The sequence below is a fragment of the Cyprinodon tularosa genome, unplaced genomic scaffold (genome assembly GCF_016077235.1).
Source record: "Cyprinodon tularosa strain WSP-4 unplaced genomic scaffold, ASM1607723v1 ctg13, whole genome shotgun sequence".
Classification (NCBI taxonomy): Eukaryota; Metazoa; Chordata; class Actinopteri; order Cyprinodontiformes; family Cyprinodontidae; genus Cyprinodon; species Cyprinodon tularosa.
In genome coordinates, this window is record NW_024038114.1 from 2,710,718 (window position 1) to 2,776,901 (window position 66,184).

At 39.1% G+C, this 66,184-nt stretch overlaps 4 protein-coding genes across 5 annotated transcripts; all 4 read right to left on the reverse strand.

The window, feature by feature from the left end:
* Positions 1–221: 221 nt before the first annotated feature.
* si:dkey-27c15.3 (GON-4-like protein) lies at positions 222–17,553 on the reverse strand. Its single transcript, XM_038277178.1, has 27 exons — positions 17,263–17,553; positions 17,087–17,114; positions 16,265–16,521; positions 14,012–14,232; positions 13,164–13,238; positions 13,021–13,071; positions 12,888–12,941; positions 12,274–12,369; positions 12,103–12,195; positions 11,859–12,014; positions 10,954–11,158; positions 10,723–10,824; positions 10,353–10,393; positions 9,777–9,889; positions 9,515–9,698; positions 9,342–9,428; positions 8,992–9,166; positions 8,758–8,908; positions 8,311–8,458; positions 8,114–8,230; positions 6,322–7,032; positions 6,132–6,227; positions 4,589–4,786; positions 4,374–4,517; positions 2,063–2,307; positions 947–1,049; positions 222–864 (listed from the first exon to the last, which is right to left on the reverse strand). The coding sequence occupies exons 3-27, from the start codon at positions 16,494–16,496 to the stop codon at positions 757–759; spliced, it is 3,906 nt and encodes a 1,301-aa protein (XP_038133106.1). The 5' UTR covers positions 16,497–16,521; positions 17,087–17,114; positions 17,263–17,553; the 3' UTR covers positions 222–756.
* A 5,485-nt stretch (positions 17,554–23,038) lies between these two features.
* On the reverse strand, positions 23,039–23,715 carry LOC119777992 (C2 calcium-dependent domain-containing protein 4C-like). The gene has a single exon (XM_038276997.1). It carries the CDS (start codon positions 23,708–23,710, stop codon positions 23,090–23,092), a length of 621 nt encoding a protein of 206 aa, XP_038132925.1. The 5' UTR covers positions 23,711–23,715; the 3' UTR covers positions 23,039–23,089.
* Positions 23,716–28,792: 5,077 nt separating this feature from the next.
* On the reverse strand, positions 28,793–45,040 carry ints3 (integrator complex subunit 3). 2 transcript variants are annotated; one of them, XM_038277181.1, is made up of 29 exons: positions 44,957–45,040; positions 41,613–41,696; positions 40,943–41,026; positions 40,742–40,855; positions 40,565–40,649; positions 40,418–40,484; positions 40,190–40,331; positions 39,972–40,101; positions 39,781–39,878; positions 37,433–37,624; positions 37,258–37,345; positions 34,499–34,578; positions 34,326–34,417; positions 34,115–34,221; positions 33,877–33,996; positions 33,500–33,629; positions 33,356–33,410; positions 32,886–32,989; positions 32,639–32,803; positions 32,190–32,343; positions 31,793–31,861; positions 31,627–31,702; positions 31,432–31,545; positions 31,291–31,339; positions 31,037–31,204; positions 30,618–30,718; positions 30,461–30,533; positions 30,227–30,383; positions 28,793–29,679 (listed from the first exon to the last, which is right to left on the reverse strand). In XM_038277181.1, the coding sequence occupies exons 1-29, from the start codon at positions 45,038–45,040 to the stop codon at positions 29,602–29,604; spliced, it is 3,060 nt and encodes a 1,019-aa protein (XP_038133109.1). In that variant the 3' UTR covers positions 28,793–29,601. The 2 variants fall into 2 exon arrangements, with proteins under 2 accessions (XP_038133109.1, XP_038133108.1); XM_038277180.1 differs by having other exon boundaries at positions 30,618–30,748.
* A 3,832-nt stretch (positions 45,041–48,872) lies between these two features.
* LOC119778086 (atrial natriuretic peptide receptor 1-like) lies at positions 48,873–65,494 on the reverse strand. Its single transcript, XM_038277182.1, has 14 exons — positions 65,300–65,494; positions 64,924–64,998; positions 64,743–64,820; positions 64,532–64,636; positions 61,191–61,262; positions 59,615–59,774; positions 57,875–58,030; positions 56,618–56,786; positions 54,447–54,593; positions 54,202–54,325; positions 53,173–53,241; positions 52,918–53,092; positions 52,717–52,815; positions 48,873–49,245 (listed from the first exon to the last, which is right to left on the reverse strand). The coding sequence occupies exons 1-14, from the start codon at positions 65,477–65,479 to the stop codon at positions 49,100–49,102; spliced, it is 1,755 nt and encodes a 584-aa protein (XP_038133110.1). The 5' UTR covers positions 65,480–65,494; the 3' UTR covers positions 48,873–49,099.
* Positions 65,495–66,184: the final 690 nt, after the last annotated feature.

A 66,184-nucleotide genomic window follows, 5' to 3' on the forward strand; every position in this document is an offset into this window, starting at 1 on the left:
TGTTAGTCAAAAACTGACTACCATTTGGTAGTTAAGCTGCTTGAAAGTTTTGTCCCACTCATTCATTAGATACTTTGATACATTCTAACATATGATTGAATCTTATTGTTTAGCTGTAAAGTGGCACTACTTTATATAAACCATGTAGCAGAGTAGCCCATTTAATAGTCAGTGTGACTAGATAAAGGGACAATATGAATTACCATAAAAAAACCAGCAAATTTTAAAAATACTTTTTATAATATTCAATGCTGTGAGATCAGTTTAAGTCTGTATCAGCATCAATATTGTAATGAGGTACAAATATAGTCTAAACACTTTGGACCTGCGGTAGATTTACAGATAAACTCTGAATCCTTCATTAGTTGTTTACTCGGACCAGCACATTGGGGATGAAAGCATGGAGGGAAAAGTTTCCCTGAAAATTTCCCAATTCAGAACTTGTTTCCCAGAACTGGGCTCAAATCATGTCCAAAACGAGAAAGATTAACAGGGAACCTAAGACCAAACTGAGACCTCCAAGCTCCCGTCTCATACAGGTGGATTCTGAAACTTTGCTCTTAACAATGGAGCTGGATCTTTCAACATTTTAATAAAGTATCAGAACTAAACCGGCAAGCTAAAACTGTTTGATGCAGATCCTGAGCCGCTTCTGGTGGGCTTCAACAAAGGTCACCGATGTGACCTCGCCTCAGAAGAAACATCTTCAGATGTCCACTTTGTGTTGAGTAGCAGCCTTCTCCATGCGTTGCTGGGTCAGTCAGGAGCAGTTTCTGGTCTGTTCCCTGGCTGTCCTTCCGAAGAAGCAGACCTTTGCGACGCAGATAGAAAAAGCTTCATCAGGTCCTCAAAGCGGAGTCGTACCTAAAAGAACAATGCATAAATCAGGTAATTCAGTTTAGGGAGCAAAAACTGGCCTGAACACTGAAGCTCTGCCCACCCTCACCTGTTCAACAGTTTTATTTCCTAACTGGGAGGAGACTTGTCTGAAGGTCTTCATGTTGGCTCCTCTTTGCTGGCAGGCGGTCAGGATGGCACGGTCGGCCTCACTGCAACAGGAAGCAGCTGGTTGTCAACTTTCAACCTTTTGTTTCCATTTAGACCAAATCTCACTGATCTTTATTAGATAACTTTAACTGTAACTTTGCCTCTATGCTTAAGGTTACAGCATCCAGCTGTTCCCCCCACCCCCCACAAAGGATGTTCAGTAATCACCTTCATTCTGCCATGATGCCTATACCATCACCACCATGCTTCAAAGTGGGGGCAAGGGCTCTTATTTGGAGACTTAAGAAGGCAGCTGGTTGCAATGTATGTTATTTAAAGGAATTGAAGTAAAGAGGAGTTTAATACAAAACCCTGCCACAGTTTTAAGATTGCAATTCCAACCAGCCATCATATTGGCTAGTACATCAGCGATCTAATTACAGTAACAAATGGAGATGTAAAACTAAACTTTCCCTCTCCCTAGGCCAGACAGGATCTATAAGGGAAGTTGGAACCCAGCTCCATCCATCTCCAAAGCTAGTTCTTTTTTTTATTTTATCTTTACTGATTTTCAGGAAAGTATCTTTTACATAGACATAGGCCTCTAAATCGCAGGATTAACTCCAAAATTTGAAATAAGGTGAACAAGTAAGGCATTGCATCATAGCAGTCCTCCAAGCCTAGTTCATTTTAGCATCTTTGTCCTGGGATCTATCTTTCTGTCAGGATCGATATTTCATGAGCAAAGGTGAGGGTATGAGCATAGGCAATGGCTCAGCTCAATCTTTTCCTCAACGTCCAGTCATCCCTTGTAAACAGGATTCCAAGGGATTCTCATTAGGGTGAGCTCCAATCCAGAGGGGAAATCCAAATTATTTTAAGGTTTAATGGGTAAAAGAAACAAAGTCTATAAAGCAGGGCTACTTTGTGTTGCTCCATTATATAAAATATATTGAAGCTGCTGTTTGTGATTTAAAAAGATATAGAAACATTAAATGTGCATAAATGACAAAAATATCCTGATGTTGGAAAGTTTTCACACCATATAAACCTAAACACTTTTGTTTGTTCCCACCGAGTCCAAACGACGACCTTCTCCCCGTTGGAAGTCACTGTGATGTTTTTGGCACAAACAGCTTGTTTCTTCCTTTCTTCCTCTGCATAACTTCCACCCGGAGCGATGATCGACTCGCCGCTTTGGTTATTGGGAGTCTGAGCAGCTGAGTACGTGTCAGTGGTTTTGGAGCAGCTGTGGAGCTGCTGGAAGATCTCCTGGACCTCACCCTGCAGGTCTGGATGCTTCATGAGCAAAGATGAAACCTGAGAGGAAAAAAGTGGAACACGATGCAACACTTTGAGATTAGTTCTTAAAAAGCCAACGCAGGAATGTTAATTACATGAAATTATAAAAAATAGCATGAAATACTGTTAAAAAATTGGCCTGCCAAATAAATGACTGAATAAAATAAATTGAATAAAACTGGAACCTAAGAAAATTATGCATTAATTTTTTTTTTTATATGAATCATATTTATCTTCTCTTGATTGGACAAATGTTTTAACCTAAAGTTTATTCTCAAACACATGGATAATATTTGACATATAAATCGCTTTTAAACTTTTAGCCTGACCAGCAAGGTCAGTGAATGCATCACACCTGATCACCAGCTGGGCATAGGATCACCCTTAATCCGGCCAGAAGTGGCAGCTGCTGCTGTCAGCATCACTGATGAGTTAAAAATAAAAGTTTTTTCTTTTATCCTGGGGTTCTGATGGCCAACCTTTCAGGCTGCTACTTTAAACAGGGAATGAATTTCAGCAGATACATCGGAGGAAGGATTAAGGCTGGCAGCCTTCAGGAAATACCAGAAATAAGGTGAGGATTTATATTTTGTAAGGCAGGGATCTTAAAGGAATAGTGCACCCAAAACATGATTAGCCTTCATTTTCTACTCACCCCCATGCTGAACAACACTCTGGAGTACTTTTTTGATATCTCAAATGCATCTGGAGATCTGGGAGGCTTCTTGCTGTCTGCTGACATTCAAATAATGGAGGTCTATGGCGCCCGAGGCAGAAAGGTCCATAAAAGTCCACAAAAAACGTGTCAATATTCCTCCATACTGGTCGTCCAATGTATTCCAAGTGTCCTGAGTGGGTAGCATCCAGAATTTACTCGAAACAAAGTCTTTTAGAATGTTTTTAGAGCATAAACAGTAGTGTATAGGATTTCCTGAAAGCGCGCACATGCGCGTTCACGACGCTACGGAAGCCGGCAGACTAAACCAGCGCATTCAGCTCGGCAAAGAACTCATGCTCTTCCTCAACACTGAAGTCCTCAGACATCTTTCTTTCGTTGTTTCTTTCTTTGCACAGGTAAACAGCACATTTCTTCTTCTACGCTTGCATTATTGGCAGAGCAGACGCTGAATGCGCACTTTCATCTGGTTTGGTCTGCCGGCTTCCGTAGCGTCGTGAGCGCGCATGTGCGCGCTTTCAGGAAATCCTATACACTACTGTTTATGCTCTAAAAACATTCTAAATTACTTCGTTTCGAGTAAATTCTGGATGCTACCCACTCAGGACACTTGGAATACATTGGACGACCAGTATGGAGGAATATTGACACGTTTTTTGTGGACTTTTATGGACCTTTCTGTCTCGGTCACCATAGACCTCCATTATTTGAATGTCAGCAGACAGCAAGAAGCCTCCCAGATCTCCAGATGCATTTGAGATATCAAAAAAGTACTCCAGAGTGTTGTTCAGCATGGGGGTGAGTAGAAAATGAAGGCTAATCATGTTTTGGGTGTACTATTCCTTTAAGAGGTTGCCTTGATACTAAAATTTAAAAACTCAAGATCAGCACCTAGGAAACAATTCAATCATTAATACTATTTTTAAATACAATGGGGATAAAAAAATGCCAAATATTTAAAGGTGTAAAAATATGTTTATACATAAAACACATTGGAAAAACAGAGGTGATACCAGGCTGAATTACAATTGCATATGGATACGGCGTTTAAGTATCAATACTTTTGATAACCCTGACAATCAAGTTTTCATTGTATTATCTTGGCATTGATCAAACATTTTTTTGTGCAAAACAGCTTAGATTTTTCAGTACAACCCAGTGAAATTGTGCTCTCTATGTTTAGAAAGAAAAATATGAAGGATTTCTACGTCTAAAGTTGGAAATCCCAACAGTTACATCCTTAGAAAGTAGATTTTTGATGGAGAACTCTGCGGTTTCTACCAACACCCACATCTAATATATGCAACACAAAAATGACGAGAACCGTAGATCTAAGGGACACTAATAGAGACTGTCGTCGTCTATGGTTACCATGATTATCACAACTACATCCTTTTCTGTCGTCTACCTTGTCCACATCCTCTGATGAGGGGGCGGAGCTTCCCTGAAGCACAGACACCACCTGCTGGTAGAGTACAGAGCCCTCTCCCAGGCTCCGACCCATCCGCCTCAGGAACCGCCGGCTGCGCTCAAACAGCTGCTGCTCCAACAGCTGATGGAGAGGAAGAACAGTTCAGTGGGATTCCTGACCAAAGCTTGCCACACCAATGAAGCGTGACTCACCAGCCCACATCTGCCTGCTTGACTGGGGTTCAGGAAGGCAGCAAAGTCTTTGAGCAGCTGAGGCCATGGCTGCAGCAGGCGACCCAGTCTGTTATACAGGAGCTCTGGGGAGCCTGAAGGCCCCGCAGCTGAAAATTCATCCAACACCTGCAGCAGCTGCTCAGAAAGGCCCGGATGCATCTGGACAACTTCACATACCTGCACAGTCCAAACATTATGGCAAAATATCAGCTGTGGTTATCTGGCTTCACATATTTTAGAAGTTCTTTGTGCATTTATATCAAGTCCATCTTCTTTTAAGAAATCAACCAAATCTTTAAATCCACTCAACCAGTGTGCCATTCTATTAAATCCTTGGAGGTTCCTAATGGGACATTAGTAAAGGTATAGAGAAACATACTTTAAAGGAGGGATTGAGTTATGTCTCAGAGTCCCCAGGAAATGACTGCAGGGGCTGCAGCTCAGGGGGGAAAAACAATTGACATGGCAACATTAAAAATTAACTTGTGTTAAACAGTTTGCTATATTAAACAAGGTTCGATGAATCAATTAGATGGAAATATGAGTGAACCAAGTCATCAGATATTTTGGGCCCTGTAAACAAAACAAAAAAAAGCAAAAAAAGACTAAATTGTCATAAGTAAAACACGAATACTTTGTGTCATTCCAAACCTTTCCGATCCACAACACGCTAACTTTTCACCACTAGGGGGCACTGGACCAATAACTTACAGGTTTCTCACCCAGAAAGCAACTGGGAATGCTCACTGTGGCCGAATTACGAGGGCTGCTTCTGAATACAGTAAATCTGTGAGCACTCTTTAGCTAAAGAGCTTCAGTAGTGGCCATGATAAGTGTTTACCAAATAGTGCTTACAGCAATGAAGGAGCTAGGACAAGGAGGCAGGATAGCTGGTTTAGCATAGGAGCTATACAGTTTCCCACAATCCTTTGCGTGACAAAACGTTTAGGTCAAGCTCACCTCAAAGAGCTCAACATAATCACCCTTCTTTTTTCGTTTACTGTGTGTGAAACATGCTAATTTACACACCTTCATATGTTTAGAGCTTCAGCCACAATGTTTGTGTAACTTTTGTTTTTAGTAGTTCTTTTTATGGAAGGCTGTAGCCCCATTTTGACTAGGATTATTCAAAAACTTAATCGTATTATAGTGACATTCGTTAGGCTGAACGCTGTCCGGATTCAGCACAGCAGTCCGGAGCACAACTCATAGACAAGATCAGATTCACCCCTTTCGATACATTTTAGGAGTAAAAATATATTTCATCAGCAAGAAAAACTTTTAGGTCCGTTAGCTTTAGTGTTTGCTGGAAAACTCAGGCTGCTGTAAAGCACTGCTCTGGTTCCATACCCTATATATGGACCTGAAAACCAGTTTAATACATCTCAGAATATCCTAATACTTGGATCAAAAGTTACACAAATTCAGATTAAAACACATGAAATTCTAGGTTTCCAATCTGAATAAGTGGACAGGAACAAATGTGTTTGTGGGGAACTGCAAAGTGTGTCACTGTTCTTACTCTGTGTAGATAATCCTGAGCAAACACCACATCCTCAGACTCCCTCTGAACATCGTCTTCATCATCATCATCAGTCTCCTCTGATGAAACCTTCTCCTAAAAAAACAAACACGTTTTACATTCACTGCTGCAGCAGAGGAAGCTGCTGGTTTAATGTTAAATGAGTCTCAAGGTTCATTAAAAGTCTAACCTGAGTAATTGGTGCTTCAATATCTTCCTCATCACCATCAGCAGCAGCACCAGCACCAACCGCGGCAGCTTTGGACGGGACCGCTACCACGTTTCTGTCAGGTTCTGACTCCGCCTCTACCGGATCTGGCTGATCTTCGCAATCAGAGATGCTTCCAGAATCGCTGGTCGAAGATTCAGACAAAACCAGAAGCACATCACTCTCTTCTTCCATCTCTTCTTCTGTGGTGGCCTCATCATCAGTGATTTCCAAACAGGAAGTCGGACCTTCAGTAGACTTAGAGAGTCCTTGTTCTCTCCTCTCTATCGATCCTTCTTTAAGGTTTGGTGTCTCTGCACTTGGAGGGCAAGCAGACAGCCTCCCACTCTTCCTCCTCCTCAGGCCTGCTAGTGTCCGACAGTGATATTTAATCTGTTCTGTAGCTGGCATAGAGATGGTGGAGGTGATTATGAGGTCAGCAGTTTTCTCGTTAGTAGAGGGGAGGGGCTGCTGGAGGAGGACGAAACCGATCCGTTTGAAGTCCAGGTTCTGTGGAAGGCGCGGCGGGTATTTGGTCCCGGAGGGGAAGCTGTAGCTGGAGGAAGAGGATCGAAGGAAGGCCAGGTGGCTCTGACGGGCCTTGTTCCTCCTGCAAGAGGCCGGGAGCTCTGGGGAGGAGCTGGCTGGGCTGTTGAAGTGTTTGATGAGGGGAGAGATGACAGGAAGGCTCCTCTGGCAGAAAAAAAAAAACAACTAAATATCAATAATTCACCAAGCTTCCATGATGATATAAAATATTCTAAATCTAACTTCAGCATAGTTCATCCGATCAGCTCTATGAGCTTTCCTCCTTGTGTCAAAGAAAACATTTTTAGAAAATTAAAACAAAAGCTCTTTCAGAACCAAAATTGTCATAATTTCTCTTCAGTTAATGTAAGAATATTTTTTCACTTTAATCAAAAGCATTTTCTTAGCAGATTATAACATATTTCAAGCGTCTATTCATGGTAAACCATGACAATGATATATTAGAGCGGGACTTTTTGGGTATAAAGATTACATTCTTTTTAAATCTGTATTTTTCTTTCTCACCAATCGACTCCTTCTTCTGAAATCTGTTCATCCCTTTTTGTTCTCAGATGTGCATTTATAACTACCGTAATAAACTAGTTAGTTTCATATATATTTTATATTTTCACTTTGTCTTACAGCATTTTCAGCTTGAATTGCGTTTCTCTTTAAATTCATGTCACCTCGCAAAGAGGATGAGTGAAATAAAAGCTTAGTTTTGTCAGTCATTTCTCATTATTATTTTAAAACCTATTGGGGGGGGGGGGGGGGGGGGGATATTCCTACCAATCTGTGATGATTTTTCAACCATATCTTCCTGACCTATGCTGGATGGGATTAGGTTTAAAGCTAATCTATGGCAGTAACCTCAGCCTGGCAGGGAAAGGGTGCTGCTGAATACTTTTTGTTTTTTAAAACGTAAGAAAATAGAGAGTTTTTATTCATCCTCCAACTTCAAGCATAAAGGATAAAAAGCCCCCCCTCTAGTTTTTGGAGGAAATATAAATCGAAGTCTGGTTAATTTAATCCTCATTTAATCTCTTCAGTTCACCCCTCCTGAGGGCCAACCCTAATCCGAATGTTAGAGGATGAGAAACCTAAACCTAAAAGCTGTGGCTTTACCATGACATCATTAAAATCTGATTGGGACTGACTTTCGGTGTGCATTCCCAGTTTTGGATATAAAAATGGCGGCACCCTGCTTCTGCAGTACGGTTACTATTGGATGAAAAGGCTTTAATACCACGAGCCACAGTGGCATGTTGTTCTGCTCTCTCGCCACAGGAGGGCGCTGCTCTGCTGGGTCGACGTTCCTGCAGGCTACCGGCATGGATCTCACCACCTGTTGATACCTGAAGGCCTGCAGAGGAGGAAGAGTCAGCCGCTGAAGCAGAGACACAGGACAGGCGGCATGTGGGAGCTTCTGTTTTCATTGCTCACCTTTACAATGTTGTCAGGCGTTCCAGGTCTGCAGCACTGCAGGATCCTCCGGCGGACTTGAACCACAGTTTTCCTGAGCAGAAACTGAGACACGAGCTTCGGTGGGTCACACGCTCCCTCCATGTTCCTGAGGCCGAGGACCAGCAGGCTAAGGAAACAGAACGACACATTCTACCCTGATTTTCTGAAGCAGCAGTTTTTTGGTAGCTTTTTTTTTCCAGCCACATGCATCTTTCTTACTCATAACATTTAACATTTTCTGCTCTCAGACATGAGTGTGATGTAGCATCTGGTTCCAGTATAAACAATCAGTATTAAACACTGTGGATGATGTGTTTATATCTTTCTAAAATAATATCTGCAGCTCAGAGGTTTAAGAAAACCTCTTTGATTGAATCTGTTAATTCAATGGATGAATCACAGTAAAGGAGCTACGGTTTGCGTTACCAGTCCTCTGCTGCAGTGAAGGCCGCCGTCCTGCGGGGGCAGTACATAGCCGGGTCGAGGTTGGCACAAGGCAGCAGTTCAGGGTACAGGAAGACGGGTCGGGTTGCGAACAACCAGGCGAGCTCAGCTGGCATGACAGGGTAACAGCGCACTGATAACCCAGACACAGAGAAACAAAGACTCCATTCAGAAAAGCTCAAACTGCTTCTGACAGAAATGTTGCAGGACTCTCACTTTGTCCTCTGCCATCAGGCTTGCGGTTCTGCGGCCGGTAGTTGATGGGTGCCTGTCGTAGCTCCTCTAGGAGCTCCAGCGCCCCCTGCAGGTTGGAGGCTCTGAAGGCGCTGCAGAAACCAGAATCTGCAGACCTGATGAGTTCCCCCCTCTGAGCCAACATGTCTAACTCAAACTGAAAAACAGATCAGCACAGAAACAGTTTAAGAAGCATCTACTTTACACACAGAATGAAGGAAACATCCAGATTTACCGACAGAAAAATAATAGCCTTATATTAAACCTCAAAACAGCAGTAAAGAGATGTTTCAATCATCCTGTTGAATATAACGTGTTGCTGTGTAAGTTACCAGGAACTGGCGGGTGGTCTCCGCCTCACTATGCAGTTTGGGGACAGGTGAAGTCAGCAGGTTAATCTGAGTCAGCAGCTGGATGTGCTGAGAGCCGCAGACAGAGAGAGAGAAGTCAGAGCTGATCTGAGATACGGCCTTGATAACAGCTGAACCCGCTCCAGGTTCTGTACCTGCTGAAGCTGCTGCTGCAGTCTGTGCTTCTGCTGGGGGTTCAGCTTCAGGGTGAACGGTTCTGGACTCACAGTGCTAAACAGAGGGTTTGTCTGCCGTCGCTTTCTAATCCAACTCAGCTGCTGCCTCACGGTTTTCAGGCCTGTGATTGGTTGGTCCTCAGCCTCATGGTCAGCTGCTCCTCTGAGGTAGAAAAACCAGCAGTCAAAATGAGGGAAACATCCCTCTGTGGTCTAAGTGAAGCTCCTCTGTCCTACGTACATGTTCTGTTGCCCAGGTATGTGTGGCTTAAAAGTGGATGTTTCCTCCTGCAGCTCCTCGTCTTCGTCTTGCGCTTCATCATCTACTTCCTGTCCTGCCAGGTCCTCTTTCAGCTGAGACACAGACAAACAAAGAAACAGCTTAGCAACATCCTTCAGGTTAATACTAACTTGACCTTCATTAAGGTTGGTTCCTGATGTGTTCTTTGCAGTAAAAAAAAAAGAAAAATATACATATAATGAGGAGTAATGATTATACGTATTCAGACAACAAATATTGCTCATACTGGTGTAATATTTCATGGAAGGAAGGAAAAAATGAAGGAATGATTGATAAAACAAGGCAAGGAATGAAGGATAAAATAAGGAGAAGGGAGGATAGATGGATTAAAAGAAAGAAGGAACGAAGGAATGAAAATGAGGGGAAAGAAAAGCAAAGGACACAGGAAAGAATGGAAATTAAATAGTATAAAGGAACCCACGAGTATCAGATGACTTGCTGCCTCTAACAGACAACATGGACATTTTGTGGGTTACTGACAGAATCAATGAATGAATAAAAAGGTTGTTTTTTTACCGTTTCAAACAGCTCCTCCATCAGCTCGTTCACTTCCTTCTCTAAAAAGAGAGAAAAACATCCATGAATTCATTGTTTCTAAAGAGAGAGTAAATTAAACCAGCAGAAAATATCGAACAGTAAAAAACAAAATTTTTTAGTCTAAATATGACTGACAAGGATAGTAGCCTCTGACCTACAGGTAACAATACGGTTCCAGTGTTATATACTGCTATGGATCTAATTAAAAACAAAATTTATGCACTCACAGACAAAATACAAAAACTATGTTTTTAATATTATATCAGGATTTTAAGGAGTTTTGAGGTTCAGTATTAATGACCCAAAATAAAAAGCTCCCTCCATTAAACTCCATCCGTCTGGTACTGACTGGTGATCCGGACTGCCTTGTCATCTCGGTAATCCTCCAGGTCGGGTTCATCGATGTCAGCCAGGAAGTTGTACTCTGGATCATCTTCATCGTCACACTCCTCTGTTAGAGAAATAAGAGAGAGTTAAGTTCAGTTGATTTTAGACTCACCAGAGGTTTATCTGTAAGAATATGAGACCGGTTCTGTAAAATGACTGGACTTTAAAGCCCAGCAGTGAGACAGTCGCTCACCTTCATTGTCAACGTCGGAGCTCATCAGGCCTCTCAACCAGTCCGTCCACTCCCTGTCCTCCGGCGCACAGCTGGAGTCGTACATGTCTGGAGTTATGTCAGGAGCTTTGAGCTCAGCCTCCAGCTGGCCTAAGGGGACATCACGAAGCGGACGCTTGGACCGGGTCCGGCACGCCATCAACCCAGACTCCTCCTCCGCGATAGGCTGCATACGACAGGTAAATAATCATCAGTCATGTATTTAAACACAGTTAAAGCTTCCGTGGATCTTGGTGGTTTCAGTCTTGAACCTAATTTAACATCCTATAGATGTGAAATGAGATCAGCCAGACCGCTGATTCATTGAACTGTTTTAACATCCCCCAAAATATTCTGAAGACTAGCAAACATGGAAGAGCTAGTTGGAACAGTTCCTTACAAACATATCCAATACATCTAAGAGTTTTCTTCTTTTTTTTTTACCCACAGTCCAACACAAAGCCTAAAACATTTGGAGCCATTTTAGTCAGTATAACAAAACAAAGTAGGAAGTAGTAGTTCAGCCTCTCACTATCATGTATCACCTGAAAATAACAGCCATGAATCTGCTGGGGTTATCGTTCTTCCAGCTTTGCAATGGTATACAGACATTTCTGCTCATTCTTCTTCACATACTATCTCAAACTCCATCAGATTGGCCAGGGAGCATCTGCATATAGCTTTCCTCTACAAACAGCATTTTGCACGAGCAGACCAGAATAGCAGAAATACGTTACTCGGAAAAAGAAACTCATATATTGCAGAAATGATTTATATTATATATTTTAAGCCTTTTTTGCAAGTATAGAGAGTATATATTGTTAACTAGAACAGACTTCCTAACCTCCATCTGATTACATTTCCTCTATTCAATGTCTCCTAGTTACCTGATAGGGCTCCAAACAGCCAGCTAGCTCCTCTTCAACAGCGTGAAGCTTCTCCAAGAAGGTGCTGTCGGGTACACCTTTGGAGGGCGGAGCTTTGGGTGGAGGAGGGGGTCCCATCAAGCCCTCCTTCAAACGCCTGGATCGAACTCGAGAAGACTGAGAGGAAGCAGGAGTAGAGTGGTCATGGATAAAGGCAGTGAGATGGAAAGGTCATCCAATCAATCCTGTCGTCGTCAGTCGTTACCTGCCAGGGGCTGCAGCTGTCCTCCTCGACTCGATTCAGCCGAGTCCCTCTGGGAGAAGAAGCCGTGCTCTCCATGTCGCTCTCCTGGAATGTCTGCATAATAAGAACAATCAGTGAGTGATTATTAATTAGCAGAGGGACAAAACAAGAAAAGCCATTTAAGGGCCTGACATCTTCAGCAGTCTCATCTTCCTCTTCTTCATCTGGACGATATTCTTCATCAGAAGAGTCTTCCTCATCCAGTGGGATGTCCACAAACTGAGGAGCCTGAAGCCAAATGGTAGGAGACAAAAAAACGCTGTAATTTATAGATTGTACAAAGATACGGCTTCAGTTTATTAAATTTTAAAACAGTAAACATCAACAGGATCTCTTAAATGTGTTCAGGCTGCAAAAAAAAAAAATTACAATTGAAAAATATATATCTTAATTCAGAAATAGCTCAAAATATTTTTGGGGATACAAAAAAAAAGCATCTTCATTGGGTGCTTGTATTCTTACTAATTTAGAAAAAAACAACACAGAAATAAGAATTAAAAAATAAAAACAGAAATAAAACAGAATAAAAATTATATGATTATTATTTTTGGTTTAATAGTAAGATAAAATGTGGTGTAGAAGATTAAAACATAGAATGAAAAGTACAAACTCTTGTTTAGAATTTTAATAATTAATTGAGGAATAACTGAGGATGATGCCATTAAATAAACATGGACCAGAGGGAGATGTATGTTTTTCAGACTAACAGATAACCAGGCAGATATTTAATTTTTTGAGTGTTTTACCTTTTTAGCATCGCTGCTTTTCTTGATGGGCGAGATGTTCCAGGTGGGAATGACCTGATGGGGAAACACTGACATTAAACACCTGATTCCATAACAGCATTCTGGTTTATTTATCTCCTCTAAACAGACTCACCACACCCTTCTCCACCACTTCTTTGAACTTGGATCGAGTCATTTTGGGCTCCTTAAACAAAGTAGAATTCAATTCTTAAATAAAAAGAAGCTAGAAATTTAACTGCAGCAGCGCTGAGCGTTTTCTTTAAACTAGAAACTCACAAACGGAGGAACAGCTTCGGTCTCGTTGATGGCTGCTTTCATCATGGCCACCACATGCTCATTGGTGATCACTTCCTGCAGAACAATCAAGCACAAAAAAAGCCAAAGGCTGCAACTCAAAACATAACCACCACAGCGTCAAACAGTTGACTGTTTATCTGAATAAAGTAATGATAAATCTATGCTATCTATGATAAATAATGTCACTGTTAGAAAAATGTTTCCTATTCCAGCATGAAGACATTTCATGCATGGTAAGCCCCCCTACTGGCAGCCTACTGCTGCACCCTAGGCACACAAAGGGGTGTTATAGCAGATCCTTCCTCCCAGCAGCAGTCTTTACAACCATCCCAACAAACTTAACAGACTGTGTCCTTTTTATTAAATCCTCTAATGCTTTTATGCTGAATTTTGATTGCACAGATTTTTACACATCCAAATAACCCTGCTATGTTGCTCATTTCAATTAATCTGTGGATTTTCTTCTTTCTTCTGATGTAAACTTCTTCTATTTTTGCTGCTGGTTGTCCCAAATCACCCAGATATGCAAAAATAAAAAAATAATATACTACACTAATATCTCCTTCGTTTCCATCACAAATGATGAAAGCTCCAACTTTAAATTCTGTAACTGTTTTCTTATAAAGCGCTTATTTATTTACAATTCTAGTGCTAATCTAACTATTTCACCAACATCCAGTATCAAAGCTACAATATGTTTCATCCTTAAAAGAATGTTTAACTATTTCTGTCCTGATGTTCAAATAGTGACTATCTCTGTTTAGGATAAAATCATAATAGAAAGAGCCATAAATTTAGATAATAAAGGGTGAGTTGTGTGAACTTACATGGATGATGTTTTTAACATTCACAGTGGTGAGGTTATGCTGTTTGGATTTCGTCTCCAGAGCCTGGTCCAGCTCTCTGTCGATCTCCAACTCCACTCCCTCTTCCTCCTCCTCAGTCCCGGAAGTCCTGCCCTTCTCGCTACCTTCCTTCTCATTCAGTGTTCGTTTTCTCTTCTTCACTGCCTTCTTCCTCTGAGCCTTCCCTTCTTTGTGGTTGTCCTCTGAGGTAGAAATGTTCGAATCGTTAGTTTACAAAATCTTCCTGTCTTAAGTTGTCACTTTACAACCACAACATTCAATGTGCTTTATTAAGGATTTTATATAATTCACCAAAGATTCTGTTATCAGAGAGGCAGCCCAGAGGCAAACAGTGGTTCTGGAGGAGCTGCAGATATCCACAGCTCCGGCTGAATAATCTATTAAAGCTGAACTGTTCGCTGAAAATAATTATGACTTCCTTTTCACAGTTTCTTGCAAACTATGTTAGCCTTTCCTGCAGGCTGAATTACTGGAAGTATTTGTGTGTTAACAAGCACACTAGAATGCATCCTGCACTGCTACAGCCACACAATGCCAATTACATTGCAGCATTATTAAACAAGAGCTGTCGCGTCCAGCAAGGTTATTATTTTTAATTAAAATAATGAAACCTAGAATTTAGAAAATATTTCTGTTAACTGAAATAAAAACAAAAACTGGATTGTATCCAAAATAAATAACTGGAACAGTAAAACGATTTTACAAAACAAATTAAAGCTAGCTGAATTTTAGGAGAGAATGTGCTTAGTTTTCATTTGGGTCTTTAGCATAACGCATTAATATGAGTTCCTTATCTGGAATTTACTTTTTTTTTTGTTTTACCCCCAGTATTCAAGTTGTATTACATAAAAACAAAAAACTAACTTAAACTAATACAAAATTAATTGAAACTAAACTTTTTCAAAAATTGAAAACTTAACTAGCTAATAGGGCAGCAACTATCGATTATTTTGTAAATGAATGAATCTGTCAATTAATTTTTTCAATGAACCGATTATTAATCAGATGGCCAAAGGTTCCTTAAAATAAGATATTTTATCAAATTAAACCAGGTGAGGAGTTGTGGATAGAGCATAGTGACAAAGAACAACAACATTTGTTTTAATCTTAATTGCAAAGTTTTTAGATATGTTTTTTTTTATATAATTACTGCTCTCTGTGTCACCTAAAGGCATGTTTTAGAGTCTCTCTCACGATTAATCTAACCGTTTCAGCCCTTCTAGCTAATAAATACTAAATAAAACTAAAACAAAAATAAAAATCAGAAGTAAAAAATAAATAAAATTAAAAACTAATGAAAATTTTAAAACTACATAAACCTTGGAGCGCACAACCTCACTGAAAAACATGGTAGAAGAGGAAGACGTAATCATAGCTGCTGCAATTACACCAAATTAGTCAAAATCCATGATTTCATAAAAGACAAACAGCAGAAGTGCATGAGTGGTTTCTCATGCTGCTATTCTTTCATTTGTGATTGGCTAAAATAAAACCCTGGTAGGTGGGCACTAGGTGTCACTCTAATCCAATCAGCTTGAAAGGTTCTGTTGAATGTCCCTCTTGTCTCTAAAAAGATTAAATGAAGACAGTCCAAGATTAATAATGTGGAGAAATAAACCCGAGGGTTACACATTATCAATCTGACTGGCATGGAGGTGGCAGCATCATACTGTGGGGGACTTTTCTTTAACAGGGAAGCTAGTCAGATGATTAGAGGAGTCTGCAAAAGACAGTGATAAAGGTTCACTTTCCAACAAGACATATAGAAATATATGTCACCAATACATGAAGAATACAGATGCATTCCATAAATTTGGCTGAGCTTAACCTTCTTCTAAAGAGAAGAACATCCCAGATGTGGAACAGTAGCAGAGAAAGACCCTTAAAAACATTTAATCTGAATGCAGCAAACCCTGAGAACAAGAGCCAGGGTTAGAAATGTACACCACATTTTGAAAACACAATTTTGCTCCCACTTCTCGATTATTCAACATATTGTGTTTTCTTTTGCAAAAAATCCCAATAAAACAAAAATAATTTTATTGGTTACAGCTTTCCAAAGTGTGGAATTATTTTAATGGTATAAATACTCTCAAGAGGTCTTTATATTTTGCTTTTAGCAGTTTAGTTCAGAGGCAGTTTTCTGATTAGTTGATAATTTCTATATAATATGAAGCTGATGAGACTTGAAAAACAAAGGTGCATTTGTTTTACCCATAGTGATGATGAGGCTGGAATCCGTGGTGTCTTCCTCCACCAGCAGGTAACCTTCCTCCTCCATCTCCACCTGTGCTCCAGCTCCTGGGAAAGCCTGAAGCGGCGCCGGTGGCTGCGGCAGCACAGCATCACTTGAGCTGAGCTGCTGTGATCCAACAGTCGAGCTACTGGAGCTGCTGCATGCCTGTTTGGTTGGGCTTAGTTTGAGGCGTTTGCGGACTGGGATCATAGTGGAGAACCATGACCTCTGATCGCTGAAGCAAACACAAGAACAAACAGTGCTGCTAAATACGACAGTCTGCATCATTAAAAAATAAAATAAATCTGATTTTCTCCAGAGCTAATTCACCAAAAAAAATATTTCACATATTTAAACATTTTTGTTATATTACCAAACAATTTCCCAATTGCTTTTTTTTTTACGATAACTTTAACAAAAACCTATTAAATAAACCTTACATGATTCATATTCATTATTTTAATATAGCTTATTTATCTAAAGTAAATAATCATCAGGTTTATGCATTTAGTATTGATACAGTATAGTTACTTGCTTAATAATCAGGGTTAATTTTATGTAATTCAAACACTGTATTTATTTGAAATAAATAGTCATTAGTATTCATTTATGTGAACTTTATTAGAGCTAAATGTTTTTCAAATAATTATACATCATATAACGTTTAATAGGTTTGTGCTAAAATGTGTCTATATATATATATAAATAGTTTTACGAGTGTACCCAGAGAAACTTTATAATGAACAAAATCAACAACAAAAAAGGCATAAAGCTATGAGAGACTTGGAAATTAAACTCACTGCCTCTTCCAGCTGCAGAATGAAGCTCCTGGTGAAAAGAAAACAAATGTTAGGCACCAGCAGCAGTGTTACCCAGACTGGGCTGCTGCTAATATTAAAGTTAATGTTGTTATATGTTATAGTGAATGTTGGCCCCTGATATTTGGCAGTTGGCGGCCACCCGCCGATAAACTCACGCCTACTGGGTCTCCAAATGGCCAAGCAGATAAGAGCACCCGACCAGCAGGGCTGAACTCCGCAGCTACAAAGCTAACAACAGTCCAGCCGACTAGCAGCTAAGCGGCTGCACCGTAACGGCCCGCTCCGTCCAAACGCTGTGAAATCAGAGAAGGACCCGTCCGAGAGTCTTTGTCAACCCGGTGTCACTTCTGGATGAAGGGAGCCTCAACCACCATGATCCATCGCCACTGGAACACACTTACCGCCACAACCGTCAGGCGATTCCGCATCTAAAAACTACACTTCCGGTTTCGCAGCATTTGGACGTCATCAAGCTGCGGTTCCCTGCAATGAAATGTTTTTTTTTAATATAACTTTATTTGGAACAGTTACAATGACAAACTCAATCAATACAGTATAACAAAGCATAACATATAGTCAATCATACCTCCTAACACTTTTCTTAATATTGTCTTTCTTTTCTTTCAAGGTGTTAAGTTTATGCAATACACTTCAAAAAAAGAGAGAGAAAAAATCGAAAATCAAGAATATCTATAATTACATACGTCGAATATAACAGAATTATAATGAAAGATAAATGAATAAATAAAAATAATAAAAAATACAAAACACACAAAGAAAAAAAAAGCCAAGTAAGCATTATTCTTAAATTTGTCTCGAGGGAGGGCTGAAATAAATTAGAGAGGTTATATGACAAACTTTTTGATTTTGGTTTCTGAATTTTGTCCAAGGAAAGATTTAGAAGATGGATCTCCTGTTTAAATACATACCATAACAGCTTAGCTTTTCCAAATCTGCCTTTAAGCAAATGGGTTAAAATTATGAAAGTTATTTTGTTTCAAAACTATTTGTGCTTTCTAAGTGCAAATCTGAAGTTGTAGAGATAGTTACATCCTATTTTTTGTTTTTCTAGAATAAAAAAAAAATCACAAGTACTATATTTTTTTATTACACCTCTTAAAATTTTAAGTACAAGTACACAAATTCTGTTCTACAAGTTGCACATCAAAAACCTCTTACGTTCTCAGTTTTGCTTCAAATGGTCCAGAACTATTGTTGCAAATCTATTTGTGCTTTTATTGTAACTTTGGTGTTTTGTAACTGTAGATTTTTTTTTTTTTCAAAATTACAAAAAAAAGTTACACTTCTCTAAATTCTTGAGTACAAGTACACCAATTTTGTTCTGAGTTACACATCACATCAAAAATGTCTTCCATTCAGTTTTGCAACAGTTGATCTAAAAAAAATTGGTACAAAACAAATTCAAACACATAAATTAAAATCTTTAAAATATATATATATTTTCATTAATACAAACCAATAAATACAACTGCACAAATCTGCTGCTGTAAGTCACATTTCAACTCTAGAAATTACGCTTTAATTTTCACTTTTGACAAATGTCACACCGGTAAAAATGATCTGTAACTTGTGGGTAGTACCCTTGATCGGACAGCAGGGGGTGCTGCCTGCTCAATCATATAAACGTGGGCTAGGTGCTTGGAAGGCAACCTCCAAATGGACTAAACTGCTTCTTTGGGAGGCACTAGGCAGCACTCAGCAGTGAAAGGTGTTCCCCATTAGGGAGAAGATGCACTCTGCCTTGACACAGCAGATGTGTGGAAGACTGTGAGTAGAGTGAACTTAAGGAAAGCGCGAGGTCCTGACAACATCCCTGGGCGGGTGTTCAAGGAGCGTGCAGGTCAGCTGGCTGGTGTCCTCAAAGGCATTTTTAACACTTCGCTGGACCAAGCCATAGTGCCAGCATGCTTCAAGTCTGCCTCCATCATTCTGGTCCCACAGAAACTGTTCTTGGAACAGCATCCAACACTATCATCCCACAGCATCTGATAGGGAAACTGGAAAAGCTGGGCTTCGGCACAACCCTTTGCAATTGGCTGGTAGACTCCCTCAAACAGACCTCAGTCAGTCCACAGTGGACAGAACACCTCTTATGTCATCACCCTAAGCACATGCTCCCCTCAGGGCTGCGTCCTGAGCCCCCTGTTGTTCACCCTGATGACACATGACTGCGTCCCCAAGTTCATCACCAATCACATCGTGAAGTTCTCAGATGACGCCAAGGTGGTGGGCCTGATCAGAGACAACAAGGACCGGGACTACGGAGAGGAGATAGAGCAGCTGGTGGGCTGGTGCAGAGATAACAGCCTTTTCCTGAATGTGGAGAAGACAAAGGAAATCTTAGTTGCCATCAGGAAGAACCTGCCTAACCAAGCTCCACTGCTCATCAACGACTCAGCAGTTGAGGTGGTCAGCAGCACCAAATTCTTGGGGGTGCACATCACAGACCTAACCTGGACTATGAACTTCACCTCACTGGTCAACAGGGCACATAAACGCTTGTACTTCCTGTGGAGGATTAGGAGAGCCAACCTGCCCCCACCCTTCCTCAAGACCTTCTACAGAAGCACAATACAGAGCGTTCTGACCAGCTATCTCCCTGTGTGGTCTGGAGGCTGCAGCGCCTCAGACTGGAAGAACATGAGAAGGGTGGTAAGAACAGCAGAGGATCATCAAGGCTTCTCTTCCATCCATTAAATTTACAATACATTTCATCCCAGCGCTGTGTCCTTAGCATGTAACAATGACTCCTCACACCCCCACCATGGACTGTTCTCCCTGCTGCCCTCTGGGAAGAGACTTTGCAGCATACGATGCAGGCCCAGCAACAGCTTTGTCCCCGCTGCATTCAGACTGTAGGACTCTAAACTTGCGTCATTAATCTGCATTACCAACGTGGCTGAAACTTTTACAATCCTTTTAAATAGATCTCAATGTACTCAATGTGACCTTTCCACATTAATGCACTTTTGCACCATTTTTAAACAGGTTTTCCTTTTCTCCTACAATATTTACATTGTAATGTAATTGTTTTGTATACAAAATGACAAAGTTATCCAAGTCTAATGTACAGCAGGATGTGCTTTGGAGTAGTGGTTAGCATCTGGCCTGTGGTCCTTTCCCAAATGTCTCTCATACCCCCCCATATCAACTTTTTTGGTAAAATGATTTACACTTCCAATTTAGGAAGTCCTCTCCTTCACAAAACATGCAACTATAAGCATAGACATACTGTAGTCCTCTGTATGTCAAGTTAATTCCAAGGCCCTTTTAAAGTTCTATACAGTACTTTTAGGCCAATGGGGAGAACACAAGTTGGGAAAAAGTTGAGTTCTATGCACCTTCCGCCACTGCTTAACCAATTAAATACCAAGAAATTTAAATAGTGCAGCCCTTTTAAATGTTACCTAATTCAACAGATCCTTACCAGAAAAGGGAAACCCCGCCAAGGGGCAAAGTTTTGGTGCTCATATGCCCAGATTAAAAGCCACTGGGGTGGGGCAGCAAGGTTATGCCAGAGTTGGCAAAATAAACTTTTAAACTGAATTTGTATTGGTCATTCTACACATTATGCCTTCAGTTAGATTGACCCCGAAATCCCACATACTCCGTCTGCGCTCCGCTCCGCCACGCTGCGCTCCAGACCGCCTGCACAAAGCAAAGCCTACAGCCGCGCTGTGGCTCCGTCCCCTCCGCTCTGAGTTCCTTGGAGATCGTAGGGGGCATGCACGAGATGAACCAGGGTTTCTGTGGATCATTAAAAATAATTACAATTCATAATTCTTTTTTTAAATCAAGGCCTTAATTGGCACAAAAATTATTTAAATATGTTTATCGAAGTATTTATAATTCTTTAATAAAAATATTTATAAAAACAATTTCGTCAGATATATTATATCGCTATTAATTTGCGTGGAACTGATCATAAAGCCGTATGTTCGGAAAGGAAGCTTGAGGCGGAGAAAAAGCTAGAGGATATATATATACGTATATGTGTGTGTGTGTTTACATACATACAGGAGTCATGGAACTGTGCTTACAGCTCCTTCATATTTCATGTACACTAATAACTTGTGTACATGGTTCTTGTTGATGGCATTAAAATCATTTCTAATAGCATTAAATTAGAGTCACTCATTCCTGTATGAACCCTGTGAACGCTTAATTTAATATTACATATTCAAAAAATCCCACCATCATCCAGCATATGTTCAATTTCTGCCCAAATATATATATATATTTTTGTAGATTTTTGTAACGGGGATAAGGATAATTCAAAACTGCTTTTTTTGAATGAACTTGTTCTCTACTCCCAAACTCAGCATCTCTTTTCATTCCTGTAATAAGAAGTTTATTTTGAATGGATTTCATTAAACTTTAAGTCCCTCGGTATAAAATAAATATTTTGATGGAGATGAGAAATCTGCTTCCTCGTTGGTGAATAACCAATAGTTTGGATCCAATCATTTAAATAAACTGTGTTAGTTTTTTATATATATATATATATATATATATATATATATATATATATATATATATATATATATATAAGAATTGTGCTATAATTTCTAGTCACCAATCTGTTGCTGCTACATTTCAATTTTATAAAAACCGGAATTTGTCGATGTTCTTTTTCCTGTTTGGTGCGATTGCGGATTTTGACCTTACAGCTCGGCTCCGTAATTTGTCGGTGACGGACGGAGAAGACGTACGTGGACGGAGACGTGCGGGGGAGTAGCGGTGGATGTGGAACAGCTCTCATTGATTTCCATGAAAGACAAGCGCTCCGCACGACGTACGTCAGCGGGGCGGAGCCGAGCGCTGACGGAGTATGTGGAATCTGGGGGTTAGTTGCACTTAAACACTCGTCCATTTGGGCTTAAAGGAATAGTACACCCAAAACATGATTAGCCTTCATTTTCTACTCACCCCCATGCTGAACAACACTCTGGAGTACTTTTTTGATATCTCAAATGCATCTGGAGATCTGGGACGCTTCTTGCTGTCTGCTGACATTCAAATAATGGAGGTCTATGGTGCCCGAGGCAGAAAGGTCCATAAAAGTCCACAAAAAACGTGTCAATAGTCCTCCATACTGCTCGTCCAATGTATTCCAAGTGTCCTGAGTGGGTAGCATCCAGAATTTACTCGAAACGAAGTCATTTAGAATGTTTTTAGAGCATAAACAGTAGTGTATAGGATTTCCTGAAAGCTCGAACGTGCGCGTTCACGACGCTACGGAAGCCGGCAGACCAAACCAGATGAAAGTGCGCATTCAGCGTCTGCTCTGCCAATAATGCAAGCGTAGAAGAAGAAATGTGCTGTTTACCTGTGCAAAGAAAGAAACAACGAAAGAAAAATGTCTGAGGACTTCAGTGTTGAGGAAGAGCATGAGTTCTTTGCCGAGCTGAATGCGCTGGTTTAGTCTGCCGGCTTCCGTAGCGTCGTGATCGCGCATGTGCGCGCTTTCAGGAAATCCTATACACTACTGTTTATGCTCTAAACATTCTAAATGACTTTGTTTCGAGTAAATTCTGGATGCTACCCACTGAGGACACTTGGAATACATTGGACGAGCAGTATGGAGGAATATTGACACGTTTTTTGTGGACCTGTCTCGGGCACCATAGAACTCCATTATTTGAATGTCAGCAAGAAGCCTCCCAGATCTCCAGATGCATTTGAGATATCAAAAAAGTACTCCAGAGTGTTGTTCAGCATGGGGGTGAGTAGAAAATGGAGGCTAATCATGTTTTTAGGTGTACTATTCCTTTAAGGGGGGGAATAAACTCATTGACAAATTTCAGTCATTTCTTCAAGGTTATACTATTTGAAGTAGATCAGGATCTCCCCAAAAACCTTATCCACATTCAGGTTATATTCAATTCAGATAAACTTAATTTAGTCTTTAAAAAACTTTATTAAACAGATACATTTAAATAAAAACATGCAAATCCATAATCAGCGATGTAAGGCGCCTCTGGCTGAAGGACTGAGAGCCATCAGAGCAGCCGCAGGCCTCTTCAGCTCCTTCATGATCTGCAGACCTAAAGCTTTAACGGGTCCATAGCTGACCCGGGAGCCACCGGGACTCTGGGGCCCATCGGCTGCAGGAGAGGCTCCTGGCGGATCAGCATCATTCACGGTAACTTTCACGGGTCTGTTCCGGTGAAACAGAGACTCCCTCCGGCTGGTTGATGGGGTTGTGGCCAATACGTCGCTGAAGCCATAAGGGGTAGTCACCTTTGGCACGTGCGGCAGCGACATGGCTGCGCGGGTTGTCGGATCCGCGTCTGCCGCGTCATCGGCGGCGCGACGTGGACGACAGCAGCGCGGAGAGCGCAGACGAAAGCGGCACCTGGACGAGGGGGCGGGTTGGGATGGAGTCACAGGGAGAGAAGCTCCTGTGGCCTCCTCATCATCATCCTCCTCTGACAGCAGCGCGGAGCGGTCCGTGGAGAGACGGCGGAACATCGGAGAGGCCAGGAACGGGCTGCGTATGGAGGGGATGATGAAGGTCGGGATCCGCTCAGGAGTCAGAACCAGAGCCCGCAGAGAGGATGCAGATTTCATGGCAGACATGAGGGGAGCTGGAGACAGAAAAACATTTATTCATAAGCCTGCTGAGCGTTTAAGAGTCATATTGGCAATTAGAAAAAGCAGTTCCACTTTAGAAATACACAACCTGACATTAAGAAACAGATTTTCATAGACGCGAATCTCATAATCGTATTAAAGAATCTCGTTTATACTTTCAGTGAGAAGCAAACAGACCATTCCTGCTGAGCTTAACGTGTAGCACACATCTTAGTGTTAAAAAAAAAGAAGCAGCAAGTCTTTGCAGTGCATAAAACCTTAGATGCCAAGAAATTTGATTTTAAGGAAAATAAAAAAAGCCCACAATATACTCCTCTAAACAACAGTTCTAGACTAGGGGCCAGTTCCCCTGTAGAATTAGTCCTAGCCCCATTATGGCCCCTGTGCTTAAGACATAGTCAATATCTTGTGGCAATATACCTTGACAGAGAAACATTATTCTTTCTTTTTTCTTAAGCAACTTGATTTAACTGAAAAAGAGGGTTAAAAAGAAACATACCTGTAAAGATCAGGAAATAAAGACCTGCAGCAGTCAGAGCACACTGGAAGAGCACTGGAACACCACTGGTCCTGTATGGTGTTTGTTTTATAATCAGCTGCAGCTGGAGCCAATCAGAGGTCTTCCAATTATAGAGAGGTGATTGAATCATTGAATGGACTCGTACGCGGTCAGTCACAGCAAACGCTGCACTAAAATTTCCCACGAAGAAGAAACGTCGGAGGTGGAAGGCCGGAAAGATTGCATGTGGATGGTCGTTTGGTGCATGGCGCGTGTTTTGAAGCTGCTTATGGAGAAATGTCTTGGGCCGTGAGTAGTGAGGAAACAGGAAGCGATTCTTGTGGGATGGAAGAGGGAAATAGTGACAATGAAGGTTGGAAGATAGCAACATCAAAAAATGAGAAAAAGCGGAAAAAACAGAGATCAGTTCAAGGGGAATCTAGTTCAGAACAATCCAGTGATGATCATTCCATACATTCCACAGCACAACAAAATGAATTCAAAGTCATATTCAAAGTCGTTAATCAGGCAGACTCTTTTACAAATTGGAATCCGGTTCACTTAACAAAAACCATCAATAAACTTGTCGGAGAAGTCAGAGGTGCCAGAATTCTGTACAGTGGAGACCTGCTAATTAACTGCAGAGACAGCGCCCAGCAAGGCAAAGCAATACGGATCAACAAAATTGACGGGATAAGAGTTCAGTGCAGCTTAATGGAGAACAAAAAGTTCAGCAGGGGAGTCATTGGAGGAGTTCCTCTAAAAATTTCTGAAAAAGAGATTCTGGAAAACATAAGAGGTGCAAAAGTAAAAGAAGTAAAACGGTTAAAAACAACAAGAAACGGAGAAAGATCTGACAGTTTATCTGTGCTAATTAAATTCGAAGAAGAGCAATTACCAAGCAAAGTATTCATCGGTTACATAAGCTATAATGTCAAAATCTACAATCCTCCACCATTGAGATGTTTCAAATGCCAAAAATTCGGTCACATTGCAGCAGTTTGTAAAGGGAAACAGAGGTGTGGAAGGTGTGCAGGAGAACATGAGTACGGAAAATGTGGAAAAGAAGCTAAAATAAAATGCTGTAATTGTGGTGGAGAACATACTGCTGCCTATCGCGGCTGTGAAGCAAGCAAAAGGTCTGAGGAAATTAAAAAAATGAAATTTGAGCTCGGAATAACCTACGCTGAAGCTGCAAAAAGGATCCCATCTCAGTCAGAAAAACCCAAACCTACAGTTCAACACACAGCAAATTCCAAACCTCTAGAGAAATCTCTAAAAATTGATGAAGACTCACTTATTGTTAAAAAGACAAATTTTGTTCTTTTCATGGTAGAAGTTATTAATTGTACTGCACAGACAACAAAAAAAACGGAAAAAAATCAAAATAATAGTGAAGGCTGCAGAAAAATATCTGGACATTAAAGATTTGAACTGGGAGATGGTTGGAAGTATGATGGGAGGACCGATGGGACCATCAGAAACTGGCAGAGTTAAGATGACCTAGAGTAAATTAAAATTATATGGGCAAATGTGATTTAGTATTATGTTGGTTTAAGTTACACAGGTTTTTTTTTTTTTTTTTTTTTTTTTTTTTTTTTTTTTTGGGGGGGTGAATCGTTTCCTGTTTTCTTGCTTTACTCCATATCAGTTGGTGGCGGTAATGCACAATTCACAAGTCTGCCAACCGCCATAAAATCCCATAAGAAGAAGAAGAATTGAATGGACTCAGCAGGTTGATTCCTTCATCAGTTCATTTAAAAAAGTCCTGGATGTAGAACCGGGTCTTAAGCACATATTGTTTTTATTTTTCATTTATATTGAACTGATTTTATTTCAAAATTAGCCCATTTAAATAAATGCTGGACCTCAAAGACGTCTTTGTCAAAAAGCATCCCTGCTACTTTCCATGTAAATTAAAATTATTATTAACCTATTAGTCTAATGAATAATTTGATTTCAATAAAGGTTTAGTTTTTTTTTTTTACATTAGTGAATATATTAAGTATTATTATACTTTATAATGCTCAAATTATTTTTTTTTCCAGACTGAAATATCTGCTGTTGAAGGAGCTAAAATCTCCCTAAAAAGAAAGTTTAACAAAAAAAAAAAAAACTTTGTCTTTTTAAGGACAAAAATATCACTTAAAAAACCCCAAAAAACTATCAATTCTTAATTGAAAAATTATTTTGGAAATTAATATTCTACTGACGTAGAACGGGTATTATAAAGCAGATTTAGGATATACTAGTTTTCAACAGAGTAAAGTAAGTTTCCACACTTATCAGAATTTGGAAAATACTACAAATCTGTTGCATACTTTCAAAGATGCTTAAAGGAAGTTGCCTCTATGTAGAAATATCTTATTTCAAGTGCATATTATCTAATTATCTTATTTTAAGAGTAAAAATACTCATTCCATTGGCAAACTATCTCATTTACCTATTCAAATTAAGGGTAAATACACTTAGTTTAAGAAAATGTCACTTATTTCTAGATCTTTTGTTCCAGTGCAAAACCTCAAGCCACAAGAACATTTTCTTCCCATCCACTACCAGCCTTTTCAACAAGGCCACCCTGTGACACTGTCACCTCCTCTTCTCCGACCCCGCACAGGACCTACAAGCTACACAAATGTAGCATCTCCAGACCTCATGCACTACATTAACACAGAGCCTACTGTGCATATAGTATATAGCTTTATACTATAGTATATTGTGTGTTTTATATGGTATATAGCTATAGATTCTGTATTCTGTATATATATCTTGTTATATATATCTTGTTTGCCTGCACCATTAACACCAAGTCAAATTCCTTGTAAGTGCAAACCTACTTGGAAATAAATCTGTGTTTTTCTGTTTAACCTCGTCTCCTTCCTGAACAAAGCAACTTCAGATGCCAAAACTGGAAAATTGTGTAACGTTTGTCTTTCACCATTTCCCTTTTATTTAATATCTATACAAAATTGTTGTCAAATGCCGTTTTAATTAATGAGGTAGAAACCATTCATCTAAACCAACCTGGCCTTATGTAATTATGTAACTGCCCCGACCATCTGGATGCACAAGTCTTGGCATTGAGTTTTACACCAGTGTCACTTTTCTTTGAAGAAAATTTTCACTTCTGCTTTCTGTGAAGGTTTTCAAACCAGATCAGCTTTTTTTTAAGGTTATGTTAGTTGGTAACTGAATTTTTTTTGAATGTGCAAATCCAAATCCTTTATTAGCCACTGAGAAGTGGACATTGTGGCGATGTATTGGATTTTTTTATTGACACAACCAAAGTGTTCCTTATTGGCAGGGAAAGAGCAGAACTTATAATCTCATCAGTTACAGTAAGACATCCAGATCCAGAAGCAGATCCAGACATTCACACTGCCACTGCATTTTTGATCTTATCAGATCTATTTCAGGATAGTTTTTGACCAATGTTAACATGTTAGACCAGCTTTTGGGCTGATTTCACTGAGTAGCAGTTTTTTACCTACAAACACTCACATAGAGGCCATTTTTTGCCCGTTATTTAATGTTGAATCAGCATAACTTACTGACTTTGACTGAATATTGATTTGCACTGCCGACTGCTTATTCACAGTACCAGTTGTTTAAATATACATTTGCAATAACATACTTTAACTGTAATATGCAATTACCTTCCACTGCACTTTAATTTAGATAGCTTCCGTCCAAACTTTATTCTTTTTATAGTAAAACCCATCTGTATATATGCTATTGTACGCAACTGTAAAAACCCTTTTTATAGTAATATCCAGCTGTATATTAGATTGGGTACATATCTAGCTGTAAATTTAGTTCATAACACTAGTGATCTATATATTATATTCATTATTTATAATGGTATTCATCTCTATACTCATTCACTAGAAACTCATGTCCTGTATTTATGGAACCATTATTTATCCTGCACTTGCTGCTATTGCACTTCTGGTTAGACCTAAACTGCATTTCGTTGCCTTGTACATTTACCTGTGTAATGACAAAGTTGAATCTAATCCAATCTTACATGAGGTGAAGCCTGCATAATTTTTTTCCTCTACCTTCGGGAATTATTTTTCTCAGGTCGGCCAATTCTTTTGTATATATTTTCTTTCACCATGATTCTCTGGAGTCCCAAAGCCTCAGAAATAAATAAAAAAGTCAATGTTTGTGACCCAGTTTCCCATGTTTTGGGGTTTCTTTAGATCTGGATATGATGCAAAGCTTTTTGAGATCTTTTGATCACACGATTGGTGATTATAGTTAATAGGCCTGGATGAGGCTGAGGATGTTGAATATTTAAATATATTTAAATTGAAAAACTAATTTTTACTATGTTAACTCTGATGTCAACATTTGATTGACAGTAAAAAAAAAAAAAAATCCACTCAGAGGGACATGATTTTTAAAAGCACAGAAACTTTCTAGGAAACAGCTGATTTCAGTGAGACTTATTCACATGAAAAATATCTGATGCAGATTTAACTTCAATACATAATGCTCCATGAGATTTGATGTGGGAAATGCAGTTCAAAAGACATGTTTCTACAGATGTTTTACAAACATCATCCGTTCGTCATTTACTCATTTATTATTTTTCACATCCTGTAAAAACAGCTCTGTCTGAACCGGATAACGCATTTTAATGACATATGGCTGTAAAATAAAACTCTGGCAGAAGACTTCTGCTGTTTTCTGACTTGGCTTTGGAACGTTTCAAGATTTAATTTCAAAGATCCTAAAAATGCAAACTCTGTAAAAGATTCACAGATAATAAAAATATAGTTTTGTTGATCTACATTGTTCTCATGGTTTTTCTTTTTAAACCAAAAGTCAGAAAAGATCAGAAGCTTCGGACAAAAGTTGGACCACAATTGAGATGTTTTCTTTTACACAACAGTAATACATTGTGGTGATGATGACTGCGATGCCGTTGTGCTTATAAGCAACCCCCACTTTGCAGACTGAACTATCCAATATGAGAGAAATGAAACCCTGAAACCATCATTTGTTTTATATGAAGAATTCATCTGAGATGAAGGAACAGATGAAAAGTTTTTACTGCAGAAAGACAAACAGGAAGGAGCTGCTAAAAACAGCAGGAAGTCATGAGTCCACGCCCCCTCCAGGAAAAAAATAAGTACAGGGGTCAGTCTCATCATGTCCACTGTTAAAAATTAGTTCATTTGGATCAAGAGTTTGTGGTTTCTCCTGGCAAAGCGTCATGGAGGATCACCCCACCCCACCAGCCGTTCCTCGTCTCCATGGGAACAACATTGATTTCATGAAGAAGATGGCCCGCTGCGTGGATTTAAAGTCCCACCCCGGGGGCCCCAGCTGGTCGGCGTTTTTGGCGTCTGATTGGCCAGAGGGTTCATCAGTCGCTGTCCGACCCGACCGCAGACGAGCCTTTCCGCTTCCTCTTCGGTGCTTTGGGCTTTGAGTCTTCCTCTTCCTGCAGAAAAATATAAACAATACCAGATAAGAGGCGGTTCCCTTCAACTTAACTTTAGTAAAAAAAAGTGAACAGATATTTAAACAAACAGATATAAAACAAAATAAAATAAAACGATAGTTCAAGATCATCAAAATCCTTTGTCTTTTTCTAAATTCAACAAATTAGATAATCAAACATAAATAACCTCACCAAGGGTGAGACCTTTTCATATGATTTGTTTATTAAAATGAAACTTAATTTTGATTTTTATGGAAAATAGCCAATAAAAAAATATAAAAAATAGAGAACAGAAACAGTACGTCAGACCAATGAGAAATTGTTATTAACAGCTCCTGCTGTCATTGTGCTTGACTAACAATAAACAATAGCTGCTCTGAAATTTATCAGCAGAGGAGGCTCCATATTGTGCTAAATTGATGAAGAACATCATAACCACATGTTAAATGAATGATGGATATATTTATGTAATTTGTTTAGATGTAAAACTCAGTAAAAGCTAAAGTCAATGCTAACGTCTTTGTTTTCTTGTTGCAGGGATACGTACCGAGGCACTACTGGAGACGCTCTCCTCCTCGTTGTTGGTTGGTGGCGCTACTCCTTTCCTGGAGCGAGGCGATGAGGCCGGAGCTTTCCTCCGAGACTTCAGAGGCTTTGCCTGAGAGTCCTCGTACTCCTCGGCGAGGGCGAACAAATCGCTGAACCTGCAGAGGGGCATCAGTGTCAAACAATCTGTCATCAACAGTAAAAATGGAGAGAAGATTAATGACCGTTTTTGTACCTCATCTTGTGGGCTTCGTCACAGCTGGCCTGAACGTGCTGCAGAGCCTGAAGGATGGGAGTCTGAGTGAAAACTGATAGAGAAAGATGAAGAGAGTCATTGACTTGAGCAGATCAGAGACTGGTAATTTACTCTTTGAGCGAATGTCTGAGCTCACAGTTGTTCTTCATGTTGCTAAGACTCAGTCTCAGATTGTCCAAATGCTCCAGGATCTGTTCCAGGGTCAGCTGAGCCAGTTTACTGCTCGAACTACGAAGACTGAAGACAGACCGAGAGGAAACTTTTTTACTGTAATACAGAAAGACACACACTGGGATTGTTTAGATCTACGTATACACGTTTATTAGAATGGTCTAGTCAAAGTCCACACCTAAATCTGACTGAGAACCTAAAGACTGATGTTCATCTATCCTGTACAGAAAGCACAAAAGCCTCTATTTTATTCAAAACTGTAAAAATATGCTACTACAAACTTGATGAAAGTTGTTTCATTTCATGTTTAATTGATAAATATTGACTCCTTTGTGTTAATATAATTCAACCCCAGGGTTTGAAGACCTCTGTATTTGTCCCCACCTCTGTCTCTTGCGGGGCTGGTTGTTGTTCTTGATCAGCTGAGCTTTGATGTGTTCTCCCAGCGTGTCGTCGTATTTTGACGCCCAGTGTCGAAGGATGCTGGTGGTGAACTGGTCATCGGGGTGACACGGTCGACTCAAGACCATCTTTACCATTTCCTCACTTGGCCTTAAGGTAGAGAATACGGATGGAGACATTAAGTCAGGCAGCTGGCCACGTCACATAAGGTGAGAGTTGCTTGTTTTTTATCTTACTTTTCTCTGCGAAGCTGCAACAGCAAACAGGACAAAGCCTCTGGATGTTCTGAAAAAAAAGGGGGGGGGAAAAACCAAGGTTAGTAAAACCTCTCTTAGGCTTACAGTTGTTGCCCAGGATGATAATGTTCCAGTAGCCACCTTTGTACTTGAGGTGCTGAAGGATGGGGATAATGGTTTCCAGGGGGATGCTGTGGGCCAAGAAGAGCTGCCAAGTGCTGTACTGTTCAAAGGTTTCCCATTCCAGAGACTGGACTGGAGATGGAAGAAACAGAACATGTAGACAAGCTGGAGCCCAAATGCCATGATGGAGAACAAACTAACTCTTAATCTTACTGAGGATGTTTAGAACAGAGTCTTTCCGGAACATCACCAGGTCACCCATCATTACATGACACATCAGCTCCTGTAACTGAACACAGAGAGGCGACGTCCAGGTTAGTTGGAAAGAATGGTAGAAAAAACAACCAAAAACACTGTAATGGGAACCAGTGGGTGTTACCTGCATGGAGTCAATAACAGCTACAATCATGTTGAGCAGCTCGCCACTTCGTAGCGTTTCATCTGGAAACTAAACAGAAAGCTTTAGTCAGGCTGTGATCTGAGTCTAACGGACAACAGATGGATTAGCATGTGGGGGTGGGGAGTGGAGGAAGGAAGGAAGGAAGGAAGGAAGGAAGGAAGGAAGGAAGGAAGGAAGGAAGGAAGGAAGGAAGGAAGGAAGGAAGGAAGGAAGGAAGGAAGGAAGGAAGGAAGGAAGGAAGGAAGGAAGGAAGGAAGGAAGGAAAAGTTATGGGAATGATTTGAATGTATAGTTTCAATGGGAAAATCCTATTTTCCAATCTGGTAACAGTATGTTTTAAATCCCTTTCAGCGCTGAACTGTCCCTCTGTGTTTACCTCAGAGTAAATGGACGGTGTGAGGTAGCAGAGCAACCTGATGTCGTCCTCCTGACACGCCTTCATGTCCATCATTAAACACGTGTGCAGGTCACCGAGGGCCGTGGCTTGAGCAAACGACTCGTACAGCATCATCTTGCCATTCGCCGCTTTGCTGTTGGCACACACAGATGTTTACAGGTGTTACATTACCAGAGATGATCTGAGGGGGAACAGTCAGACTGGAACGACTTTGTATTTACCAGCATAAATGAACCCATCTTATGTCGACACCTCTTTCAAACATGCAGGGTGACATTAGATCAATAATCAATAACCACTCACAGCAGGAAGACTTCAAAAATATTTTTAAATGATATTATCTATTAGTTTTAAAGATAAATTTGGGATAAAACTGCTCTCAGCAACATAAATCTGACGTATGGATCTCCAGCTCTGATGTCACACACCTGGCTTTCAGGTAGTACAGCAGGTGGTACCCAATCTTTGGCTGCTTCTGGTAAAGTTCTGCCAACATGTCCAGCAGCACTGAGAAGCCGCTGTTGTCCTCCTGCATGGTGACCAGGTTCCTGAAGATCAGGCAGACGGGTTTGCACACAGACTCTTCCAGAGACCTGCAGACAGGAACACAAACGTCAGATAGGGTGGTTGTCACGCAGACACAGCGGGCGGTGAGCAGCAGAGATGACGCCTTACTCCTCAGTGATCTCCTCAGGGAGGACCTCCCCTCTGAAGTGATCTTTAAACAGTTCAGCCAGGCAGGAAGCCAGAGCAGACATCTGCTCTGTGTCAAAGTCGTCCTGAAAAACAGGAAAATATTCATTTCACAAAGATTATTCATTGATATAAAAAATATATAAGGAAGTGAAGACAGAACAATGTATATTTTGGGTAGAAAGTAAGCAAATTTAGAATCAAATTTGAATTTTATAATTCAATCTCCTAAAATAATATCAGCAGCTGAAATCTACCTGGTCATTTATGTTCTTTTGTGTTTACATAAATAGTTTTTATACCTTTAAGAAGCAGCTGGATTCATTCCTGATAAAGATGCTTTAATTCTCATCTCTGTTCTAATATTGATCTAATTCGACTTGCTTTTTGTGCTTCATGTTTAATTTTTTTTTTCAATTTCCAGGTTTCTACTCCATGTGGAAGTAACTGACCTCCAGGATAAGATCCACGATCTCCTGCATCACCTCACACTGGGTCTCCGTGTCACTGAGAAGAGGAAAGTTGGTCATAAACCTGATCATTGAGGTGGGAGCGGCACTTTCAAACTGGATCAGAAGGTTCTGTTCTGATCTCACCTCGTCTTCTGAATCTGCTGCACCTTCTCCTTCATGGTGTCGTCTAATTGGTCGAGCCAGGGCGTGATATCGGCGGGCTCCTCCACCACGGCCTCTTTGATTGGGTGGAACCGGAACTCCCTCTTCTTTCCTGCACAGCGATTGGTCAACGGTTAGATTGATGTGATGCTTAAGTAACAAGGTAAGCACAGAAACACCTGGAACATCTGCAGCTGTAAAACAGTTTGATTGGTGCATATCTCAAAGCTACTGGGTTGAACTGGACTGAATCAGTTTAACAGGTTTGAAGGAAACGGTTCCACAGATTACAAAATCAAGTGGACTTAACTGGTTTGGATGAAGTTCTAATCAAACAGCCTGTGGTTCTTTTTTCCTACCTTTATTGTTGACTTCCTCCTCGTCGTCGCTGAAAGCAGCTTCCGTGTGGTCATAACAACCCTCCTCCTTGTCCAGGACGTGGTTGTCCATGTCCATGGAAGCAGCCTCCTCCATCTTCACTGCAGGACGCAGAAACATTCATTTTTTCAAGTTTTAGCTGCAGGCGTTTGCTCAGGTTCTTTTGTGAAAAGGTTAGAAATCTGTGTATAAGGTGGTTTGAGTGTTTGCATGTGCAACCTTCAGTGGGAGGGGATGGCGGGCTGCAGAATTCGGGGAACCGTTCTCTAAGCATTGATCTGAGCTCTCGGTCCAGTTTCGGGTTATCAAACAGTGGAGCAAGGTGACTGAGACAGAGATGGATGAAAAATTATTAAAATTACTAACCAATGAGAGAAAATAAGGTGTGGATGTTTTAAAAACACAATGCTGATTGTGACGTCGTTCTTACGCCAGCACCCTCTTCTCCATGATAAAGTTGAGTGAATTGAACACGCCCTGACGGACCTGAGACTCCAGCGGAGGAAAGAAGTGAGGGATGATCTGAGGAATCAAAGAGGACTGTGTTACTCATGGAAACGTTAAGAGTTGGCTGTGTATTTTTGCACCCTGGCTGCATATTACCCTGCACATGAAGTCCAACAGAGTGGCGGTGATGGCAGGATGAGGCTTCATGGAGTGATGCATCACTAAGATAGCTGGTTCTGAAATACAGAAAGAAAATTAGCTTAACAGGTGAGTTTTCTAATTTTGTTTAGGCAGACAGGTCAACCAGAGAGGAGCAGAAAATACATCTGGTTAGAAACTAAGGGTTTCTGCAGATTTTACTGTGTTAAATGTAATATTTGTTCAACCCTTAAAAGACTTCTATCCATCTATTCTATCTATAACTAACCTAATAAAAAAAAAAAAAAGTTAAAAAGTTTTTTCTAACGAACTCACTAATTCACTGTTTGTAAAAATATAATGACATGAATTTGTATGCTTTTGTTTCTTACAGAATGAAAAAAAATAAGATGAGAGACAATAAATATACTTACTGTCATTTTTTACACTAAATCTATGACTTGCAACATTTTTGTTAAAATACTAAACAGGCTAGAAACGATTTTAAAATTAGTTCTGTTTCTGGTGATAGTGTTAAATTATGGAATGAACCAAGCGTGGGTTCAAGAAAAAAATGTATTTTTTAGGGAGTGATAATATTTTAGGGTTAAAAACCTTTCATCTGGTCTTGATCTTCAGGAGAAAGGTTATGTTTTCAGTCGTGTTTGTCCCTTAGTAGGATCACTTTAAAAGGTTTGAACGGATTTTAATGGAATTTATATCAGAAGTGTTCCCCCTTAATCCATTAAATTATGATGGTGCTCCAGATCATAATCTAGATAACAGTATTTCTTAAAAGATTCAAAATTTTTTGGCAGCGCAAGCAGTTCCCCACTAATCCAGTGGGAGGCAGCAGTGAATATTGACGGCTTCAGAATTGGACTTAAAAAGTCCAGAATTATTATGTAAACTGAAGACAAAAACACAAGAAGAGCTATGCTTCGCTTAATCAAAGAAGAAATCAGAGTAAATGAAGAAGGTAAGAGCAGCACAAACACCAGAGGCTGCAGATTCATGCTGTGCCTCTGTCAGGGCAGCCATGCAGAAGCTTGTTGGCTGGTTTGTTTGTTAGCAGGATTACTTGAAGAGCTATGAACCTATTTTAAACTATTTTTATCAGAGGTGACTCTCATGTCAAAGAAGAACTCATTCAAATTTGGTAATGATCCAGATCATGTGTCACATTTATCTGTTGGTTGGAAATCATAATATGGGACAGGATTTGCTGCTTGGTGGAGGTCTGCGCTCTTTAAGAGCTTTTGTAGTTCTTTTTTTCTTCATCTATTGATTTCTTTCTTTAAGTCAATTTTGAAATATTTTTTTTATTTATTTAATATGAGTGCGGATATGTAGTTCAATTTAATGTTCAGAACCGACACAAATGGGTAGTTGTGCTTCTACCTGTACGCCTTCAGTCAGTCTCCAGCTGATGTTGTTTGCAGTTTTATTTTAAGACTGACTAAACAAAAAAAAAAAAAAAAAAAAAAAAAAGCCCACCAAAACTAAATAGAAATTTAAACCGGTGTTTTCAGCTCTCCTATTTGATTTAATTAAGTTATAGACTTTACCTTAAAAATCATCACTAAAGAATAGAGTTTAATTTAACTTGTTTATAAGTAACAGTATCAAATACAGCAAAACATTTTTAGTTAGAAAACTTTTGGCACTTCCCAAACATATTTTTATAATTTATGCAGAATCCAGGAATTCACAACCTCTAACACTCAATTTATCACATTATCTTTACAAAGATATCGTTCTGAGGAATAACCAGAGTAAATGGACTGAGTAATCTGTGAGTCAAATACTGAATATCGGATTAATTGAATCATATTTCTTAAATACATAAAACTACCATATTCTGACATCTTTAGTAAATGAACCATCTGGAAATTTTGTGCATGGCTAAAAATATTCTTACCTAGTAGAAAGAAGTTGTATGTTTTAGTTGGTGGCCTCACCTTGAATGAATGCTTTTCAGGACCCTTTAAACCTTATCTTGTTGCTTTTAAGATATATGGTGTCAGATTTATTACTCTGGTGCCAAGATATGAGAAATCTCCTAAAGGTTGCTTTGTTTTACCCTTTTCACATCTGTTTCTCATCACTGTTCTGCTATGTACTGCAGGGCTATAAAGGATGTGATTACTTTTTGCTCGGAGCACATTCAATGACTCCTCTGAAGTGAAGTGTGGTTCTGAACGTTATTTACCTTTGAATAAACTTGCAAAGACAAGATTGATCTTCTCTTTTTGTTTCCTCAAACAATGTCTCACTTCTAGATAATCAACATTTCCATAACAGAATGAATCACCCAGCAGCATTTACTAAAATAAGACAAAGGATGGTAACAGTATGCTTTGATGCGTAGCTAGGAATAATAATTTAACAATTATTTGGATCCAAAACTGCAACCTATATTAAACAATCTGCAGAACATTAAATAGTTTATATGATGGAGCTCCAGTTGGTCAGACCCTCGGGAAAAACCTAAAGTCGGCATTGGTCAGGAAATCTCTGATTAGTGCCTCTTATCGGAGAAACAACCCGCTGTCTGGTAGGAGCTCCTTTGTCTCTTTTAGTAATGCAATGCTGTTCATAAGCTAATAAGGGAAGCGTAAATATGAATTAATGAATAAGAACATTTGGACTTGGAGAAACCTGCCTTAAATCTCCATGTGTGAGAAGAAACAGAGCGATCTGCAGATAAATGTATCCTGCAGCATAGCGTGTTGTGATGACCCTGGAACAGAGCATGACCTCCAGTTTATTCTTACCTATATTCATGATGCTGTCTTTTTCTGGGTTGAAGAACAACCAGTCGTAAAACAGAGCCAGCTTGGCATTGGAAGCAGCCACATTCGACTGCAGAAAAGCAAACAATCTGATTACAAGCTAACCTGTTTATATAACTGTCACTTTCACACAGAGCCTGGGGACAAGCCATCTTACTGTGCAGGTGGTGAGCAGCCAGCCAATGATAGCCCAGCGTGGCAAGATATCGGAGCTCAGCACCTCGTTGGAGGGATGGACGACGCCACAGATGTATCGGATCAGGTCGCAGCGCAGCGACTGGCTCTCTGCTGTGGACAGGTACTGTCTCTGAAACCAGTCCTGGTACCGCTTCTGCTGCCCGAAACGCACCTGGGGGCATGTCAGGACAAAAAACCATGAGTCAGAAGCGGCAAAAAGAGAAACAAATGAACACTGCCCTGCAAAAATATTCAAACTCATGAAGACTTTTCCATATTCAGTTGAATTATAGCAGATCTTATGTGATTTTATGCTAGAGCAGACGTCAAAGGAAATTGAAGCCATATTTTAAAAAAAGATCTGAAAAGTTTGGTATGTTTTAAGGGCGTAAACAAATGATCGACTCCCTATTAAATTTTAATTAATGGTTAATTATATTTAAATTGTACCATCCTAATCATTGATAACATCTTTAAAAGAAATATCTCATAGTGTTGTAGTGTTACTGCCGATCACTTGAGGGCGCCACTGTCAATTCATAAACACTCCAGGGTTAGTTACTGTTTAACGGCAACAAGGATGCAGAATGCACTTTTTGTGGTTCTGTGACTAAATAAACGCTCCATAAACTTTTTGTGCCCCAAGCAGAAATAAGAAAAACACGTTTGTCATTTTTAGACACAAAGATTAACTTACTAAAAAAAATAGGACGGATAAATCATTATTTGTATTACATAAAATAATGTTTTGAGTGTTTTTTCTATATGTCCTTTGTCCCTTGACTCTCATAGCAACCAGAATACTGCTTCAAAATGCTGCTAACAGCATAAAGTCTTTCCTAGAACTTAATACTGACTGCATTAAAAACGTAGAGCTATATCCTAGGTAGGGTTGTCAAAAGTATCGATACTCAAAAAAGTATCGATACTGAAACGTTGTATCCGGATACAATACTAATTTTCAAAAGTATCGTTACAGTGCCACCAGCAGTGCAGAATAGTGGAAAATGCACTTTCTGAACACTGTGTGATTGAATAATTCTACACACTTTTCAGTTTCAGACTTTTTTTTGTAACAGGTGCAGCTGCTGAGAATTATGTTTGTTTCTTAACCAGTGTCATTGCTATGTGTGCAAAGCATAGCCAAGTAAGGAAAACTTAATTTTAATTTTGTAAGTTTTTTTATCAAGCTTGCTTAATACTGTGCACAGCATACAACCTCAAAATATTGTTCTTATTTTTTATTGTATTTTAATTATTAATCAAAATATTTCTGTTGAAATTTGGAGTTTTTATTCTTGTGGCATCGAAAATGGTATCGAGTATTGAATATTTTCCTTAGTATCGGTATCGAGTTGAAAAGTTTAGTATCGTGACAACCCTAATCCTAGGTAGCATTCGCCTCTTTGAAACAAAGTGGTAAATTGTCTGACAGTATGTCAGAGCGACATTTCTTTGTCTTTTAATTACATTTTCATACATTGGAAATCATAAGTGTTTAATTATATTTTTTTTATTTATTATTATTTTTAATGGTTTTTCCATCGATTCAGTGACCTAATAGCACCCTGTTTTGTTATATCTTATGCACAAGTTTAATAGAAATAGAAAAAAATAGAACTTTATTGATCTCTCATCGGAGAAATGTACCTCTGCATTAAACCCATCCCAAAGGGAAACTGAGCTGCCACTGTGCAGCGCCTGGGGAGCAGTGTGTGGTTAAGGGTCTTACGCAGAGACCCAAAGTGGAGGCTGGGGGGTTCGAACTGGATACATGCAACCTTCTCAGAGCACAAGCGCACTGTTCTAACCACTAGGCCAACACTCCCCTTGACGTGTAAAAAAAAAAAACAACTAAAAATGTTTCTATGCAGTCAGTATTAAATGCTGCTGAATGATAAATAGTTCAAATATAATGATGTAATTTTCAAATATAACTTGTATGAAAAGATCCTCTTCATGCTAGACAAAGTTCAGGTCAAGTGTTGAGGAAGATTGCCATTTCTGACCACATTAGACCCATATTGATTTTTTAAGATATGTGGCAGAAAACAAACGCATTAAGTCACTTTAAATATAGCACCAAACCCAAAATTTAATCATTTAGATCAAAGCACATTTATGCCTTTTAATGACCCAGTCAGAGTCCAAACCCAGCACCAAAGGTGTTGGTCTCTATAAGAGCAAAGCATCTAGAGACATACCTCAAATGCCTCGCAGCTGTGATGGACTAATCACAGACAATCCATATTAAATGCACAAAGTGAAAGGGTTGGGGGGGTGTAAATATCTTTGCAGGGAATTGAACAAACATGTTTAGCTTTTTACCCTGGAGGTCATGAACAGCAGCTTAGTCTCCATATCTGGAGTCAGTCGACAGGCTAGAAATTTACGAGACGTTCGAGCCGTCAGAAGCTGGAGGATTCCTGCAGCAAAGACATCACCATGAACACGTCAGAATATGACCACCAATAACACATGAGGCAGTAACGATAGTCAGGACGAACTGCTGAGCCCACCTGTAAACTGAGGACTGAGGACTTGTGGGTTGTGCAACAAGTCCCTCCACAGCAGCTCCATCTCTGGGATCCGGGCGACATTCTGTAGCAGACGAACCAGATCTCTGCCAATGATTAGGCACTCCATGAACTACACAGAAACAAAGAGACAGGGTTTCCAAGGTGACAACGAGGTTCTGAACAGACACCAGATCTCCCTTCCTCTTCTTTTTACCAACCTTTTCCCGCAGCATGCTGATGCAGAAGTCCACTTCTTTCTGACGCAGAGGCAGCAAGTTGGGCGCTCCATGATCGACAATCAGACGGAGGTAGGTGTACACTGACATCGCTATTAGCATCCCACTTTTCAACACCCACTCCCTTCAGAGAGCAAAACATTCAGTTCCTTCATGACAAACTTAAAGTGCTTTACCAAAGCTGAAAGCATGGATGTGAGCGGGACGTACTTTTGATCGACGAGGATTTCCAAGACGTTCTCTGCTAACCAGAGGTTCTTTGTGGAGATGTCTCCTCCTGCAGGAATAAATACCAACATCAGAACACACAAAGGGCTCGGATTTAGAACTAAGAGATGAAGGCTGTGCAAGTCTGACCTGCGATCTGTTTCATAAGAGTCATGATGACACCATCGGCTCCCATGACTCCACTTTTGACCAATTCTTTGACCAGCCACACCAGCTGCAGAGAGAAACCCCGTCATTAACAACAGCAGCACCGAAAAAAGGACTTGGGAGACGAGTTCCCTACTGCAGGATAACACTGCCTTTTACCTGTGATCTTGGAACCTCCTGCAGTTTGAGAAATTTCTCCATCAGGATCTGGTTGATTTTCACCAGGATGATGTTCATTCCGTCCCTGTTGACCAGTGTCAGGTCCCTGTAGCACTGTTCCAACAAAAGCAGTCAATGAGAAAGCGCTGATGCTAGAGTTACAGTTATATCAAAGTGACCAAACACGAGGTGGAGACTCACCCTTGTGGCCTGTGTCGGCTCTGTGAGGACCAGGGTGAACAGACCCAGACACACCTCCTCATGCTGCTGCTGTCCTTTACACACCTAAAGATATGGTGCAGGTCACATATATTAGCTACTGTTCAACTGCTGCAACATGATTTCACACTGAAATTTATGAAAAAAAACAAACTTCAAGTTTTAATTTTAATCCCAAATAAAGAAATGGCTCTCACAGGACCTTTGGAAGAGAAGCTGGCCCACAGCATCACAAATTCCCCACCGTGTTTAGCCATTCCCCCCACAAAGTTTAAAGTAGAAATGATGGAGGCATTTAACTGAGTTTAAATTCGTTACGTTTCTCTTTTCACTGTGATTTTTTTTCTTTTGGATAAAAATGTGTAAAATAAAAACAAAAAAAACAATTCACATGTTCAATACATTTTTCAAATTATTATACAATTTCACATTATTTATTGACTGCATCTTAAAATATTAAAGATCACTAAGCTTTAATTCGGCTGTTTATATTAGGAAAGGGACAGCATGATTACAGACAACCAATAAAAATCAGTCTGAATATAGGTTAACACAGCAAATATTAACAAAGGTTTTTGTTTGGAAAAATCTCAAGTATTTTTTCCTAAAATTCCGTGTAAATTATAGAAAACGTATGAAGAGTGTTTCTTACGCTGGCAGTGAGTGCATCGTTTGCCTCCCTTTCTGACAGCCCATTGCTCAACGTCTGGACGATTCCAACACAGCGCTCCAACCTCTGCATAAAAATAAACGAGAATCATCAAAACACTGATTTTATCTGTCCATCCAGACCTGTGTGTTAACAAGCAATGATGATGGATCCCATCTCAAAAAGAGGAAACAGAAAAAAAGAAGTAAGCCTACTTTGAAAAAGATTCACAGTTCAATTGCTTCAGTAGGAAAAAAACTGAGCATCTCCAAACTAACGCAGGTTTGGTGTGGTTGAAAAGTATTAGCAAAGCTTTGTAGGGCAGACGGATAAGATACCGCTTTTTTTTAGGACAATCTGACCCTATTAAGTTTTGTTTATTAGCTTGTTTGACTGAACCAGTTATAAATACCAACTAAAGCAAAGTATCTATGATTTAAGCAAACAGCAGATGTTGTTGGGCTTTTGGCTAAATAAATTAATAAGGAATTATAAAAAAAAGTGTTAAGGATGCAAATAAAAGACAGTTACACCAACTATGGTAATTAACAATGAAAAGAGAATACAGTCATATTCAGCTAGTTAACAACCGCTAGGCTGGTCTTGGTTTACTTTTGAAGTATTACTTAGAGCTATCAATTAAATCAAAACACAATTTTCGTCACAGTGTTACACAATATAAGACCACAGAGGGCTATAATATTTAGTTGGATATTAAGTTTCATTGATTGGGCTTTTTGCACTTTCTACTGGACCAGTTGGATGGACCCAAACCAGTCTTATGATCTTAATATTGTTTATTAATAGCTGGTTAAGTAATCAACTCTACAGAAATAGGTGGAGACACTGATTATGAAAGGAAAGTTCAAGCAAATATCTGCTTATAATAAGGAATACTGTGATTCCAAATACAAAAAGAAGTTTTAAAATGAGTGTTTTTTTTAAATAATGTGCAGCCTATTTTCAAAATAACTCTAGCCTGTAAGAGTTCAGGTATAATGCTCTGGGTGAAGAATTTTACAAGGGCTGGGCAGTTAATCATATTTGGTTAAAGCTAGCAAATAGCATGACAGAAAAGGCCATGCAGACCCCTAAATAGAAGGTCATGAAAACAATGAAACCTTGGAGTGAAACATCTACAAGCAAAGCAAAACTCCCTTAAGTTATCACCTAAATAGTGGCTTTTTAGCCATGCTGCATGGAAGAAGAGCAGAACACTCTACATTGCTCGGAAGGCGAGGATGTGATGATAGAAAGGAGGAGGACATTAGTGAAAGATATTCTACAAGAATAGCAACAAGCACAGTATATCGGGAGGCTTTTAATGCCCTTCATGGAGTCCAGGTTAAACACTCCTCTGAGCAACCAGATCAACCTGTTTAAAAGTGTTTGAAACAGCAGAAAGTCTCCCCCTCCACATTGTTGAATGACACTAAAAAAGAAAACTATATCACAGTTATTGTCCACTTGACTGAAATGAAAATTACTCTGACAGCATGTGAGGGCTTTCAAACAAATATTCATCTTTAACTATTCAGTAAACTAATAAGCTACCTTTGTGTTGTATCTTTTAAATAAGTTGAATAATGAGTAATAAAACATGTTTTGCTTATTTAATCAGAACTTTAAACTGCTGGAACAGTAAATAGATAGAACATAATGATGTATTCTATTTCTTTTAACACAGCATGTCATAAAAAACTATTTAGTCCTTCAGGTTACTAAAAGATCTTTATACAAAAAAGCTCTTAAGATAAACACTTTTTAATTTACTGCTAGTAGATTGATAAAGTCAAACTTTGGATTAATTAAATGTTATCACCAATGGAGAGGTAAGTTTAGAAACAAGTCACTACTAGAGCTGGGTATTTTCGCCAAAGTCCTTAATCGATTTGATTTTGATTCATACAGTTCTAAATCGCTTAATTTCGATTCCATCTGTTTTTACAACAATTAAAGTGGTTCAATTGTGTTTCAAAATACTCATGTATTTAATTTTTTCCTGTCATATTAAACGGATTTACGAGTCCAAACTTGTATATCGGACAGTTTAAACTTGAGATGTGAACAAAACTATCTCAAAAGTGCAAACTTGTTTGTGAAAAGTGAAAAAAGTGAAGCCTCACTCGAGCAAGCAGACCAGACACAGTGGGGACACAGAAGACATGCATGATCTGCATTATCTTCCCTGTACAAACTATATTTGCAGCATGGTCTGTAACAACTACAGGGTGTTTGCTGTTCAGTATCCATTTGTTAATGTCTTTGGTCAACCTATTGGCTATATTTGCAGCTGTCTGGCTTGAAGTAATCTTCAGTGCATCTTTCCTGCTCATTTGAATGTGAGCGTCACTATAAAACTAATCGATCTCATTCCCTAGACATCAATTTTGCAAAAATGTAAAGGAATCGATTCAAAATCGATTAAATCGATTTTTTTACCCAGCCCTTGTCACTACTTTCTGTTTGCTCATTTTACACCAACGGTAAGTAGCCGATTGCAGAGCCTGAATAATAACCAGCCATCATAGCATTTTAGAGACCCAGTGGAACATTACACAACATTCTACACCGAGACCAGCAATGCTAGAACCTAGAACCAATACACGACAAGCCTATTAATAAACAAATGTTAACAACAATAAGTTGCAAGTAAAAAGAAGCCTTTTTTTGGTTTGAATAAAAGCAACACAGTGTTTGATTTGAATTTGTGTGATAATAACATGACACTGCAGTATTTCTACAAATTATATTAACTGCAAATCTGCATTAAATACAATAATAGATTTGACAAATACAACTACAGGCTTAAGACTGAAACCAGGAAGAAAAAACATTTGTTTCATCACTTTTGTCACCCAACAGGTGACAAAAGCAAAGATTGTTGAATAAAATAAACAACTCTAAAAGGCTTTCAAAAGCTCTGACATGTGAAACAAGGCGCATGCGCACCTGTCACATAGCTCTCATCCATATGTTTACGTAGCATTAGCATGCTAAGTATATTCCATAAACTTAAGAGACTTATAATAACAAAAGCAGCGTATATTAGAGCCACATATCCACCAAACAAACTATACACTTCAATCTCTTCAAGCGTTAAATCACCAACAATGTATTCACACTCTTCACGGGTCTATTCCTATAAACCACCGCTGCTAACCTTCTGCTAGCGATGCTAACTAGCCTGCTAGCAGCAGCACTTAATAAAATGGTTCCATCATGTCTTTGTACCTTTGGCTTTTTTTAAACAATTATAATTTAATCGACTCTTGCACAGTCCCGTTCTGTCCTTCTTCACCCAGAATGAATTTATATATAAAGGCTACCAGCCCTGATCTCCCTACCTCTTCTAACTCGTCTTTGGCATCCAGCTGGGTGGACACCAGGAGCCGGCCCTGTGGCTTCGCCTTTGCCGGTGCAGGCTCCATCTGCTCCCGCCGCGCCTCGCCGGGGCCCAGCGGAGCTCTGCTGAGCTGTGCTAGCACTACCGTTTCAGTGATGTTGTGCGTGTCTATATCGATGTAATGGAGAATCACAGGGGCTGTGGCCCGGGTCAGAGCCTCGCTGTGAATCACTTCGGCCAGTTGATATGTGTTTTTAAAACTTATTTGGAGGCAGCTTGGGAAACCATTCTGACTCCGTAACACCGTCCGACCACAGTAACATAACGGACATCCGCACAGACAGAGCTGGCGTATGGGGCGTGAACATCGCAGCCCAGAAGCCAATCAGGTTACGTGATGGTATGAGTGACATCAAGAGCATCCAATAGCAGGTGAGGATATCAGGGGCCAATCCCTGCTATTCCATCCAACCATCCACCTGCATGGAAACCACTTCACCTTTTTACAAAGAACCTATTAAAAAAAGAAAAGAAAAAAAAGCACACTTGTAAGGAATAAATTCTATATTTTAAGAAAACTACCTTACAATAGAACAGCTTCCACTTATATTGAACAAAAAATCAATAATTAGCTCAGTTATTTAAGTTGAGAGACAAAACCCATTCTTGTTTTAACGGTATTAGGTAGAATGGTTGTTTTGTTTTTGTAACAATGTTTCAGATTAATGTAAATAAGTCACTTAAATCTTTTTTTATGTAATTGTGTCCTTTGGATGTGAATGGAAAATAGCAAACATATTGCATATATTCCAATTTTTTCTTGTCACCAAACACAGCAAGAAGGTTGGAGGTGATTAAAAAACTCACACTGCCCACTTTAAGGTGGATGTTCTATGATTCTGTATATCTGTTTTCTTTTAGAATACCATTGGAGCCCTTTAACAGTACATTACACTACAACCTATTTGATTAACAAAAGTAAAAATGTAAATAAAAATCACATAGCCTCTGCCAGTATAAAGACTCAGTTTGCAAATTAACATAAAAATAGTTCAGAGACACACAATTAACCCTCTCTAATGGTCATCTAACCTTAATCCTGTTGAAAACCTGTTGACTGAACTATGGAACACAAAAAAGTATCCATGATCAATGACGCTTGAGGTTTTAGGGAGATCATTCAAAACATAATGCTCAAAGATCCCTCTTTTTAAACTCCTGCCTTGTTAGATGTTATATGATATGACTAAAATTATTTTTTGTTATTTTAATTTAATAAAAATAAGTTATTAATCCCAAAGGGAAATTAAATGTTGCAGTAATCTCTGGGCAGTTTTTTTTACGAGTTGTTATAGGTGTTGAAAGCTGTAGGCAGGAAGGATCTTCTGTATGGCTGTCTTGCAATTTAGGGCTCAAATGACAAAAATATGACAATAACTTTAAAAGAGAAGTAGTTTTGGGGGGGTTTTATCAGTTTTTCCTGACAAAAAAAATATTTCCCTACTCAGAAAAGTACATTTGCATTTGTACAACGTTATCATTGTTATATTTTACACATCTTTACAAGTGGTGCTAATGAACAAGGTTGGATCTTTATGGCTGGAAGTAAAGGCTTTTACTTGTGTAACCTTCTAAACCTCAATATAAAACTATTTATACACTTCAAATTAATTCTGAAAATTAATTTCATTTGTGCACTGGTTAGCCATACTGATGTTAGCCGTCTGAAACAGAGGCTGCTAAATGATCTCTATACATGCTTCGATGCCATCATCGACAACTTTGATGTTTACAAGGTGGGAAAAAATATTTAGAGTTAAACTTCGCTTTTTTGGACTTCAGTCTGGTTGGATGTTGTTAAAAGATCCGCCTATTTAAAGTTGAATCCATTTTGAATGACATAGATAGAAACTTCCATTTACACACTTCGTCCATTTACAGACTTTTACACCGAATGTACATTTACATATAAATTACCTTCTAAACAGATTTAGCCAGAAAACATTGCACATTTAGTCCCTTCATAATAAAGAATTTGATGCATTTAACTTGACCAACACATATTGGAACATATTTATGAAGTTTAAAGAAAAGGTTTTTAAAATCCTTAAAATAAAAAAAGGGTGAATGTTTGATATTAATAAATATTCGCATCCTCCTATTAGTATGATACCCTACATAAAATCTTGTGCAATAAATGGTGTGCAAAACACTGAACAAACTGCTAAAAAGAGGCTAAATCCTGGTAATTAAAGCTATCTGTTCTGGGAAGGTGTCAGAGGTGTCTTGGAGAGTATTAGTAAACAAACGGTATCATGACGGACAAGAAACATAAAATATCATAAGCCTTACATATCTCATGTAAATCTGCTTATGACTAACCTACCGCTAGTCAGCAAAACTCACAGGCTGGACAAGGAGACTATTAACCAGACAAGGTTCAGGTCTGGTGGGAAAATCTATTGAGTCGACAGTTGCAGAGGTGTCAAAAGTATTCATGTTTATTAGTGAAGTAGAAGTAAAAATCTTACTGTTTAAAAACATTTTTGTAGAGGTTAGAGTATCAGCTTAAGCTTTTTACTCCAGTAAAAATGGAACCTCACTTAAAAGTGCTTAAAGTATAAAGGTAAAAGTAATTCAGGAAAAAATGTAAAGGAAAGATGCTTTAAAGCTCACACTGGTTACTGCACTAATTTTTCCACAATTCTGGATGATAACTTACTAAAGTTTCTTAGTTTCATAAATAACGGTAACAATGTCAATTTCAACATTGCATTATCTTGAAAAAATATATCATTTGGTGCGTGGTGAACAACAAGTTGGTGCAGCACCGAGTCTAACCACAAAGAAACTAATTGTCTGGATAAAACAAATTATTTAGATTTTTTAAATACCAACAGGCCATAAAGAAGATGAGCTTAAATGAAACAAAAATAATGAGTCTTATTTTAAAATGTAAGGAGTAGAAAGTAGAAGTAATTGCTAAAAAATGTAAGGAGTAAAAGTAAAAAGTTGTCTGAAAATAATTACTCCAATAAAGTATAGATAGCCAAAATTTCTACTTAAGTGAGATAACAACGTGTTTTTACTTTGTTCCTTGACACCTCTAGACAGGTTGACTTGTTCCGTCCACAAACCTGGTATTAATGAAGTGCTGTGAAAGAAAAATTTGTTAAAAAAAGGTAAAAGAAGTCCCCATTTACCATTAGCACAAGACAAGTAAGGGATACAGCAACAAGTGAATGATCATCTGTTCAGATCCTCCTAAACAGACCACTCCAAGAGTAAAACATGATGGTGGCAGAATTATGCTGTAGGGCAGCAGTGAAAGGAAACTAGTCCAAGGTTAAGGGGAAACTGGACTGAGCTAAATACAGGACAAGCGTGAAAGAAAACCTGTTAAAGGCTAAAACACAAAAGAGTTAGAAAGAGGTTCACCTTCCAGCAGGACAACCATAAAAAAACCCCACAAAATACCAGGAGCTACAGCGGTTTGGTTTAGATTAGAGCACATTCATGTGTTAGAGCCTCCCAGTCAAAGTCCTGACTTCAATCCATCTACCGGAAAGTGCCTTTGTAAACACTTAAGCATTGACGTTCGTAGACAATCTCCATCCAGCCTTATTGAGCTAGAGCTACTGGGCAGCAACAGAGACATAACCCAGAAGAATGTATTTACTGAGGAGAGGAGAAGAGCACGACACTTATAGTTTTATAACTGTGAAAAGTTTCGCTTTCTCATCCACTTATATGCACTTTATGTTGGTTTGTAACATACTTACCAATTAAAAAACGAAAAACATCAGAATCTCTTTTAAAAGTTTGAAACAATCCAGTGACCCTTGAGAAAAAACCCCAGCTATACATCATGGTAAAAATGCAAACTCCACACAGAGAAACACCAAGAGACATTTGAACAAAAGTAACAATACCCATTTTATTTTGTATTTACATAACTTACTTTTGGATGTTTTATCTTACAGTAAAACATTTGTCTTGTTTGTATCTGTTCATTTCAACAGTTTATGTCTGGTGAAACCAGGTTGGATGAGTCAGTTGCTAATTTGTCTTCTGGACTGTTGTCAGAAACATCCATCCGACTGGAGAAACGGGACACAATTGACTCCCAGCCATCAGATCTAGGTCATTTCTTCTCATTTTCTCCCAGCAGCCAGTATGTCCTCATGCGTCCTTTGCCCTTTACTTCGATTTCCCCTCTGAGTTGTAGCTGGAAGCAGCTGAACTCCAGCAGGACCTGACGAGTCGCCTCCGACACGTGAATCTTTAAGGCTGAGAGGACACACATATCTGACATTAAAAGGTGCTCCAGTGTAAATATATGAATTCTTTTTCTAATAAATCCATTTCAACTCCTTACAGCCTCACCCCCTGAATTGCAAAAAGATGGACAGAGGCAGTAATATATTGAAAAAATGCAGATTTCTTAGATACTGACTCTGATCAGTAAAAACCCCTGACAACAGATACTTATTTGGGATGGAGCAAATAATTATCACTGATATCAAACAAGATAATTAATGAAAGAAGTGATAACTTGATGGACAGCAGATGAACTGATTAACAGATGAACAGCTGTAAGGGACCAGGAAACTGGGGGTTAAGCTACTTTTTATGAGTATCCGAATGTCTCGTGGATGACAAAGTAGTGGTCTCAAAACTTCTCACAATGCACCTGGAAAAGTAGTTTGCATCCATGGTCACTAGACGAGCAGCTATATCCCAGAATGCTTTGCAAAAGCCCTCCTTGCAAAGCATAATAGGATAATCTTTTGGAAAGAACAAAGATGGCGCAGACACTGAAGAGAAATGTGACTAAGTTTAGCTGCCATAACGAATGGCTAAATATTTATATATATATATATATATATATATATATATATATATATATATATATATATACAAGGGCGTAGGAATATGTTTACAATTGGGGGGGACACATGTCGGAAATCTGAGATTCGTAAATATTCAACAGAAACATATCTTAAGTACGCTACTTAAAAAAAAGGCTATTTAATCTTTTACTTTATTCCTTTATAAATGTGTTTGCAAAAATAATGCATTTAAAATGTACATAATGCATTTGTTCATAAGATGTGAGCATATCACCAAACAAAATGACTGGAGTCTTTTATTCAGCAAAGGGAGATGTCTTTCAAAGGCTTCAGCCCTTGGCATATTTAGTGTCCGCATACGCACTAGAAAATCAAAACAATTCAGTAGGCCACACAAGTGCAAAGTTTGATATGTTTTATTTTGTCAAACTTGCAATAATGGTCAAAAATGAATTTATATAGGTTGACTGACAGAGGGAGCTGACAGTGTGTTGAAGAATTATGGACAGGGCGCTTTGAAGCATCTGGTTCAAAAACGCATTATCAACCTTTGGTAGAAATCCATCCATCCTTCCATTTTCTGTACACCCTGTCCCTTAGTGGGGTCGGGAGGTGCTGGTGCGGGGTCCACCCTAGACAGGTGGCCAGTCTGTCCAGACCTTTGGTAGAAATGGCGCCTTTAATTCCAATTTGCAGTACAGAACAGAGAAAACTACAGAGTTGTCAATGTTGTGTTAATCTGTTTATAGTCTAAAAAGAGGAGCCAGCAGTTTGAGGAAATAAAGGTGCAGAAGTTAATTAGTTGGTTAATTAGTGGTTGCACAACCAATGCGATCGCCGCTGCTAAGAATTAAAATTAATTCTCCCTGTGGTTAACTAACGATCAGGAGCGCGGCAGGTATAACATCTGTCCATTTCGGCGAATTAAAACCATGCAAAAAATAAAAAATCCTCGTAAAACGCACGCCCAGACCGGGCTAATTTCAACACAAGTTGTGTTAGGTGACTGTTACTCACACTGACGTTTCTCTTTAAAAAAAAATCTGAGTAAGTCCTACTGCTGTTTCAGCCTTTTAGTTGGTGGTGGCATTGTACTGAAATGAGATATAAAAAAAAATATATAAAAAAAACATTTTGGCTAGCGTGGCAAACGTCTAGAGAAAGTTAGCAGTTAAATATTGGATGAGTGATCAGCCCAAGACTACGGAAGAGGATTAGGGCCACTGGAAAAAAAAAAGTTAAGTGATTTTTACATTTTATTTCAGTTTAATACGGGAAAAAAGTCTTTTATTTTCAGAATTAAGACTTTTTTTCTCAGAATTCTGACTTTTATTTTCAGAATTAAGACTTTTTTTCTCAGAATTGTGGATCTTAATGTAGATGGGCACCATGAAGGAAGAGGTGGGAGCACTCAGCTTCACTGACAAAGATGTGAGTTGTTTGAGAGAGCCAGTGACACATTGGTGGAAAATGACAGAATTAGTTAACTTTTTACGTGCCCGAGGGGTCCCCTCATTAATGGAGGAGCAGAAGGTCATTAAAACAAGAGAGCTAGTCTCTAAAAGAGACATGGCTATGGCTTGATGCTAACATGTTTGTTGTTAAACATACTTTTGTTATATTACATTTGTGTTGTGTTTTCCAAATAGTGTAGAAAATTAATGGTGGGTTTATAATGTTTACCTTTTATGAGCAGGACAGGAAGCAGAGAAGTGTAGCATTACCTCCAACTAGTTAAACTCATAATTATGAAGTTATTCAACAAATTCCTCAAGTAAAAAAGTGCAACTTTTTTATTTATTTATTTATTTTTTTTACCAGATTTGTGGATTAATTTCAAAATTATGTATTCCTTCCAAATTTCCAAATCTGAAGAATTTTTTAAACCAATATCTACATTATTTAACATTTAGTTTATGTTTTAGCAGTACTTCCTGTTATATTTCTTTATACGTATATTTTACATTTTCTTGCACAGCAAGCTCATCAGATTTGAAATTGTGTGCTTGTGTAAACACAAGTAGTCAATCTTTACTCTAAACATATATTCTGGTTATTTTTTGGGTAGACCTTCTTGTTTTTATATATCTGTATAGTCCCCCCTCCCCCCACCAAAAAAAACTGTAAACTGATTAGAAATATTAATCATCTGTCAGATTTCTGAGAAAAAAGTCAGAATTCTGAGATTAAAGTCAGAAATCTGGGAAAAAAAGTCAGGAAAAAAAGTCAGAATTCTGAGATTAAAGTCAGAATTCTGAGAAAAGTCAGAATTCTGACTTTTCCCCCAATGTTAAACTAAAAAAACATTTAAAAATCAGTTAACGTTTTTCAGTGGCCCTAATCCTCTTCCTACAAGACTAAGATGCCTAAACCAAAAAGATTCAGTTTCTATATATGAAAGTGAACTGACAACAAGACGTTATAAATAAGCAATATTCATAGCAGCATTCCCGACAGACCATTTTACCTCATTAACAAGTTTCTGACTTTCTGTATCGCTGTTTCCCTCTGAGTGCTCAAACACTCAACAGTTCACAGAGGGGAGGGGGAGTACAGTGACGTAACGCTATGCTGCGCCTTCAAAATAAAAGCACGATAGTTAAAAAATTGTCAAAATCTAATATTTTGCGGTACAATTTTTGGGGGGGACATATCCACCTGGCTTTTATATTGGGGGGGACATGTCCCCCCCGTCCCCCCCGCTTCCTACGCCGCTGTATATATATATATATATATATTTATATATATATGTGTATATTGTGCAACAGAAAAAAATTATCTTCCTAGAACATATAATTAGTGTTTGCTTAATAATATTCATGCACTACTGATTGAAATCTGCATGACAGTTAGATGAAGTTCTAACCTCTGAATCCTATTGGTCTAAACATGTTTCTGCAGGTCTTACCCTCGCCTGTGGACTCCATGCGTGACGCAGTGTTGACTGTGTCTCCAAACAAACAGTACCGTGGCATTTTTAAGCCAACCACGCCTGCACACACAGTCCCTACAGAAAAAAAATACACACCAACATGGTAATGATTTGCGTAATCTTGTTTCTTTGTAGTATGATGCTGTTTAGTACGAGAGAGTTTGCATGCGGCTGTACCACTGTGAATGCCGATGCGAAGCCGAAGCTTCTGATCAGGCCGGTGTTGAATTGTGAAGCTCTTGACTGCATCCAGTAGAGCCAGAGACATCCGGGCGACCTCCCGCCCGTGCTGCTTACCGTTCCTGACTGGCAGACCTGACACCACCATGTAGGCATCTCCGATTGTCTCCACCTGAGCAGACCAGATTAGACTGATCTTTTAACTCATCCAACCAGACTGAATAGTCCAAAAGTAGAAGTTTTTTTTCCCACCTTGTAAACATCAAAGTTGTCGATGATGGCATCAAAGCATGTATAGAGATCATTTAATAGCGTCACAACCTGCAGGCAGACAACATTCTAATCAATACACACGTTTTCACTTTTTCAATACATTTGCTGGAATAGTTTTTTTTTTATTGTTTTAAAAACACAGAAAAGATAGTGTTTAACTTTTGTGAATAAGGATAAAAAAACAATACCAATGTGATCAAACTCCAGAGAAAATGGGGAAGTTGTTGGCACTCAAATGTATTCAACAATTTCTCCTGTCACATCCATAAATAGACTTTTTTGTTCTTCCATGTATTTTCAACAGGAACTGTCTCTGCATTATGTGATGATTTAACACAAAGCAAATTAAAAAATGCTATGTGATTTTTAGCACTGTCAGCTTAGGTGGATGGCCATGTCTGTGAAAGGTGAAAGGGTCCCTGATACTTGACAGCGACTTCTCCATTTATAGACAGTTGGTTAAACAGAGTTTTAGGGACGTTCCAACTTGGGATGCTGTTTGAACATTTAAATTTTCTTTGATCTTCTCTATAAATGTCTACCTGACCTGTTTGCTGATCTTATTTTTGGTCTTTGTGTTGCTTTTTGTTTATTAACGTTCTCCAAAAAACCTTGAAAGTCTTTTACAGGAGAGCTTTATTTATACTTAGATTAAAACACAGGTAAAATGTGTTAACTGATTAGATGACTTTCAAAGGGAATTGTTTGCATTAGATTTATTAAGATAAAAAAATTTGTAGTAATTTCAAAAGGAAATCAGATGCAGTATTTAAATTATTTTCTACCCAATCTTGGTATGTCACACAGAAAAACCCCCAAAACCCAATGAGTTTTATGATATGATAGAAATAAGCTGATGTTCATTTGGTCTGATTACATTTCTTAGATTCAGTAAATCTGAGGTGTAGTTGTGACTTTCCACCACTAGATGGCAGCCTGATTCTAAACTCTGGATTTTCTCATTTCAAGTGTTCCAGTTAAGCCCTGATCCTGATGGCTTCTACCAACCTGCATTGGTGTGCTCTCAGCAGACAGAGCAGTGAAGCCAACGATGTCACTGAAGTAGATGGTGACCGAGTCAAACGCTTCGGCCTGAACAGTCTCGCCTCGTTTTAGCTGGTCGGCCACGGAGCTGAAAGCCAAACACAGATGCATTCCAACGGTATTACAGGACCTGATAATTCGAGCTGCAGTCTGCATACTGTTCTGGAAACACAATCGTTTTGACTGAGATAACGGTAAAGTGCAGTTACTGTGGTAGTATCTGGTAGAGCAAAGCCTCGGCCTTGCGTTTCTCCTCGATGTATGCCTGAGTTCGTTCCTCCACCAGCTCCTCCAGGTTGTTGGCGTACTGCTCCATACGAGAAAGCAGGTTGTCCAGGATGTTGGAACCATAACCTCTGAAAACACAAATTTACAAGAACAAACAGATTTCATTGCTTCACTGAAGACTGAATTCTCTCTCATTTCTGACTTTCACATTGTATAACTTAATAATAAAAGTAATTTTACTTTAATGTGAAAAGAAATCTCTTGTTTAAACCTTTAGATTATCTTCACTGTGTCACAATGAAACCAAATTGCATTTGACTGAATTATTTGTAATAACCAGTAAATCAGTTAAAATTAATCAATACATTTTAACAGTATGTTTTTCTTCCACATGATTTTCCATTAATAAACATGCACACAACACCATGTGAACAACTAGCTGCTTTCGATTATCAATATTTCTAAGGGCCATAAAGTAGACACAACTTAACATTTCATTATATATGGTATTAAAACTAAAATCTTTTTGGAATTATTTATTATCTTAATTAACAAAGAAAGGGGAAAAATCAAGGGGAAATTAAGAGGTAAAGATGGTTGAAATGTGTCATATAAAATTTTGTGAATATAGATTTAGCAGATAATGTAAAGAAATCCTTTTTTTAAAGTAATGTAATTTTTTGCACAGAAGAGGATTTGGGCAACACTTAAAATTTTTTTTTCCGAAAATGATGAATTAAGTAAACAGAAAAATGCCAAAATTTAGAGAAACCATATGAATTTTGAAAGTTTTATTTTTTCCACAGTTGCCAAAACACTCTTCTATATTATCTTTTTATTATCAGGCTTTAAAAAAAAAAAAAAAAGTCCTAAACAGTTTGTAAATAATTTTTTCCCCTTTTAAATGTTGCTAAATCTGTAAGGAAAACACATTAGTGAATGGAGCACCGGTATATGGAGTCGTGATCGTCTCTGCTGAAGACAAACCGCTTCCTCTGACTCTTGCTCTGTGTCATTAATTGAGTTGCCTGATTAAAACATAAAGAAAAACAGCATGTCCAATCTGATCCCATTAGTGTTCATTTTAATAAAGCCAGGACCATTCCACCCTCTGTGATCTCATATCTGGATGTAGTCTCTGATAAAGTCAGCATTAAAGCTGCAGTCTGTAACATTGAGGAGAGAGCAGACTTCAACTGAAAATTTGAAGAAAAACAGGTTTCACGCCACTCCCCCACCCTCTCTGCTTCACTCAAGCTCCACCCCTCTCACAGCATCTGCGCGGCTACCGCATGCCACCAGAAGGGAAGCAGTTTTTTTCACAGGTTACATATCACATGTACTGCTGTCTGGGCATAGGGACAGTTTTAGCCAATATGACAAAAAAGTGATTTTTAAAAACTTACAGACTTCAGCTTTAAAAAAAAACTGTGATTCCCAACAGGGGGTACTTGTACTCCTAGTGGTCCGCGAGTGCATTGCAAGAGGTACATGAAAATATTTTATTTCTCAGATAATAAAATAAAAATAAAGTAGGGATAGGATCTGTTCTACTTTGTGAGGATCCATCTAAAACATATTTACGAGATTCCTTAATAAATTCCAGGCAACATATTTATGCTGTTGCTTTTTAAATCTGAGTTGGAAAGAATAACATTCCAAAGAATGAAATGCTCAAGGTAAAAAGATGTCATCAATACATTTGAATAAGAGTAAGATAATATGCCTAAAGGGGTACACAAGTGAAAAATCTGGAAACACTGTCCTAAAATATATAGTTTGGACTCTCAGAGCTGCAAAATCTAATCTTTATATATTTGGATGCATTAAAATTGCATGCAGTGAAAACATCCCAATTTTGTCCAGGGAGGGAAATACCATCCCACACCATCACACTCCCTCCATCAAAAGCAGCTTTTCTCAGGCAAAAACAACACAACTCTGCTCGACCTATAAATGCATTTTCTTCACAACAGTAGTACTATTTTAGTGCAAATAAACAGGCTTTTGCACAGTATTACCAAATGTATTGTTACAACTGAAAATCCTCTTTTTTCTGTTCCATTAACAAGTGAGTTACTCAAATAAATTAACTCAAGCTAATTTATTCAAACCCCCCTTTATTCTTATACCACTGTGTTTCCTTGCTCACCTGTGCTGCTTTCTCAGGAGGATCTTAATGGTGTTAAAGTCGGGCCTCTCGCTCGGTTCTTCGCTCCAGCAGCGCTGCATGAGGACCCCGAGCTCCTCGCTGTGACTATGGAAGCAGAGGGAGGGCCGCAGAGGGGGGGCGCCACCCTGAATCACTGCCTGGATGATCTCTGTAAATGTTGGATGCAGGTCCATCAAAAAGGTTTGTCATACTCTTTCAATATTACTTTCATAAACTCATTTTTCAAAGAGACATAAATAGGTTAACATCAACATTCCGTTGGAGATATATAAGGTGAGTTCTAACTGTACATGTTTAACTAGTGTACTTATGTTTGACAAAGGCTTTATCCAGAACATACTAACTTAAAAAAGTGAGCCTCTCCACCCATGAACCAAAATGACCTACAGCTGACAGGTGGTTACTGATAAATATTAAAGGGCTTTGCTGTTCTGGAAACCCACCTCCATATGGATCAGTTTGATTAACTGCACACAATAAGCCTTAAAGGTTATTTACATTTGGTTTATCCTCTACTTCTTTGCTTCGTTATGGTTCGTTTTGGTTGACAGTATTTTTGTTTTTGTACGAGTGAATCCAGTTGCTTCTGATAATCTAAACTCTTAATAATACTTTCAAAATCAGGAGGCATTTTGTGAAAAGAACAACTTCAAAGCAGGTTTCTTTGCACTTTAAATTCATATTTTAATTATTTAGTTTTTATTGGTCTGATTTAATATCTTGATTTCAAATATTTTGCTTTTATTTCCTGTAAGTGGAAAAGTAAGAGTGGTTTACGTAGAGAATCGAGTTACTGGAGAGCAAAATGACCTTTGTGTTAATATTTTAGTGAGTAACTGTTTATAAATGAGTCTGTTAATATCTCAATATCCTTTTAAATAAAATTGGCCTCCAATTTAAAGCCATACCATTTTTATTTTGCAGTAAAAACCACCAAAAGAATGTAATAAGTACCTCGTTGGTTCAGATTAAAGGTCTAAGGGATTTTGAGAATCTCTTAGTTTTTCCTTTTTTTTAACTGTTACTAAAGCTACATATTTTTTTTACAGAAGTGCAGATAACACCTGACACAGGCAGGGTACGATCTGACGAATTATTGACATGTCGATGGCTGCGGCCCATCAAGCTGCCACACAGGAATGTAAACAACACAACGCTTTCATCGTATTTTATGTTTCAGCTCATAGATTAGAGACGTCGGACTGCGCTCGGGTCCGCCTGCTGTTCAACACTGACCTTTAGGAGAGAAGGAGTGTGAGTCGAGGTAGAAGACTCCCTTTAGCAGAGCAACCTCCTGAAGGATCACGCCAAAGCTGTAGACATCCCCCTTCTGGGTCCCGCAGGCAGGCGGACACTCCTCCCTCAGGAGCTCAGGAGCGGTCCACAGTTTTCCTGTCACGATCAAAACAGTTTACTCATGACAAAGCCTTGAACTGTTTTAAAATAGGAGTTATTTTCATTTCCCTTCACGACACAAATTGCCCATGTTTTTCTTTAAAGCTTACAAACTGTTTTTGAGATATTTCCTAATAAATAAAATAATTTTCTCCATTTACTTAGACACACCTCAATAAAATTCAGTGGAAGATATTTCTCAGAGAAATCACCAAATTGGTGTAATTGAAGATGTTCTGTGAAGGTGTCAGATAAAACATTAGTAGGCTAACATAGATCAGGGATTCAGCAGACTAGAAAAAAGTGAGAGGTTATCAGGCTTTGAACATCCTGCAGAGAACTGGTCATTAAAGGTAAAATGGAGGATGTTCTTTATCCAGGCGGATCATCTAAATAATTGTTCCTCCTAATTGTCAATCATTCTGGTGATATGTTTTCGTAAGGCCGTCCTATGTGATCGTCCCCATTTTCACTGTGGTGAGTCTGACATATTAGAAAAATTGCAAATCTTTTGGAAAGAAAGATCGAATGAGCAATGCAAACAGCAACTTTTAAACAGAGTGTGCACGCGGAGAAATGGGCTTGTGTATGCTCTTGCATGCATTTAATAGGCATTCCCTCTCTGGAGCGGGTGTAGGGTTGTGCATGTGCATTTTCTTTCAAAAGTAGAGAGGTCGGGTCTTTTAAAAAATTCATGAAAATCCTCCACTATACCATTAAGCGTACAACAGTAACATGGCTATCCACCTAGGACCTTTCAAGAGAGCAGTAACAGCTCAAATTTAAAGAAGCAGCTTAATCTTCCAATGGTGACTTTAGATGAGCTGCAGAGATCCGCAGACTCCCACTAGAGCTGTGCAATTATTACATCAGTAATATATGCAATAATTAAAGCGTTTTCGAAAGGGAGGCAAATAGAAATCTATTGTTGAAGGAAAGCAATTAGAGATCATGTTTAAAATTACACACAAGTAGGCGAAAAAACAGCAAGCGTGTGTAAAAGGGGGACTCTGTAAAGAAACGTGTGAGGAGGAAAAGTAACCAGAGGATAACATCCTCTGGCTGAAACATAGAAGAAGCAGCATCATGCTATGGGAATGCAGCAGAAACAGGGAAACTATTCATAGTTGATGGGGAGATATATGGAGCTAACTAAAATACAATCTAGGAACAAAACTTGTAACGAGCTGCAGAATACTTTATACGGAGGTGAAGTTCAGCCTACTAGCAGGACAACAACCCTAAACATGCAGCCAGATTTACCATGGAGGGTTTAAAACAATAATGATCCATGCACTAAAATGGTAGTGTAATTTATGTTTACATGGAGCTCTCTAATCTGATTGAGTCTGAGGTAATCTACAATAAAAGTTATTATTTAGCTGTTTATACTTGCTAGGAACTTGTTTCCACAAACATGCTATTGTGACTGCAGCAAATAGGTGATTCTACAGTTTTTAGTAAACAATTGCACAATAATTTTTGTTTAGCTGTAAAATAAATCCAAGTCAAAATGCTTAATTCATCCCCAAACGCAAACACATGTGTGCGAAACACATTAAGTGTGCAGGTTTTTCCTACGTGCGTAGTAGGCGTACGAGTCCTCGGGATAGTTGCAGGTCCGCAGACTCTGCAGTCCGTAGTCTGTAATCTTCAGCACAAACCGACTGTCCACCACACAGTTGGAGGACTTCAGGTTGCCGTGGGATACAATGACGCTGTTGTGGAGAAACACCATTCCCTGAAAAAGAAAAAAACCTAAGATGTAGCAGAGTTTCTGATTAATAAAATAGGGTTATTGATCAGGGAAATATGGCCAAAATGGGAAATAAAAGGTGCATGTGAAACCTGTAAAAAGGCTGATCTGTCACTTGCTACATCTAAATAGTATTGTAATGTGAGAGTTTAATATTTTTTTATTATTGAAGTTAAATTGTAGAACTGCAAAAAACAGAAAAGCTAAAACAACAAATAACCCTTTTGAGGTTTTATTTCATATTAGTTTTCTTATTGAGAAAAATCTATATTTTTGTCGCTGATTTAAGGAAATTAAAAACATACATGGACTCATTATGAAAAGTAAAATACATTTGATCACAGCTGCACTTTATGGAATGGAAATCTTCATTTACTGTCTGGAAAGCCGTACTAAACGAAATTTAGTTTTGTATACACTCTGTGTATACAAAATGACAATAAAAGTTGTCTAAGTCAAAGATTTCAAGCTGTTATTTTCTGTAATTTTGATTATTAATGCTATAGAATGTTGTGAAAAAGTTAAAGCCTATTCAAACAAAGTTGAGTCGAAGAAAGTGTGGAAAGAAATGGAAAAACTGTTAACATACTGTCATCTACCTTGGAAAATGAGTGCACTCCATGCTGCCTTCTGCTAATAAGCTTTATGGAGGTGCTAATTTAATTTTCCAGCATCACTTGACGTCTGCTTAGAATAACAAAGGTTAGTGACCATCGTGTTAACCTGACCCTTCCTGAACACTGTAAAAAAAATAAAAATAAAGTATATATATATATATATATATATATATATATATATATATATATATATATATATATATATATATATATATATATATATATATATATATCTAAAGGGTATTGCATAATAAATCTTTAAAATGTTCAAGTTTCACTATTTATGCTACTGGAACACCTTTTCCGTGCCAGTATTTCCTTGCAGTGACTTTTCTATGAAAAGGCTTGAATAGCGCACTCTGTGAGGAGCTTTACCCTCCATGTGTCACTGACTGTCTTAATAGCTGTTTTGCCCCCTGACAGGTACCGAGGGCCCATTCAAAGGCTCAACAAACCTTTTATTGCTTTTTTTGTACTTAATTAGCTGTTTTATGTTTGACACCACGAGTTTTGAGAATTTTGGGTTTTCATTATTTTTAAGCTATAATGATCAAATTGACAAGTAATAAAAAAAATATTTTAATGCATGGGAAAGAAAAAAATCAGCTGTACATGTGCATCACAGATAAGCAATATAAACGCTGACTTGTCTAATCTTTACTCCTCAAACAGCTGTTGTGTACTCTCGGTGGGAGAACAGAAAATGCTCTGTTTTATTGATAAGCTCTGTCCCAACTCCCCCTCGCCTAACAGCACTCTCGTTAATTTGGAGCCAGGTGGTTACCTTGACGATATCAGTGATGAGCGAGTATCTGAACATCCAGTCCAGAGTAATGCCATCGCTCTCCATCAGATCCTGAAAAAAACAACCCAACACACATAGCTTTAAACCAACTCTATATTTACTGTTTTATCATCTTCTGTACATGTGGGCTCATGAAACGGCTCTGCTGGCCATCCAGCGATGCCCTGAAGGCACTGTTGGGAAGTTAAACTAGCACGCCCACGCGGAGGTTGTGCCATTAGTGTCATATGTGGCATACGGAATGATATTTCTGTTTCAGCCAAATAGCAGAGAGCAGGTAATCATCTGAGCAGGAAGACAAGGAAGCTCTCTTCTTAACTAAACTTGATTAAAAAACAAACAAACAGCTCTACCATAAAACCGACTACATGCTGTATCTTCAAACTGCAGACATGTCTTTACTTTGATGGGTTTTGCTCAGTGTGATGCTTTTAGTGAGGAAGTCTGCACGAAGTGGACACTGCCTTCTCATCGCAGATGTTCCTCAGCTGTGCTAAAATAGCATCTCCGTCCTCTCAAGGCAGAAAATAACTCACTCCTCTCTTAAATTCAGCGGACATCTGGCAACAACCCAAACCCCACGCACCCCACAGCAGCTGTTGCTAGGTTACCCTGCTGTCAGGTTGCTAGGTTACAGTGCTGGGAGATAACTGTAACAGTGCAGAGGTCTTCTTAAAAGCCAACTGGAACAAGAGTTTGAGGGGTTGGTTTGTAGTTATGATGTAGGAGAGCATTGATGCAGGGATGATAATAAGTGATAAAGAGGGGGAAATGTTTCTGCAAAATGTTGCCTTTAAGGTGTCACAAAAAGAAGCACAAAAGTTAGGATTTTTCTATGTTTTTTGAGCAAAGCTCAGGTCCTGTAATCGGACCATGACTGCTTCTCGTGCAGACTAACTAATCTAAACAGATCTGAGAATCTGGGTTTAGACAAACAAGAAACTAGTCTAACACCTAATACCTTGCAGGAGTCACAGGGCTAAAATTTCTTGATGAAAAGTTTTAAGCAAATGTCTTTTTGGGGATCACTTTTTTGGTGCAACAGTACTATTAAATAATTGTTAAAGTAATATACTAACACTCTTGTATTTTCGATATTAAATAAATCAATAAAATGTTTAATAATACCGTATTTTCACGACTATAAGGCGCACTTAAACGTCTTTTTTTCCCCCCAAAATGTGCGGTGCGCCCTATGGTGCGGTGCGCCTTATGTGTGTTGTAACTGCGACTTTTGAGACCACCTCATTGAGGAGATGATGAAAGAGTGGCTGAATGTAAGGAGACCAGGTGTTTTTTTTCCACCCCTCACCATCGCTGTTAATATGTAACTCCATGCGTGCCCATCTCACAGCTGATGTGAAAAACATGGGGAAACAAATTAACTGCTCGACATCGGTGTGAACCGGACCCAGCAGGTGCAGCAGAAGCAGCGTGTTTACATGCAAAGTCAATGGTTGACGCGCATATAGGTGCAGCAAAAGGTCCCGCAGCGCATTTTGGTGCAGCACGTCGGGAGCGTTTAAGCATCTGAAGCGCCGCGCTTCTGCTGCTCGAGATGGAAAAATTGAAGTTTTGCTGCTGGACGCGCCGCATCAACCAATCAGAGAAGCTGATCTGGGAGCTGCCAGCGAGACAGACAGCGCTCTGATGACATATGATATTAACGCAAATGGAAAAGGCTGGATGGATGCATGGCTGAGGCAGGTGTATGTGAGAAGACTAGGTGGTTTTTTTCCACGCATCACCATCGCTGCGTGCCCATCTCACAGCCGATGTGAAAAAAAGGTGAATCAAATGAACGCTGTGCTCGCCGTTATCCCGGGGGTCTGACAAAGGAGCTTCAACCGCTCGACATCGGTGTGAAGCAGCCGTTCGAAGTAAGGCTGCGAGCGGCGTGGGAGCGATGGATGACCGACGGAGACCACAGTTTCAGGATAAGAAGGCAGCGCCGGGCAGATTACGCCACCGTTAGCGGATGGATTGTAGATGCTTGGACTAAAGTGTCTGCTGGCTCTGTTGTTCAAGCTTTCGCAAAAGCCGGCATTATTTCTGAGGAGCTGCGCTGCACGGAAAGTGACTGACAGCGAAGAAGGGGAAACTGGCATGTCTGATTTAGCGCAGCTGTTTTATTCAGAAACAGAGGATGATGACTTTGATGGGTTTGATTAATACTTTGTAATAAATACATGAATAAAGCACAATCATACTCAGTTTTGCTCCCGCTGTATTTTTCTCCCTGAAAACTTAATTCAACAGCATCCCCGGCGCGTCTCCTCCTCTTCATCGCGGTGGCTGGCAGGTGTTTTTAAATAATCTAAATCTTGCAGCTATATTTGCTGTGATCAGTGGGAATAAAGTAGTTTTAATATGTTTTTAAGTGAGAAAGTCCACCTGAAAACTTAATAATTGCAGTCAGTTCATCCAGATTATCTATTTCTGTCGGAGGCGCTCAGACCCCCACATACCAGCGGTGCGCCGACAGGAGAAATCCTTTCGTTCACCGCGGCTGCTTGCAGGTGTTTTTCATCTAAATAATCTAAATCTTGCAGCTATATTTGCTGTGATCAGTGGGAATAAAGTAGTTTTAATATGTTTTTAAGTGAGAAAGTCCACCTGAAAACTTAATAATTGCAGTCAGTTCATCCAGATTATCTATTTCTGTCGGAGGCGCTCAGACCCCCACATACCAGCGGTGCGCTGACAGCAGAAATCTCTTCATCAGCAGCCTGTAGGCTGGGCAGCCTGGGGTTCACCGCGGCTGCTGGCAGGTGTTTTTCATCTAAATAATTTTAGCTGCAGGCACCAGGATACCGGCAATAAAAGCGAACATATTCCGTCAGCAGGTTTCAGGATTTTAAGTTAATTTAGGAGTGACCACAGCGCTGTGTCATCTGCGATGTCTCTGTCTCACGGCCAGCTGCCAGGTTTGATTAATACTTTGTAATAAATACATGAATAAAGCACAGTCATACTCAGTTTTGCCCCCGCTGTATTTTTAAATACGCAGTAGAGGTATTTAAAGGTAGTAGAGGACTTGTACCTGTATATAAAAAACGTGCCCTATAGTCCGGTGCGCCTTATGTGTGTGTTAAATACAGAAATGGGACACATAACTGAGAGTGCGCCTTTTAGTACGGTGCGCCTTATGGTCGTGAAAATACGGTATTTATTGAATATCTTTTTGGAGGGAAGTGGTGTAAAATGCTATAGATACTCATGGTTACTGACAGAGATAATGGCACAATGAAAATAAATGTATTAATTGCTGGATGTAATGTTTTCATCAGTTCATCGGTGCAAAGGTGAGTGAGCCTGACCTGAAGGCTGCCCCTGGGGCAATACTCTGTGATGATGCACATGTGTGGAGGATCAAGGCAGGCACCAATAAAACGAGTCAGATGTTCGTTATGAACGTCTCGCATCTGCAGAAAACAAGAGACTCAAATCACATCAAGGCTGCCAACAGTCTAGAATAAGTACACTAAAATCTAATAATAGAAGCTCGGTTCTCAACGACTGGATCCTTACATGCTTCAGCTCAAACAGAACCTCTCTCGTCAGGTCAATGCGCTTCTTGTTTATGTACTTGATCGCTGCCAGATTACCCTTAAGGAAACAAAAATCCTCATGTTCAACTTATTCATGGCACTGGAACTTTACTGTGATGCCCTGCATTACAGGATATGATTGTTTTAACGTGTTGACAGACCTTGAGGTATCCGGTTTTGGTGTAGATCTGAACGTTCCCTTCCATGGTCATCAGAGAACCATAGTTTGATCCTTTCTGAAAGCATACAACCAGTCAAAAGTGAAACAATCTGCATAAGTAGGACATTTCGCCCCTAATTAGAGCCAGATTCTGCAGAAATAGTAAATCTACTACAAAACCAGTTGTGTAGATTTTTAAAAGAAAAACTATATGGTAAGATAACAGAATATGGTTAAGGTTAAGGGATTTGAAAAGTTTCTGGTGGCACAGGATGAAGGGAGACAAAAAGAAAGAAAAAAGTCACAGAATGTGGCGTTTAAAGACTCTAAAATGAGATACGTTAACAGTAGTTGACACTAAAACGATATGTATTTACCAGGGAAAAGGTGAGTCTGCTGCAAGTTCTCCTCAAGGACTTTTCCAGGTTACTCATCTGGATGTCTTCCCAGGAAACCCTCCACAGCTGGGCCACCAATTCGTTCTCCAGCTTCAACTTCCTATTTAACAGACAGGAGGACAGGTGTGTGTGCGTGTATTTGCAGAGCTGGTGATGCATTAGTGTGTGTTAAAAAAACAAGGGGAAACACCGAGAGAGGCGAGAGGAAGGTGAACCACAGAGAAGGACAGAAATGGAGGCTGTTTTTAAGGTGAAGAGCATTTTTGACAAAACTGAGCCGAGCAGCGACTCAGATAAACATTTGGAATAAGAATCACAGATGGAATTAAGAAACAGCTTTGGTTGGTCCTCATACAATGTGCTGTGAGTTTGGCGAATGATTATTTTTTCAGCACACATAAAAGAAAACCTCAACCTTTAATTACCTCAAAGTAAATAATCATCACATGCATATTTAATGGTTGATCTGTAAACAAATTTTAAGTATTTTTTTTTTACCCAAGAACTCTGCAACAACCCAAATATCTGGCTTGACATCTTTATTATTTTCAATAAACAAGAACAGAAATATAGCAAAATGCAAGGTTTATCTTTTTTATGTATTAGAGGAACTGTATGAGCAAACATTGCACACAAAATACTCCTACTCAAAACTTTGTAATTTTGTGCATAAAGTACCAGTAATATAAGGTTTGGTGCAACTGTACAAAATAATTTACAGGTCTGTGGAAAATTTTGTATTTAGAATTAAACTCTATGAAGTTTGCCTGTATCCCATTACAGATCAAAAGTGGGGAAATTCAAAATTTGGGTCACTTTTAATTTTATTTATATATTGCCTTTTGCACAAATCAGAAAGTACGT

What these genes read in the sequence shown, in the direction of transcription:
- si:dkey-27c15.3 (XM_038277178.1), bottom strand. Translation starts at nt 16,496, where the DNA reads ATGATCCCAGTCCGCAAACGCCTCAAACTAAGCCCAACCAAACAGGCA. An exon ending in AAGATGAGACTGCTGAAGAT is followed by an intron (nt 12,196 to 12,273) that starts GTCAGGCCCTTA and finishes CTTATTATGCAG; the next exon opens with ACATTCCAGGAGAGCGACAT. An exon ending in GCCTGATGGCAGAGGACAAA is followed by an intron (nt 8,909 to 8,991) that starts GTGAGAGTCCTG and finishes CTGGGTTATCAG; the next exon opens with TGCGCTGTTACCCTGTCATG.
- LOC119777992 (XM_038276997.1), bottom strand. Translation starts at nt 23,710, where the DNA reads ATGTCTGCCATGAAATCTGCATCCTCTCTGCGGGCTCTGGTTCTGACT.
- LOC119778086 (XM_038277182.1), bottom strand. Translation starts at nt 65,479, where the DNA reads ATGCATCACCAGCTCTGCAAATACACGCACACACACCTGTCCTCCTGT. An exon ending in CTGAGAGCACACCAATGCAG is followed by an intron (nt 53,242 to 54,201) that starts GTTGGTAGAAGC and finishes GTCTGCCTGCAG; the next exon opens with GTTGTGACGCTATTAAATGA. An exon ending in ACAACTTTGATGTTTACAAG is followed by an intron (nt 53,093 to 53,172) that starts GTGGGAAAAAAA and finishes TGGTCTGCTCAG; the next exon opens with GTGGAGACAATCGGAGATGC.
- ints3 (XM_038277180.1), bottom strand. Translation starts at nt 45,040, where the DNA reads ATGGAGCCTGCACCGGCAAAGGCGAAGCCACAGGGCCGGCTCCTGGTG. An exon ending in GGAGGAAGTCAACAATAAAG is followed by an intron (nt 33,630 to 33,876) that starts GTAGGAAAAAAG and finishes ATCGCTGTGCAG; the next exon opens with GAAAGAAGAGGGAGTTCCGG. An exon ending in GACGAAGCCCACAAGATGAG is followed by an intron (nt 30,384 to 30,460) that starts GTACAAAAACGG and finishes GCCCCTCTGCAG; the next exon opens with GTTCAGCGATTTGTTCGCCC.